Source organism: Neomonachus schauinslandi, chromosome 4 (assembly GCF_002201575.2).
Source record: "Neomonachus schauinslandi chromosome 4, ASM220157v2, whole genome shotgun sequence".
NCBI lineage: Eukaryota > Metazoa > Chordata > Mammalia > Carnivora > Phocidae > Neomonachus > Neomonachus schauinslandi.
Window position 1 is genome coordinate 41,308,076 of NC_058406.1, and position 62,298 is coordinate 41,370,373.

At 38.2% G+C, this 62,298-nt stretch overlaps 1 protein-coding gene and 1 non-coding gene across 2 annotated transcripts; both read left to right on the forward strand.

Annotated features, from left to right (window-relative positions):
* The first annotated feature begins 9,317 nt into the window (after positions 1 to 9,317).
* On the forward strand, positions 9,318 to 59,363 carry ZYG11B (zyg-11 family member B, cell cycle regulator). The gene is made up of 13 exons (XM_021684448.1): positions 9,318 to 9,564; positions 21,269 to 22,023; positions 29,884 to 30,024; positions 32,043 to 32,219; positions 33,761 to 33,825; positions 37,581 to 37,680; positions 38,374 to 38,424; positions 40,928 to 41,089; positions 41,196 to 41,243; positions 50,918 to 51,115; positions 51,248 to 51,300; positions 51,831 to 51,928; positions 57,882 to 59,363. Exons 1-13 carry the CDS (start codon positions 9,318 to 9,320, stop codon positions 58,070 to 58,072), a joined length of 2,286 nt encoding a protein of 761 aa, XP_021540123.1. The 3' UTR covers positions 58,073 to 59,363.
* On the forward strand, positions 39,572 to 39,644 carry TRNAR-CCU. The gene has a single exon. It is a non-coding gene; the product is annotated as a tRNA-Arg (tRNA).
* Positions 59,364 to 62,298: the final 2,935 nt, after the last annotated feature.

Below are 62,298 nucleotides of genomic sequence, written 5' to 3' on the forward strand. Positions count from 1 at the left end.
ATTGAGGGTCAGAAAAGTGAGATAATTTGTAGTGTAACACCACCTAGAATTCAAATCTAGGTCCAGTATTCTTTCTACTAACCACAGTGCCTCTGGAAAAGGCACTTTATTTTTGTAACTCAGCTTCCTTATCTGTAAAATGAAATTTGTGATATTTCTCCTTTCATTTCATCAGATTATTGTATCAAATGAAATAAGGGATGTGAGCTTGCTTTGTTTACTGTAAGATGTTGTTACCAGCATCATCCACAAAGTGTATTTTTCCTTATAATTAACCAAAAGAGAGACCTCAATATTCAGTGATCCTGAAACCCACAAAGTCTATCTTGAGGAATTAAGGCAATTTTAATACTTGTATACCAGATATTTCCTGAAGTAGTGTCAATAGGAGAAATAAAATGAATTTCCAGACAAGTTACAATGTAGTAATTTACTAATTCATTCAAGAAATAATTTATTGGGTGTGTTTTATGGGGCTTCAGTTCCAGGTGTAAAAGATCCCTGATCTCTTTCAGTTTTTTGTCATACTAGTAGCAGTGGAAGCCCCAGTCCCCTCCAACAGTAGACTACAGTTGTGATATATAGACAATTCCCAGTGTCCCCCACCTCCCCACTTGGTAGAAATGGATGGGCCACTGCTTAGAATATTGAAATGCTGCTTTACCATGACCCTGGTAATATAGTAACTGATGAAGCTTTTTTTTTTTTAAAGATTTTATTTATTTGACAGAGAGAGACACAGTGAGAGAGAGAAACAAGCAGGGGGAATGGGAGAGGGAGAAGCAGGCTTCCCGCCCAGCAGGGAGCCTGATGCGGGGCTCCATCCCAGGACCCTGGGATCATGACCTGAGCTGAAGGCAGACGCCCAACGACTGAGCCACCCAGGCTCCTGAAGTTTTTAAAATTCTAAAACAAACCAACCTACAAGATAGATAACTAAGTCATGGGGACTGAGAATACCTCTAGCTGAGTGTTGTGTAGATGACTAAATACTTCAAGGAAAGAGAATATAAGAAAGCAAAAAAAAAGAAAAAAGAAAAATTAAGGATGATTAAAAGAAAGCCATGAGAAGGTTTAGGAAGAGCTAATGAGTGTCAGTATGAGATTCCTCAAAGACAGACCCTGTGGCCTCCAGAACCTCTCAGTAATGAGGTTTCTCTTTTGATTAATTACAAGGAAAAATACACTTTATGGATGTCCCTGGTAACAATGTCTTAGAGTTAACAAAGCATATTCATATCCTTTATTTCATTTGATACAATAACCTTATGAAGTGAAAGGAAAAATATTACAAATGTCATTTTATGGATAAGGAAGCTTAGGCACAAAAATGAGATGACTTTTACAGAGGCATTGTAGTTAGTAGAAGGAATACCAGACCTAGGATTTTAATAGGTGATAGATAAGGAGGGATCCTTTTTGTTGTCTGGAAGGTATGGAGCTGAGTTCTAAAGAAATGGAAAGCCATCCAAAAAGATATACTGCTATAAGTGCATGGATGTCTTTTCTGAAGAGAGGGAGAGAAAGAGAGTTGATATCTCAGTAAGACATTTTCTTGCTATTAGAAAGTAGTCAAGTGGAAAAAGCTGTTTTGAGGAGCTATTCTTTTTTTGCCCTGTCTTCATTATCCCATACCCCTAGCTGTACCATGTTCTTATAAGAAGCAGTGTTTCAAAAGCAGGGAATCTGCATATAGATAGTTCCTTTATTCACACACTCAGTAGTCACCAGTCATTTGCTCTGTACCAGAGTAGAGGACATAAAAATGGATAAGGCTTGGGTCTTAACCCCAGTCGTTTTCAGTATGTGGGACATTGAGCTCCTTCTGATAGATGATGAACTGTTCTAAAAATCCTTTCCTAACTCCTAGGGGCTGGTAAATGATGCAGTTCCTCAGACGTTAATTTTTATGTACTAAAGCCTCCATAGTAGAGAACTACTTAGTTACTAAGAATTACTACAATTTAGGGCGCCTGGGTGGCTCAGTTGGTTAAGCGACTGCCTTGGGCTCAGGTCATGATCCTGGAGTCCCTGGATCGAGTCCCGCATCGGGCTACCTGCTCAGCAGGGAGTCTGCTTCTCCCTCTGACCCTCCCCCCTCTCATGTGCTCTCTCTCATTCTCTCTCAAATAAATAAATAAAATCTTTAAAAAAAAAAAAGAATTACTACAATTTAGTAATCATAAAGCTAAAGTTAGCGGATTACGAGTTTATTGAAGACTCTTTTATGAAGAAGTCTGACACTTGCAAGTGTTGCAAAGCTCCTACTACATATGTACAAATGTAGCTTTATGGAATTCCTGTAATTTCTTGGAAGAGAGCTTTGTAATCAATGCATCAGCAGTGTTTGAGTTGGTAGTTTTTTTATGGTTGCTAGTTTTTTATCTTAATTATGAATTGTCATTAATTTAACTTCATTATTGATATCATTTGTTGTGTTTTATTTGGTTAATCTCATGTATGGTGATGTATATTTGCATTAATAATATATTATTATTATTATTTTTAAAGATTTTATTTATTTATTTGACAGAGAGAGACACAGCGAGAGAGAGAGCACAAGCAGGGGGAGTGAGAGAGGGAGAAGCAGGCTTCCCGCCAAAGCAGGGAGCCCGATGTGGGTCTCGATCCCAGGACCCTGGGATCATGACCTGAGCTGAAGGCAGACGCTTAACGACTGAGCCACCCAGGTGCCCCAATAATATTTTTGACATAAAAATTTCCAAATTTAGACTTTGACAATGTGTTGTTAAATAGGAAACATTCATTTTCCTGTTGTATTTATAAAATTTCCTTGTAGGGGCACCTGGGTGGCTCAGTCCTTAAGCATCCGCCTTCGGCTCAGGTCATGATCCCAGGGTTCTGGGATCAAGCCCTGCATCGGGCTCCCTGCTCCGTGGGAAGCCTGCTTCTCCCTCTCCCACTCCCCTTGCTTGTCTTCCCTCTCTTGCTGTGTCTCTCTCTGCCAAATAAATAAATTAAAAAATCTTAAAAAAATTTTTTTGTCCTTGTAATGGTACTTCATTGTTAACACTCTTTCCAACTGGAACTTGGGAACCAAGAAGGATGGGTAGGCTATGAAGTTTTTTGCCCCACCTAAGTGGGCCACAGGAAAAAAAAAAATTTGAATCATAGTCTAGAGGGGGAGACAGCCATGTAAGCAAAAGTAGATAACTATAATAGAACTACATACAGAGTGTAGTGGGATCATATCTGCCTGTGTTTTGGTACATGAGGGACACCTTAGAGGAGTGGACATAGGTGCTGGCTCTTGTAGTATGAATAGGAATTTGATAGATGGACAGGTGCAGAAGGGCATTCTAGGAAGAGGGAACAGCATGTATAAAGAAAGGGAGCATGGCTACCACTGGTAAACATTCCTCTGAACCTCAGGTTCCTAACAGAAATAATTTCTATTCTCCATAACTCACAGAGTCATCATGATTGTTTTGAAAAGGCTTTATAAATTGAAGTGCCAGACAGATGTATATTGATGAAAATTCCTACTATTTTCTTTCTTTCTTTTTTTTTTTTTTTCAACATCTGGGAGCCTTCTGTGTCTCCCCTAGGTAATGTCATGTCAAGACTTCTTCTGACCTCCTTTCATTCTAGGCCCTGCTCTGTGATACATAAAGGCAGGAGCAGAAGAGAAGATATTTGTATACACCTACCTTTAATAGTAGAATAAATTCTTTAATTGCTTATGTTTAACTATTTAAGTTGTGACCTATGTATCTAGTCTCAGCAGTGTCATAATCCATGGAACATAATCCCCCGCAGCCAAAAAGTCATTTCAAAATAACTCTTAAGTCTTTATTTGCAAATTTTGGAACATTGTAAAGTAGAACAGAGTTCACAGATATGCTACTCCAAAATCTCTTTTTATTTCTTTCTTTTTTTTTTTTTTTTTAAAGTGTGAAACTTTTTTTTTTTTTTTTTTTAAGATTTTATTTATTTATTTGAGAGAGAATGAGAGAGAGAGAACACATGAGAGGGGATAGGGTCAGAGGACGAAGCAGACCCCCGGCCGAGCAGGGAGCCCGATGCGGGACTCGATCCCAGGACTCCAGGATCATGACCTGAGCTGAAGGCAGTCGTTTAACCAACTGAGCCACCCAGGCGCCCTCTCTTTTTATTTCTTGTCTGCTTCCCTTATACATCATAGCTGCCTCTCTACCTTGCCTCTAAAAATCTTCCCAAGACTCCTTTGCAACCCAGTCCATCATTATCTGATGTTAAAACCCCTAGGGAATGTAAGACTGTGTAGGGAAAAGGTATAAGAGCAGCGGTGAGAAGTTACATTATGGCCAATTTAGGAATAATAAGTATGCATATGTATGTGTGTGTATATACATAAATGTTTTCATTCAAAATTAAAATGTTGGGGCGCCTGGGTGGCTCAGTCGTTGGGCATCTGCCTTCGGCTCAGGTCATGATCCCAGGGTCATGGGATCCAGCCCCGCATCGGGCTCCTTGCTCCGCAGGAAGCCTGCTTCTCCCTCTCCCACTCCCCCGCTTGTGTTCTCTCTCTGTCAAATAAATAAAATCTTTAAAAAAAAAAAAAAGAAAACAAAATTAAAATGTTACTGAGTCTAATAAAAATGTCTATTTTAGTTTGAATACACATACTGAAAAATATCTTTGATAAAATGATAGTTTCTTGGTTATCTTATAATATTTGAAAAGCAGAAACAGGGACACCTGGGTGGCTCAGTCCATTAAGCGACTGCCTTCGGCTCTGGTTGTGATCCCAGGGTCCTGGGATCGAGCCCCACATCAGGCTCCTTGCTCAGCGGGAAGCCTGCTTCTCCCTCTGCCTGCTGCTCCCCCCTGTTTGTGCTTGCTCTCCCCCCCCACCCAGTCAAATAAATAAATAAAATCTTAAAAAAACAGAAACAGCTTTTTTTCATTTCCACTAATTTTTATTTTTTGTCTTTTTCCATTTTTAATAATTTGATATATTCAAAAAGCCATATGAACATTTATGTAAGTCATGGAACATAATAAACCAATATCTAAATAAATAAAATCTTTAAAAAAAAAAAAAAAAAACCAATATCTAAAAAAACCTGGCATCCCAACTTGAGAAATAGAGCATGACCGCTGCAATTTTTTCCCCCGTGCAATTTTTTCCTCTCTGCCACATCCCCCTAACCTCGAGGTATCCTCTATCCTTTTTTATTTCATTTCTTTCCCTTGTTCTTCTCTATAGATACACCACAACATATTTAGTTTAGAGGTAGCTTTCTAAGCTTCTGAAACATTTTTCAGGCAATATAATTTCCTATGACTGTGTAGATGTTTAATTGAAATCCTGCTACATACAGTTTTTATTTAGCTTAGTAATATTTTACTCTTAACATTTTGCTATGTCATTAAAAGCTATTCAGAAACATACATATTGCTGTGTAATATTATATAGAATTGATATACCATGATTTGCTTATCATTTTCTCTTATTTTAGACATTTGTATGTGTGGATTTTTTTTTTTTTGATCAGAAAAACTGTAATCAATCCCTTTATGTAAATACCTTTGTAAATATCTATGATTATTTACCATTTTTAGGTAAATTCTACCTAATGAAGAAGTACTGGATCAAGAGTGTGGATGTTTTTATGATTATTAAATCTTTCATATCCAGAAAAATTGTGCCAGTTTACACTCTGACCAGCAGTATTTGAGAGGACCAGTCTGGAAAAACTTTATTTGAATAATTCACTGTCAGGATTATATCCTGTTCCAGAAAACACATTAACTAAAAAAAAAAATTAAAAAGATCTGCACTGTTGTTTCATACTGGAATTGTTGTTTTTCCTGTTTGCCGTAGGGTATTTTTTTCAGCCATTGTTCAGGGACCATGTCATTCTGCCCCCTGTACTTGTGATAGTTAATTACAGGGCTTAGTTACCTCTCCTGATCACTCCCTCTGAGAATTTATCTGTTCTTACCATTCAGCTGTCACCACTAGGGGATGCTATTTAAATCTGCATATTCAGCTCAGTTCTTTCACCAGAGCCTTAGTTCCTTTTCTGTCCTTGCCTGAACAGACAGACTCTCATTGACTACAACAAATTCCTCTGAAGAAATAATCCTTTGCCTAGTCGTCTTATCAGTTTTGTCAGTGAGATTATGGAAGTATTCCATATCCACTATTTTTTATTTTTATTTTCTAACTTTTTATTTTGACAATTTCAGACTTATAAAAAGTTGCAAAAATAATACAAAGAATTCTCACATAGCAGTCACGAAAATTGTCCAAGTGTTTAGCATTTTATCCCATGTGCTTTATCGTGCTCCTCTCTTGCTACACACATACACACACACTTTTTCTCCCAGGTTACCCTGGTTAACTCCTACTTTAAATCTTGGAGTTACTATTTTTTTTAATATCTCAGCTTCCCTTCCTCCACCTCCTTCCTCTCTCACCAGAGGGTGCTATATGAAATGAGAAAAAGGGTATAATGTTTGGAATTAAATACCTTGATACCTTGGCTCAATTCTTTCACATTCTAACTGGATGAATTTGAGTCTTTTATTCTTTTTGAGCTCTGGTACTCTCCTATACAAAATGGTGTCTACTATACCAGCTCCACAAGACTGTTGTGAGGGCTAGATGAGATAATATATGGCAAAAGTATGCTGTATGAATGTTGGTTTGTCCTTCAAATAACATTCGCCTGTTTAGTAGAGTGCCAGGCATTGTGCTTGGTACTGGGGATTCAGAAATGCTTACTACATGTTGTTAATTATTCCCTCAAATTATTTTTCACTTTTGATTTTTTTTCCATGTTCATTGCCTCTACCCTAATCCACAGCATCAACACCTCATGTCTGAGCCATCATAACAACCAACTGGTCCCCAAATTGTTTTTTGGAATTTATATTAGTGCCAAACTAATAATTGTTCTGAGAGATGGTATGGTATAGTGGAAAAGGATGGACTTCATTATCAAAGATCTGGGTTGTGTCTTCGCCCCACTTTTTTTTTTTTTTTTTTAAGATTTTATTTATTTATTTGAGAGAGAGAACATGAAGGGGATGGGGAGAAGCAGACTCCCTGCCGGGCAGGAAGCCTGCCACGGGGCTCGATCCCAGGACCCCAAGATCATGCCATGAGCCGAAGGCAGACCCTTAACTGACTGAGCCACCCAGGCATTCCTTGGCCCCACTTCTTAGAAATATTGTGACACGGGGCAGGTCCCTTTAGTAGTCTTCTAATTTGAATTCCTTTTTTTTTGAACCGGCAAATGTCAGAGACTATGCTGGGTGCTAGGGATATAAAGAAAGCGTTAATAGGTTCCTTGAACTTGAAGAACATCCTGGTCTAGTTGGGGAGACATACAGTCATAAAAAACTGTGATTAACATGGGATTGTAAAAGAAACCTAGATTTGGAGTCAGATATAAATGGCAGCCACTGTAGTGATTTATTAAAGCACAAACTGAACTCTACAGTCAGATTGCCTGGGGTCTAATTCTGGCTCTGCTACTTCTTAGCTGTATCATCATAGGTAAATTACTTAACCCCTCAAAACTTCAGTATCCTCATCTTTGTAGAATGGGGATACTGAAAGAATTTAACTTACAGAATTTTTATGAGAAGTAAATGAAATTATATATGTAAGGTGTTTAACATAGTTTATAGCATATAGCGTATGTTAACAAGTAGTATGAGCTCAATAATTATGATTATAATATTATGATAGCATAGTGGTTAAAAACTTAAAAATATAGGCTGTGGCCTCATTCTTGTTTTGGGAGTCCCAGTTTAGCAACATGTTGGCCATGTAAATATAAGGAAGATATTTAACCTAAACCTCAGTTTCATTTTTAAAATGCATATTATAATGGTGCTTGATTCATAGGATGTAAAAATTGAAAGAACTCATGTATCTAAAGAACTCTGAACCGGGACCTGAGGCTTAGTGTTTCATGAAAAATAGCTGTTTTTTTTTTTTTTTAAAGATTTTATTTATTTATTTGACAGAGACACAGCGAGAGAGGGAACACAAGCAGGGGGAGGGGGGGAGGGAGAAGCAGGCTTCCCGCAGAGCAGGGGGCCCGATGTGGGGCTCGATCCCAGGACCCTGAGATCACGACCTGAGCCGAAGGCAGACGCTTAACCGACTGAGCCACCCAGGCAGCCCGAAAAATAGCTGTTTTAATTTTTATTCTTGCTCTGCCATCTGCTGGCTGTTTATCTTTGACATGTAAATTATTTTTTCTGAGCCGCAGTTTTGTTTTGTTTTTAAGATTTTATTTATTTATTTCACAGAGTGAGAGAGCACAAGCAGTGGGAGCAGCAGAGGGAGAGGGAGAAGCAGAAGCAGGCTCCCTGCTAAGCAGGGATCCCGAAGTGGGGCTCCATCGCAGGACCCAGAGATCATGACCCAAGCTGAAGGCAGAGGCTTAATGGACTGAGCCACCCAGGCACCCCTCTGAGCCTGTTTATCTGCCTTGTTCAAAACAAACTTTTGAAGATTGCAAGTATATATAAAGAAGCTAGATTAGTGCCTAGTACCACATAGCTGTCATTCAGTACCTAATAGCTGTTGTTATGTGCAATTTAATTTGTCAGGTGCTTAGAGTAAAATTCTGCCTTGGGAAATTAACAAAGGCATCACCGAACTAGTGGATAATTCATGTAAGATACTCAGCACAGTCATAAAGAAAGCACCTAATGGATGATAGCTACTATAATTATATTTTAATTATATTATTATTGGGGACATTTACAGTATTTGTTTCTATAGTTAAAACCCTTACACTTAAATCTTTGTGCTTATTTGATTAGTTCTTTATTCCTCAGACTGGAATAGCAGGGTTAACCTTTTTCTATTTTGAGGATGTTAACACCTATAGCAAATTCTTTTGCCCAAACAAATTCATCATATTTGAATTATCAGATTGGGATGGGGATTTTGTGAGAGATAAGTTTGAGAGTAAATTTGGTCTAGATTTTGAAAGGACTCAGGCATCAGTCTAACAATCTAAGAATTTTATTTTTTGTCTTCAGGCCCATGGAAGTCTGTGGAAGGTTTGAGCAGGGGAGGGTCATGGGTAGTAATTTAGGAAGATTAATCTGCTATACCTCTGAGGTCTTCTCTGACCATCCTTGACTGATAGGGCACCCTGCTTGTACTTACATACTACTCAGTATGACCTCTAATATTGTATGTAATGTACTTTATGTAAATACTTGTTTAAATGTTTCTCTTCTTCTTGAGAACATGGGTTACCTATTATATTCCCACTGCCTAACACAGTATCTAACATATGGTAGACACTGAGTAAAAATACTTGTTGAATGTGTAAATGAATGTTTTGTTTTCTACTTTTCTGGAAACTAACTTGTTGGCTTTTGTGTTCCCTTTATGTTTTTTCCTGGGCTCCAAGGAGGAAGCATCTCCCTATTCCTTACTTGATATCTGCTTGAATTTCCTGACTACTCACCTTGAGAAGTTCTGTTCAGCAAGACAAGATGGAACGTTGTGTCTACAGGAACCTGGAGTATTTCCACAGGAAGTGGCTGATCGACTGCTTCAGACCATGGCTTTTCATGGTAAAAAAAAATAAGCAGAGGAAATAAGAATTATGTGCTGTTAATTGGCATTGGATTTTGAAGTGCTGCTGTGGCCATTTAATTATTTTCTTAGAAAAGGCCAGATGAGTCTGATTCCAGGAAAAGGAATTCATTTATTTTTGCCTGTTCTGATACTTACTATGTAATTTGGAATAAGCATTTTTCTTTTCTAATTTAGGAAAATTGCTTTTTTTCTTTCTTCTTCTTCTTTTTTTTTTGCCTTTCCCATGGCAAAAATAACTTATCTTTCAAAATATCCGTTTAGAAGTTTGCTGGTATAGGGGCGCCTGGGTGGCTCAGTCGGTTAAGCGGCTGCCTTTGGCTCGGGTCATGATCGTAGGGTCCTGGGATTGAGCCCCATGTCTGGCTCCCTGCTCGGCGGAGAGCCTGCTTCTCCCTCTCCCTCTGCCTGCCACTCTGCCTACTTGTGCTCTCTATCTCTCTGTCAAATAAATAAATAAAATCTTTTAAAAAAAAAATCAAATATTAGAAGTTTGCTGGTATAAAATACCTTACATCTTCATTTGGCAGTGGGAAAAATAAATACAATTATGGAAAAACGAGTTTCTGCTTTTGATCTTTGAATTGGGAAAGCATAGCTAATTTAATACTTCTGTTTTCAAAAACAAATTTTGAAAATAAATTGGGAAAGTCTTATCTGTGGAATTCTGTAGAGGATTTTTGTTGTTTCTGATTAAGTTTTAAGTTGAAATACATAATGCCTTTTTAATTTCTGGTTTATAAACTCTTTCAAGTAGGAAATATAATTTGTCCACAACTATAAAATAGAATGAATATGTGACAATAATAATATCATTTACTGATTGTTACGTGCCAGGCATTTTATGTTTTCCTTGAATTTTCTCAAAAACCCTATAAAATAACCATTATTATCCCATTCATATACAGATAAGGAAACTGATTCAGAGAAGTAACTTGTTAAAGGTCATAATGCTAGTAAATGGTAGAGTCCTAGTTCAAATGAAAGTCTGTCTGATTCCAAATCTGTGCTGTTTTCACTGCCACACAATCTTCCTACATCCACATTAGAGATATTCCTGTTCCTAGATGCCAGATAAGCTGTACACTTTTGCTGTGGCTTTATATATATATAAAGTATGAATCCAGATAATGCATTCCAAGGAAGGGTGGGAGAAATAAGGGTATAATTGAGGCATTTTGGAATAATTTTGGAAGATGTTTGAATTCCTTGGTTTTCACTAAGTTGCCCAAGTCTGTAGTCTCTTTGAATTCAGCCTGCCAAAGGAACTGGGTTAATATCAATAGGTACTACATATGGTAAAGTTAAAGGTCCCTTACAAAGCTGCACAATAATTTAAGAGATTATGTCAGTGCTTTCATTTCTTTCTGGTCTCAATTTAATGACTATGCCCAACATATTCAATTTAAATATATATACATATAACTAATCTTGTAAATCAAAAAAGGAAATGTTAAAAAAAAAAAAGTAAATGTTAACTAAAGTCTTAATTTGGGACGCCTGGGTGGCTCAGTCGTTGGGCGTCTGCCTTCGGCTTGGGTCGTGGTCCCAGGGTCCTGGGATCTAGCCCCGCATCGGGCTCTCTGCTCTGCAGGAAGCCTGCTTCTCCCTCTCCCACTCCCCCTGCTTGTGTTCCTTCTCTCGCTATGTCTCTCTCTGTCAAATAAATAAATAAAATCTTTAAAAAATAAATAAAGTCTTAATTTGCCAGATTCTTTTTGAACTGTAACTACTGATAGCTAATAATAGCAGCTAACATTTATTAGATACTTGTTATTATATACTAGCTCTGTGGCAAATGCTTTATATGGGTAAAATAATGGAAGTAGTTTTTAAGTAAGTGTAACTAAAAATTACCCTCCAGAGTAGTGTCATCAGAATGTGTTTTCTACCTCTTCTTTTCAAGATGAGGAAACTGAGGGTCAGAGAAATAACTTGCTGTCCCCATTTGTATTACCCCAATGTTATTTCCTGCCTCATTCCCCAAAAACTGTTCTGAATTAATCTCTTTGCAAAAGAGACAAGAGTAGATAATGCTTACCTGAAGCTAATATAACAGTGTATGTCAACTATACTTCAGTAGTAAAAATAAAAATTAAAAAAGCAATCTGTGAAAAAAAGCCTTACAGTATTTCTAGGCTGTGTTGTATGTTACATGACAAGTTTGAAATTCAACTTATGAATTTGTCAGATGTAGATTAAGATAGATAATAATGAAAATATAAAAAATTGAAAAACAAAAAAGAGTAGATACTACTGACAATATGCAAAAGAACATACTGCCAATTCTTGTCACAATTTTAAAAAGTTGTTCCATCAATTTTTCTGTGTATTTGAACATTTTCATAATAAAATGGAAAAAAGTTCTATGAACACTTAGAATTTATAATATTTTTTCTAATAACATAATGATTTTAGAAAATCTTAACTTACTTACATTCAAATTTTTTTCTTATTTTCCCAATTCAAAGGAGTAATGGTATTGGTAGTAGTTTTTATGAAAATAAGCCCGGTGCTAAAGAGTTTTACTTACTGGGATCTTTGATTCTGTTGTCATAATCATTGCTTATTCTGTGTCAGGGTGCTAAAAGTTTTCCAAGAAATGTGTGTTTAAGAGCTAGGAATCAGAATAAGACATTTGCCATCTAATGTAATGCCTCTGTGTTATATTGTGTACCTAATCTAAATTGATGCACCTTGACATGTTTAGCCTTCTGTTTTGGGATTAAATGGAAAAGAGTAATGCCTTTTGGGGGAAAAAAAAAAGAGTAATACCTTTTGAAACATAATGGATTGCATCCTTGAACAGTCAACTAGACTTTCTAGGTGACTGAGGACTTATATTCCCCGAGCAGTACCCCACTTCTCTGGAGTCACATTGCTGGTCACCTCAGCTGTCTATAGCCTAAACCAGAAAGAAATAAAAAATGCTTTGGGGCAAAATCCTTGCATTTAGGCTTCTGTACTTTAGTCCTTGAAAGAAGCCTTTGGGATGCCTGGGTAGCTCAGTCGGTTAAATGTCTGCCTTCTGCTCAGGTCATGATCTTGGGGTCCTGGGATTGAGCCCCGCATCTGGCTCCCTGCTCAGCAGGGAGTCTGCTTCTTCCTCTTCCTCTGCTCCCTGCTCGTGCTCTCTCTCTGTCTTGCTCTCTTTCTCTCTCTCTAGTAAATTAAAAAAAAAAAAGCCCTTGAGGAATCCTCATTTAGAGCATATTCTTAAATGGGAGTACTGAGAAAGATGATAGCGTAGGAGGATACTAAGCTTACCTCCTCCCACAGATATATCTAGATAGCACCCACATCAGTGTAGATAACCTGCAGCATATTCTTAAATGTACATGGTTCTAATTACCTTGGTTCTTTAACCATAACAAATTAAGAATTAATAATCTGAAGGGCACAGGCTGCAGACTAACAACCCAGGTGGATAGTATGACAGTAAAGGAAGATTTAGCTTAAATACATTGTAGCAAGTACAATTATTGGTCATGGAAAAAAGATAGGTGAGGGCGCCTGGGTGGCTCAGTTCGTTAAGCGACTGCTTTCGGCTCAGGTCATGATCCTGGAGTCCCTGGATCAAGTCCCGCATCGGGCTCGCTGCTCAGCAGGGAGCCTGCTTCTCCCTCTGACCCTCCCCCCTCTCATGTGCTCTCTCTCTCTCATTCTCTCTGTCTCAAATAAATAAATAAAATCTTTAAAAAAAAAAAAAGAAAAAAAGATAGGTGATTCTTCAGTATGTTTATTTTTGAAAGAAGGGGAAGATAATCTAGAAAGATTTCCTTCAGATATAGTAATGACATTTGTGTAGTGCTTTCAGTTTACAAAATTATTTTTATATGTATTATTTAATCTTCACAGCAGTCCCTGTGAGGGAAATATAATTATTCAATACCTAACATAGTGCCTGGCACACAACAGATAAAGAATCTTTTTTTTTTTTTAAGATTTTATTCATTTATTTGACAGAGAGATAGAGCCAGAGAGCACAAGCAGAGGAAATGGCAGAGGGAGAGGGAGAAGCAGGCTCTGCACTGAGCAGGGAGCCCGATGCAGAACTCATCCCAGGACCCTGGGATCATGCCCTGAGCCGAAGGCAGACGCTTAACCATCTGAGCCACCTAGGCACCCCAGATAAAGAATCTTACCTTTTACAGATAAGGAGTCTTCCTTTTACAGATAAGGAATCTTAGACTTGTGGAATAATTTGTCTAGTGTCAAATAGCAAATAAATGTTGAAACCAGGATTTTAACATAGGATTGATATCTAGATCTCATGCTCTTTTTAAAATTCTTTGCTCTTTTAATTTTATTACTCTTAAATGTAGAGACTTAAACTTAGTTACTAGAAACATTTACTTAATGTAGAATGACCCAGAGAGGCCAGGAGTAACGTTTTACTACATGTATGTGTATGATATCAAAATTTGAGAGCAAATTTTGTAATGCACTGTGATAGTCACTATAAGATTAAAATGAGTCTTAATTAACTGAAGAGTCTAAAGTTTCATCTGTAAAAGACAAAACTAACATTAAAAAATATGTGTAAATAGGGGCACTGGGGTGATTTAGTCAGTTAAGTGTCTGCCTTTGGCTCAGATCGTGATCCCAGGGTTCTGGGATCCAGCCCTGCTTTGGGCTCCCTGCTCAGCAGGGAGTCTGCTTCTCCCTCTCCTTCTGCCTGCCACTTCCCTTGCTTGTGTGCTGTCTCTCTCTCTCTCTCTCCCTGTCAAATAAATAAAATCTTTTTAAAAATGTGTAAATATATTTTGTGGTGTGAACAGGAAAACATTAGTCCTAACTCAGGATCTGTTTCCATTTTTCGTTTGTACAAGGGTCCTTAGCAGAAGATCCTTAATGTATGTGTGAAAAAAGTTACTAGTGGGTTCAGAAGAGGCCCAATAGAAGTAAAATGTATGGGAAGGAAGAACCAGAGAAGAAGAAAATTATCAAACACCTGTTGTGTGCCAGGCATTATGTTAGGTATTGAGTGTACACAGGAATCTTGCTCTCATGGATCATATAATTCAATGGAACTTATTTCTTTCTTTCTTTTTTTTTTTTTTTAAAGATTTTATTTATTTTTTAGAGAGCAAGCGAGAGAGAAACAGCATGAGAGGGGAGAGGGTCAGAGGGAGAAGCAGGCTCCCCGCTGAGCCGGGAGCCCGATGTGGGACTCGATCCCAGGACCCTGGGATCATGACCTGAGCCGAAGGCAGACACTTAACCATCTGAGCCACCCAGGCGCCCGGAACTTATTTCTTTCTTAACCGTAGTTAAGGAGCAAACAAACATATATGGAATTACAACTTGTGATCAGTTCTCTGAGGGAAAAAACACAATTTTGTCATAGAGAATAAAAAGAGAAGACATCTACTTTAGATTGCATGGTCAGAGATAGCTTCTCTGGGGAGGCAGTAACTAGGCTGAGACCTGAATGGTGAAGAGTCAAGTCAGTAATATAAAGATGGGGCCTCTCAGCACTACCCAGGAGTTTTCGAGCATTTCCCTGATCAGCTACTCAGTGCTCCTAATAATTGTTTCAGATATTCTTTGCTCTTCTCAGACTTTCTACCATTTACTCTAAGCAAGAAAATTGAAGTCATCAGATGGAATTACCTTAACTCCATGTCAGCACGCCTTCAATTTTCCTCAGAGTGATCTTTTTTTTTTTAATTAAACCTGGTTTTATGTATTTGTTGGTTTGCTTTTAAAGATTTTTTTTAAAAGTAGGCTCCATGCCCAGCATGAAGCCCAACGCGGGGCTTGAAATCACGACCCTGAGATCAAGACCTGAGCTGAGATCAGAGTCGGACACTTAACCAATGAGCCACCCATGCACCTCTAAAGATTTTTTTTTTAAGATTTTATCCATCCATTTGAGAAAGGGAGACAGAAATAACGACAGAGATAGAGCAAGAGTGGGGAGGAGCGGGAGAAGCAGGCTCCCCAGTGAGCAGGGAGCCTGACACAGGGCTGTGTCCCAGGACCCTGGGATCATGACCTGAGCAGAAGGCAGACACTTAACTAACTGAGCCACCCAGGTACCCCAAGATTTTTTTTTTTTTTTAGTTTATTTATTTAAGCAATCTCCAAACCCAACATGGGGCCTGAACTCATGACCCAGAGATTAAGACCTGCATGCTCCACTGTCTGAGCCAGCCAGGTACCCCAAGATATTAGTTTTAACTAATCTCTACACCCAACATGGAGCTCGAACTTAGAACCCTGAGATCAAGAGTCGCCAGGTGCCTCCAAAGATTTGTTTGTTTGTTTGTTTGTTTGTTTCAAGTATTCTCTATGCCTAACATGGGGCTCAAACTCATGACCCCATGATCAGGAGTCACACACTCTACCAACTGAGTCAGGCAGGTGTCCCGCTAAACTTTGTATTTTTAGATAATTGTTGATTCACGTGGAGTTGTAATAAATAATTTAGATGAGGTCCTCTTTCTCCAGTGATAGTGTCTTGTAAAACCGTAGTACAACCAGGATGTTGACGTATGGTCAAGATTTCTGTCTCCACAAAGATCCTTCATGTTGTCTTTTTATAGCCACCTTCACTTCTCTCCTGCCCCTTCCCTCTCCATAATCCCCGGCCACCATTTTTGTAATTTTGACATTTCAAGAATATTATGTAAATGGAACCATTCAGTATGTAACCTTTTGGAGTTGGCTTTTTTAACTCCGTATAATTCTGAGGAGATTCATCCAGATTGTTGTGTTTATCAGTCCATTCTTTTTTATTGCTGAGTAGCCCATGTTTCAGAGTATATCAGTTTGTATAAACATTCATCCACTGAAGGACATCTGAATTTCCAGTTTTTAGCTGTTATGAATATAATATAATATATTATGAATCTTATAATGCTGTAATCATTCATTTGAAGGTTTTGTTTTAACATATGTCTTCATTTCTCTGGGATAAATTCCCAGGAATGCTATTGCAGGATTGTATGGTAGTTGCGTGTTTAGGTTTTAAGAAATTGCCAAACTGTTTTCCAGAGTCACAGTCCCATTTTATATTTCTACCAGTAATATATGACTGATCCAGTTTCTCCACAAACTTGCCAGCATTTGCTATTATTACTGTTTGAGTCATTCTGATAGGTAGCCATTATTTCTTCAAGTATTTTTTCAGCCTTGCCCTCTTTCTCTTCTTCTGGGACTTCAGTGACACAAATAGCTCTGTTCAGTTTTTTTTTTTTTCTTCAGTCTATTTTTCTTTCCTGTTATTTAAATTTGGGTATTTTCTATTGTTTTATCTTTTAGTTCACTGATTCTATTGTTCCTTCCATTCTGTTATTGAGCCCAACCATTATTTTTTTTTCAGTTCTAAGATTTCTAGTTGGTTTTTTTTTTTTTTTTAAGATTTTATTTATTTACCTGAGAGAGAGAGCACGAGTGGGGGTGGGGAAGGGGCAGAGGGAAAGGGACAAGCAGACTCGATGAGCAGGGAGCCCGGCACAGGGCTCAATCCCAGGACCCAAAGATCATGACCTGAGCCAAAGGCAGACACTTAACTGACTGAGCCACCCAGGCGCCCCGTTTGGTTCTTTATATTTTCTATTTCTTTGCTGAGGCTTTCTATTTTTTATTGCTTTGAGCATGTTTATAATTGCTCACGTGCATTTTTATGATGGCTTCTTTAAAATCTGTCAAATAGGGACGCCTGGGTGGCTCAGTCGGTTAAGTGTCTACCTTTGGCTCAGGTCATGATCCCAGGGTGCTGGGATCAAGCCCCACATTAGGCTCCCCACTGAGCGGGGAGCCTGCTTCTTCCTCTCCCTCTACTGCTCCCCCTGCTTGTTCTCTCTCTCTCTGAAATAAATAAATAAAATCTTCAAAAAAAATAAATAAAATCTGTCAAATAATTTTAACATTTTCTGTTATCTCAGTGTTGACATCTATAGATTTTCTTTTTTTCATCCTTGGTATGACGAGTGATTTTTTATTGAAATCTGGACATTTAGGATATTAGGAGACTTCTGTTTTGGTTTGTGTCTCTGACACCACTCCAGCAGGGGAAGGTAGAGGCACTGCCTTGTTATTGCCAGATTGGGGTAAATGTTCTGGTTCCCACTTGACTTCTGTTGACACCCAAGATATGGGACTTCTCATCATTGTTATGCAGGGAATGGCATTCTGGTTCCCCACTAGGATTCTGTTGATATCTCCCTAGCTGAGAGGGGTGTGAGTACCTCATTTCTCTCCCCAGTTGGCCTCCACTGACACCATGTTGGGGTGAGGTGGCCTCATTACTGTTGGGCAGTAGTGAAAGTCTTGATTCTTCATCAGGCTTTGTTTGAGACCAACCCAGTAGGAAAAGGGAGGAGCACCTCATTACTGCCAAATGAATGTGAAAGTCCAGGCTCCCCACATGGTATCCATTGCCATCATAGGGGAAAGAGTGGTTCTTACTGCCCAACATGGATGAAAATCCTGGCTCCCTACTCAGACTTCTCTAACACCTCCCTGTGGGGAGATTGGAGCAACTAGTTACAGCTAGCAAGGGTAAAAGTCTAGGCTCCCCTCATGGCATTTGCTGGTGTGGGGGAGGGTGGGACCACTGTCTTTTCTGTGGTATTTGGCTGAAGTAAAGTAGTTCTTGTCTAAAAGTTTTCTGTCTTGCTAAACTTTTTTCCTGGTTCTTTAGCTACAATGAGATGATTTTTTTTGGAGCTGTTTTTTTTTTTTTTTTAAAGATTTTATTTATTTATTTGACAGAGACACAGCGAGAGAGGAAACACAAGCAGGGGGAGTGGGAGAGGGAGAAGCAGGCTTCCCGCTGAGCAGGGAGCCCCATGCGGGGCTCGATCCCAGGATCCTGGGATCATGACCTGAGCCGAAGGCAGACGCTTAACGACTGAGCCACCCAGGCGCCCTGTTTTTTGTTTTTTTTTTTGTCTCCGCTTCTCAGCATTTCTGGGTTACCAACTTCTTCAACTTTAAGTCTGGGATATATGGAGCAAGAAAAAAACTCAGGAACCTCACCATATCATTTTTGGGGTCCCAAGGTCCCTGGCTGATCTGCTTTTCTTCCCTTTATCTTTCAGCGTTATCTAGCCCTAACTTACCTTCCCAGCTCATTTCTTGCCTCTCCCCACTTGCGAGCTTAAATCTCCGGGATTGCATCATGTTCTCAGTCATATCTAGGTCTTTACTAATGTTCTTCCCCTTTATCAGGGAAACATCTTATAGCTCTGCCTGTTTCTCACGTTCAAGCAATGTAGAACTACTTGCCATTTTCTAACTATGTGTTGTGCTTTTACATCTCTGAGGCCTTTTGGGGGGGCATTTTAAAATGGAGATAAAATTGACATATAACATATTAGTTTCAGGTGTACAACATGATTCGATATATGTATGCTAAGGCTTTGTTTATGCTATTTATTCTTCCTTTAATACAACCCTTCTTTCTCCATCCTTGAATTTTTCCTTCATCTCCATCCTTGAAGGACTTACTCAAAGATTACCTCTGCTGTTGAATCTTTCTAGATCTTCAGGAATGATGGGTTGCTTCTTTTTCTTTGTTTCCATGGTACTTTGTACTTGACTCTGATACAACATAGATCTCATTTTGTTACATTGTTTGAGACTTTCACTCCGTGGAATTTTGAATTCTTTGAGTATAGGGGCATGTCTTAATTTCCTTTGTATACACATTTGATAGTGTTTGACATATAATAATTGTTTAATAACTGTTCAGTGGCTGGAACCTTACCATGAAATGTACTCCCCTGAAATAGAATTTTAAGACTATCTCTAGAACCGCATTGCCCAATAGAAATATAACATGAGCCACAAATGTGAGGCACGTATGTAATTTTATTTTATTATTTTTTTAAGATTTTATTTATTTGTCAGAGGGAGAGAGAGAGCATAAGCAGGGGGAGGAGAAGAGGGAGAAGCAGGCCCCCCACTGAGCAGGGAGCCCAACACAGGGCTCGATCCCAAGACCCTGGGATCATGACCTGAGCTGAAGGCAGACGCTTAACTGACTGAGCCACCCAGGTACCCCCACATATATAATTTTAAATTTACTAGTGGCCACATTTTAAAAGTAGAAACTGGTGAAACTAATTCATAATTTTATTCAACCCAATATATCCAAAATACCATTTAACATGTAGTCAATATGAAAGTTATTAATGAGATATTTTACATTTTTTGTACTAAATCTTCAAAATCTGTTGTATATTTTACACTTACAGCATACCTCAGTTTGGACTATCTGCATTTCGAGTGCTCAGTAGTTGTGTGTGGCTAGTGACTACTGGTTTGGACAGTATAGCTCTAGAATAATGGATTTCCTAATATATAGTCATTTTTGTCCACTGTGACAGGTAAAGGTTTTTCTTGATTTTAACTTTTTTTTTTTTTTAAGATTTTATTTATTTATTTGACAGAGAGAGCGAGAGCAGGAACACAAGCAGCAGGAGTGGGAGAGGGAGAGCAGGCTTCCCGCCGAGGAGGGAGCCTGATGTGGGACTCGATCCCAGGACCCTGGGATCATGACCTGAGCCGAAGGCAGACACTTAACAACTGAGCCACCCAGGCGCCCCGATTTTAACTCTTTAACCATGAATAAGTCTGCAGAATCCACTAGAAAGCAGTGTTCCCTTTAAAAAAATACTTTAGTTCTAATATAAGGGTGACTAGCTAGCAGCCCAAGCTGTATCTTTAGTATGAGTCTCCAGAGGTGCCGCTTAGAGTTCTTCCCTTGACTCCAGGCTATTTATTTACCTGGTCCTAACTGTTCACTCACCCTAGACTGTTCTTAGGCTGTCTTTTATTGGCATGGCTGTTACTTTCACAGGAAATATTTAATTGATATGGTGATATGGTTGAGATTGATGTGGTTCCAAAACATCATATACTTTCTTGCACTATTAATTGCTAGTCGGGTAGATCTCTAAGGGACTTTAAGAGGTTCCTATATCCACTTTATTTGAATTTATCTGACAGAAAGTGACTATAACCTCTAGATCCTTTTAATAAGATTTCAGATCTAGCCAGTGATCTCAATGTAGATATGTATGTGCTAAATATATGTGTGTAATAATGTATTATAGTGAAATTGAAGGATAGACTAGTAATGTATTGGTAACAAATTAATTCCCCAAATTCAGTAGCTTAACATGAAGTTTGTTTATACCTCACTCAAATGCTGCAAGTCCATGGAGGGTTCTGCTCCATGGTCACTCTTGGATCCAAGCTGATGGAGGCTCTACTCTCAGAAATCTATACTGTCTAGAACTTGAAGACTCCTTATTTGTCATAGCAGGAAAAGGTAGCATAGGAAATCATGCACTGGCTCTCAGGTGCTTCAACCTATAGGCCATTGGTCAGAACTAGGCACATGGCCCCATCTAATTCCAAGGGTGGGCTGGGAAATGTAGCTGTCTGCGTGTCCAGGAAGACAAGTAGAACCAGATGTTAGTGAATATCTGCAATATCTAACATAGTCACTCGCTAGCCCCATGATCTTGGAAAGCCACTTTTCTCAGCCCTAGTTTACTCATCTATAAGTTGTAATAATAATATTCTTACCTCATGGAATTGTTATGTATATTAAATGAAATATTTTTACATGGGTGTGCTTTGGAGATGTAAAGTGTGCTGGAAATTTTAGCTGTTCTTTAATTATCTTTTGAAATTAAAGTGCTGCTTATTTTTTTCCAGGTCTACTGAATGATGGAACTGTAGGTATTTTCAGGGGCAACCAGATGCGCTTAAAGCGTGCTTGCATTCGGAAAGCCAAGATCTCTGCTGTTGCTTTCCGGAAAGCTTTCTGCCATCACAAGTTAGTGGAACTTGATGCTACAGGTGTGAATGCAGACATCACGATTACAGACATCATCAGTGGGCTTGGCAGTAACAAATGGATCCAGCAAAATCTCCAGTGCCTCGTGCTGAACTCATTAACTCTTTCCCTCGAAGATCCTTATGAGCGGTGCTTCAGCCGGCTTTCTGGCCTTCGAGCATTAAGCATTACCAATGTTCTCTTTTACAATGAAGACCTCGCTGAAGTTGCCTCATTGCCAAGATTAGAGAGCCTGGATATTTCTAACACCTCAATCACAGACATCACAGCTTTGCTGGCCTGCAAAGACCGACTCAAGTCTCTAACCATGCACCACTTGAAATGTTTAAAAATGACAACTACCCAGATACTGGATGTTGTTCGGGAACTAAAACATCTGAATCATCTTGATATTTCAGATGACAAACAGTTTACATCAGACATAGCTCTTCGCTTACTAGAACAAAAGGACATCCTACCCAACCTTGTCTCCCTAGATGTTTCTGGGAGAAAGCACGTGACAGATAAAGCTGTTGAAGCCTTCATACAACAACGGCCCAGCATGCAGTTTGTAGGTTTGCTGGCCACTGATGCAGGTTACTCTGAATTCCTCACCGGTGAAGGACATTTGAAGGTTAGACTTTAAAAATGTATTATTTTGTCAGGCTGACCGATGTCTTAGCTGCATAAGGCTCCATTAAGATGAATGTCTAACAATATATGGAACATGTCTGCGAAAAACGGCTTTGTATAGTGGAAAGGCCTTGCTTTAGAGTCAGAGAATCCCAATTAAAATCCTAGCTTGCTTGCTTTGTGACCCAGACCAAGATAAGGATGTAACTTTTGGGGTTTCCATTTCTTTATTTATAAAACAGATATTCTATCTAATAGAATTCTTCTAAAGATTAATAATTGTATATGTAAAGTGCAAGTCACGTAGTAGGCCTTGGATAAATGATAGTTTTCATGATGGTAATATTTAGATATTTTGAACCACTGTAACATACCGTTTCTAATTGGTCACTTTAAAAAACTAAGGATACTCCTTGTTGAATTGATATCCATTGGGAAGTCAAGTTCTCCAAGGAGATCTTTACTGTAGAAGTGGTGCAATTTTGCTTTTCTTAAGGTGTTTCATGCCTAATGATTTAAATTTGTCTGCTTGGTACTTGGGATTCAAAGATGAAAAAGATACAGGATCTGCCTTCAAGGAGCTTAGTCTTGGTGATGATACAATCAGAAATAACTATAAACCCAAAGATCAGTGTAATGAGTAGAAGAAATTTCTTCCAGCTGGAGAATTTGGGCCTTGATGGAAAAGATGGTATCTGAGTCAGACCTTGAAGGATACAATTGTGACAAGTTTAGGAAAATTAATATTTTTCTAATATACACTGTGAATCCTCTAGAAGCCTTATATTGATAGGTATTTGCCTCATTTTACAGATGAGAAACATAGACTCAGAAGTTATATGATTTAGGGCGCCTGGGTGGCTCAGTTGGTTGGGCGACTGCCTTCGGCTCGGCTCATGGTCCTGGAGTCCCGGGATCGAGTCCCGCATCGGGCTCCCTGCTCGGCGAGGAGTCTGCTTCTCTCTCTGACCCTCTCCCCTCTCATGCTCTCTCTATCTCATTCTCTCTCTCAAATAAATAAATAAAATCTTTAAAAAAAAATTATATGATTTACAGTTAGAACCAACATTTGGATTTACATCTAATTCCAGAGCCCCATTTTTTCCCCCTACTGCCTACACTTAATTAAGCAGAAGCATCCTTTGATCCTACCTGGAGCAGAGTCAGGGATGGCCTAGAAGTGGATATTGTGACCCAAAAGGCAAGGTATCTTTTTTGAGTAGTCATGACAGATTCAAAAAAGGAGAAGGAAAGGTTAGCTGTAAATATCTTATAAACATCTTAGTTCTTAGGTTATTTGTAAATTTAGACCTTAAAAAATAGAATGTAGAAAATGATTTTGAGTTACTCTTTTTTATTCATTCAATATTTTATCAAGTGCTGGGCACTGTGCTGGGCATGGGGATTTGATGGTGGGGCCAAACAGACATGATTTTGCCCTCATGGAGCTTGTAATTTAGTGAGGGAGTCAAGCAATCAAATACCATGTGCCAAATGTGTGTGCGTGTGCTTTAAATATACATAAACACATATATTTAAATATATATATCACATACATATATATGTATAGCATATATACATGCCTGTATATAGGCTTTAAACTATATTGTGCTAAAATCTAGAAGATAATGCAGTATTATATATGAGAGTGTTTAACAGAGAGACTTGACTTAATTTAAGGCTTCTCTGAAGAATTGATGAATGAGTGGAGATCTTAAGGGTGAGTAGCTTGGTAGAGAACATTCCAGGCAGAGAGAATAATATATGCAAAATATGTGTGGTAGGAAGGAGCACAGTACATCCAAGGAACTGAAAGAAAGGCCACTGTGGCTAGAGCTCAGCAGTAGAAAGTCACAGAGCAATGAGATGAGCCTGGAAAAGTAGGCACCAGGGCCAGACTTGGAAAGGTCACATAAGCCAGGTGCAGGGCAACAAGAAGTGTGAGGACCTTACTTAACAACTTGTTATAGAATAAAACAGATTTTTAGCACAGGGCTTGTTGATGAAGGAAATATAAAAACGTAAATTACTATTGTAATGTTACTTAACTGCCTAACAAATTGGTCTAATAGTAAAGAATTCTAAAAATTAAAAGGGGAAGAAATCCCTGTGTGCTGGGAGTTAAGGGAGAATTTCCGAGATGAGGTGAGCTTGACCTTCATCCTAAAGGATGAAAGGAATGTGTCCCTGGTATGTTAAGCTAAATAATATTCTTAAGGCAAGGATCCTATAATAGGTATGATCCCAGAGCAGTGCAGTTTTTGCTTATTTCTTCTTACAACCAACAGACCCTCCAGTGAATTAGACTAAGTTATAAAATTGAGACTAGTAGGACATCTGTATTTCACAATGCCTCTGTGAAACAAGTTTGTGGGGGTTTTTTTGTTTTTTATTTTTTATATTTTATTCTTTTTTGTGAAACAAGTTTGATTTCACAAATGGAGCTGTTATTACTTTGAAATATTGACCATATGAAACACCTACTTTATTTGGTATCATTATCTAGTTTCCTCCTCTGTAAACATTGAAGTAGTGATTCTCAACCTGGACTACAATTAAAATCACCTGGAGTGTAATTATGTGAAATGATGGATATGTTAACCAACCTTATGGTAATCATTTCCCAATATATACATGTATCAAATCATCATGTTGTACACCTTAAACTTACACAATGACATATGTCAATTATATCTTGATAAAGCTGGGGGAAATATTTATTTATTTATTTATTTATTTATTATTTCTTAAAGATTTTATTTTTAGGTAATCTCTATACCCAACGTGGGGCTCAAACTCACAACCCCAAGATCAAGAGTCACATGCTTTAGGGGCACCTGACTCTTAATTTCAGCTCAGGTCATGATTTCCGGGTTGTGGGATCGAGCCTCACGTGGGTCTCTCCACTGGGCATGGAGCCTGCTTGGGGTAAGGCAGACGCTTAATGACTGAGCCACTCATGCGCCCCAAAAAATTTTTAATTAAAAGAAATCACTTGTGGAGCTTGAACAATTAAATCAGAACCCCAGGGAGGTAGCACTCAGGCATCAGTATTTTCTAAAGCTCCTTAGGTGATTGCAATATTCCAGCCAAAGTTGAGAATCATTGTTTTAAAATAATTTTTTTTTTTTTTTTTTTAAGAGATCACTGGGGGCGCTGGTTAAACGTCTGTCTTCGGCTCAGGTCATGATCCCGGGGTCCTGGGATTGAGCCCCACATCGGGCTCCCTTCTCAGTGAGGAGCCTGCTTCTCCCTCTGCCTACTCTGCCTGCAACTCCTCCTGCTTGTGCTCTCTCTGTCTCTCTCTCAAATAAATAAATGAAATCTTAAAAAAAAAAAAAAAGAGGGCACCTGGGTGGCTCAGTTGTTGGGTGGCTGCCTTCCGCTCGGGTCGTGATCCCAGGGTCCTGGGATCGAGCCCCCCATCGGGCTCCCTGCCCTGCGGGAGGCCTGCTTCTCCCTCGCCCACTCCCCCTGCTGGTGTTCCCTCTCTTGCTGTGTCTCTCTCTGTCAAATAAAAATAAATAAATAAGTAAGTAAGTAAGTAAGTAAAATCTTTTTTAAAAATTAAAAAAAATAGGGCGCCTGGGTGGCTCAGTTCGTTAAGCGACTGCCTTCGGCTCAGGTCATGATCCTGGAGTTCCTGGATCGAGTCCCGCATCAGGCTCCCTGCTGGGCAGGGAGTCTGCTTCTCCCTCTGACCCTAACCCCTCTCATGTGCTCTCTCTCATTCTCTCTCTCTCAAATAAATAAATAATAAAATCAAAAAAAAAAAAGATTAAAAAAAATTAAAAAAAAGGAGGTCACTGGGGGGCACCTTACTGGCTCAGTTGGGAGAGCATGGGACTCTTGATCTTGGGGTATGAGGTCAACCCCATGTTAGGTGTAGAGATTACTCAAATCAAAACAAAACACAAACTTGAAAAGAGATCATTGAACTTTCCCTTTTGTTCAACTATATACAAAAATTGATGTTCTTTTTAAATTATTTACTGATTTGAGAACTGAAAAATAGTAAGTCATGGGGCGCCTGGGTGGCTCAGTTGGTTAAGTGACTGCCTTCGGCTCAGGTCATGATCCTGGAGTCCCGGGATCGAGTCCCGCATCGGGCTCCCTGCTCAGCAGGGAGCCTGCTTCTCTCTCTGACTCTCCCCCCTCTCATGTACTCTCTCTCATTCTCGCTCTCTCAAATAAATAAATAAAATCTTTAAAAAAAAAAAAATAGTAAGTCATGTTAAGGGAGGAGAGCTGAGATTGCCACATCTCCTTTTTAAAAATTGTCCAGTTTAGGGCGCCTGGGTGGCTTAGTTGGTTAAGCGACTGCCTTCAGCTCAGGTCATGATCCCAGGGTCATGGGATCGAGTCCCACATCAGGCTTCCCCTGCTCTGCGGGGAGCCTGCTTCTCCCTTTGCCTCTGCCTGCCACTCCCCTGCTTGTGCTCTCTCTCTCTCTCTGTCAAATAAATAAATAAAATCTTAAAAAAAAAAAATTGTCCAGTTTAGCAAAGTTGTTGAAACACTTGTCTGAAATGATTGTTTTAGGATTGTGATGCTTTAAATTAGTTGAGGGGGCACCTGGGTGGCACAGTCAGTTAAGCATCTGATTCTTGGTTTTGGCTCAGGTCATCATCTCAGGGTTGTGAGATCAACCCCGCCACCCTAACCACCATGTCAGGCTCTGCAGTCAGTGCAGAGTCTCCTTAGGTTTCTCTTTCCCTCTCCCTCTGTGCCCCTCCCCAAATCCAAACAAACACACAAATAAGTAAATATTTTTAAAAAATTAATAAATTGAGGTTGGCTTTTTGGCATTACATGCCTTGTTTTTTTAGGCCACACTAAGGAATGCAAGAATTAGAGACACTGTGACTCCCCAGTACTCTTTATAAGGCATTGTATAGTACTCTGAGTGGGTGGTTATAAGAACAAGAGGTTTGTTTTTTGCACTTTCATGTGTATTACTTAGTTTGATCTCTTGACTGTGTGAGAGAGGTATTATTGTCCTCAGGGGGAATGGCTTTAAGGGTGACAACCAGCTGATACTGGAGTCTGCCTTTGTATCTTGGACTGTTTGATTCCAAAGCATGTGTCCTTTCCACTACATCTCATTGTCTCTGTTGGAGAATCTTAGTTCTTTACTTTCCCCTCAATTTCTAGTCCCAACACAGAGGGTTTTCTTACCATAGAATTTCTAACTCTGTCATTGTTTCCCCACCCAATTTGCTCTTCTGTCACCATCAGTTTTCTGAACCTTCCATTTTTCCACAACTAGGATTCGTTGGCCATCTCATTCCCAGACTTTGGGGTTATCTACTAAGCTGTGGTTCCAGTTCCTGAGAATCACTGGAAATGTGCAAAACTCAATATTAGTTCTCATTTTTACTTAGCTTCCTAGATATCACTCTTGTCTTTTTTTCAAGCTTTTCTGACTACCATGCTTAATTTCCTTTATTGGTTCTTTCTCATTTCCCAGGTCTCTAAATATCTAAAAATTTCTCGGTCCTTAGATCTATATGCTAGACTTCTCCCTTGAACTAAGACTCCTATATTGAACTGCAGTAATCAATACGCAGTGAAGATCCATATAAGTCTTTAGGCAGAAGAGTTGATCCATTTCAAAAAACATTTACTAAGTACTTTTTATTTTATTTTTTTAATTTTAATTTTAATTTTTTAAAGGTTTTATTTATTTGACAGAGACACAGCGAGAGAGGGAATACAAGCAGGGGGAGTGGGAGAAGGAGAAGCAGGCTTCCCATTGAGCAGGGAGCCCAATGCGGGGCCAATCCCAGGACCCCGGGATCATGACCTGAGCCGAAGGCAGACGCTTAACTGACTGAGCCACCTAGTTGCCCCTGTTTCATTTTTTTAAATTTTTTAAAGATTTTATTTATTTATTTGAGAGAGGGAGAGAGAGAGCAGGCGGGAAGGGCAGAAGGAGAGGGAGAGAGAGTCTTAAGCAGACTCTGCACTGAGCATGGAGCCTGACACAGGGCTCGATCTCCTGACCCTGAGATCATGACCTAAGCCAAAACCATGAGTTGAACTCTTAACTGACTGGGCCACCTGGGTGCCCCACCTCTATTTTAAATTGTTTGCAGAAACCGGTACATACAGATACTTGTTTTTTTATCATCTAGTATATGAAATTGGTTGAATTGAAGATGCTTGTAGTTTGAGGAGTCAGACTACTTGACTTGAGGGTTTATCACTGGCTAGAGAAGTATTGATCACTGAATAAAACATACATGCAATGAAATTCATTTAGAATATTTAACATTCCAGTAACAAAGTTCTTTTTTTTTTTTTTTAAAGATTTTATTTATTTATTTGAGAGAGAGAGAATGAGAGACAGAGAGCATGAGAGGGAGGAGGGTCAGAAGGAGAAGCAGACTCCCCGCCGAGCAGGGAGCCCGACGCGGGACTCGATCCTGGGACTCCAGGATCATGACCTGAGCCGAAGGCAGTCGCTTAACCAACTGAGCCACCCAGGCGCCCCCAAAGTTCTTTTTTTTAATATATTTTTTTAAAGTTTTATTTATTTATTCAAAGAGAGTGAGAGAGTACAAGCAGAGGGAGCAGTAGAGGGAGAGGAAGAAGCAGGCTTCCCACTGAGCAGGGAGCCTGACGCGGGGCTTGATCCCAGCACCCTGAGATCATGACCTGAGCCGAAGGCAGACGCTTAACCATCTGAGCCACCCAGGCACCCCGAAAGTTCTTTAATTTTACATTCAAAGATAACTTGAGGCTGTATTTCATATAGATATTATAAAGCAGTTGAATCAACCAAATATGGGTAAATTAAGTCTTACTGAGATAATCGTTAAACATTTTCCCTCTTACAGTCTTTTTTATTTCACACAGTATTTCACTGTCTTTACAAATCAAAAAAAATCTAAGAGAAAGTTCAGGGGTCCTGGGATCGAGCCCCACATAGGGCTTCCGGCTCAATGGGGAGTCTGCTTCTCCCTCTTCCCTCTGCCCCACCCCCCCACTCACGCGCGCACGTGCACGCTCTCTCTCTCAAATAAATAAATAAATAAATAAAATCTTAAAGTAACCACTACACCAAATGTGGGGCTTAACTCACAACTGAGATCAGGAGTTGCATGCTTTACCAACTGAGCCAGCCAGGTGTCCCTGAACAGAATCTCTTGATGCTGAATGGGAGCTAGATAAATCTGGGGGAATTAATTGACACAGTTATTTGGTGAATACTTATTGAGCTTATTCTAAACCACACATAATGCTAATTGTTGGGGTACAGTGGTGAATGGATCAGTTGAGTGGGGGGATTATGATAATGGTTATGAAAGAGATGTTTAGGGAGACCTGATTTAGATTGGTGGGTCAGGAAAAGCCTCCCTAAAGAAGTGTCATTTAACTTGAATTGGGAAGGATGACTAGAAATTAGTCAAAGAAAGAGGAAGATTTCAGTCAGAGAAGATGTTATATATAATGGCCTTTTGCTGGGAAAGAGCTTGGCTTATTGAGAGATCAGGAAAAAAAGGCCAGTGTAGCTTTAACATGAGTTAAGGGGAATTAAGGAGTTATTCTAAGAGACAGATAAGGGCCTAATCACGTGGTAAGGCTTTATAAATAGTGTTAAATATCTTAAGATTTACTTTAGGTGCAGTATAGAAAATGTTAACCATAGGCTTATAGTAGGGTAAGCCTATCTAACATACATCTCTTTAGCACCTTCATAGGATGACTATTCTGGGTGGGTTGGAAAGTAATCATTCACATTTGTTTCAAGACTTAAATGGCTATCCTGGACGCCATGTATACAAATGATGTTTGGCTAGAGAAAGTTAGAGGGTTGAAGAAATCCTAAAAGCTAATCTTATGGCTATGTTCAAAGGTGTCTGGAGAAGCCAATGAAACTCAGATTGCAGAAGCATTGAAGCGCTACAGTGAGCGGGCATTCTTTGTCCGGGAAGCTCTATTTCACCTTTTTAGCCTGACTCATGTGATGGAAAAAACAAAGCCAGAAATTTTAAAGGTAAGAATAAGAAACTGGATACAAAAATTTTGAAATTATCTCCCTGGATACAGATGATGGCTTTGTGAAGAAAATTGGTGAAAATTTGCATTTGTCTTTGTTTGTTTGTTTGTTTGTTTTGGTAATGGGATTGATGAGGTATGATTTCAGCTGTTAGCCATAAATGAGAAAGAGAGAAGATAGTTGCATAGTGTTATTGACGTTTTATAGTAGTGTCAGTAAGCGGTATAAATGCCTTCCACTTCACCTTTAACTACCTAAAACCAGTGACCAGTGTGATACTTTTTTCACCATCTACAGTAGAAAATGAAAGTATATGACTGGAATCACAACACTGTATTGTATTGCTTCCATATGGACTTTTTAAAGAAATATAATATTGGAATTCCATAAGGTACCTTCCCTTGCCACTTTTGAACCACCTGTGCTTTCATCATTAATTCATGATATTTCCCAATTAAAATCTTTTAACCAAGATAGCTTTTGAAGAGCAAGAAAGAAAGATTCTTAATTTTTGTTAATTGCTTAGGGTTGTGTTTATCAGATTGTGGTCCTTTGTCCACCAGAAATCTGGAATATTATTTATTTTTAAAAGAATATTTGTGAACCCCACTCTAAGACATTTAGACTCAATAAGGCTGGATGAGGTACAAGAATCTGCATTTTAATAATCTCCCAAGATAATCCTAATACACGTTTGAAACCAGTGAGTGTAGGACTGTATTATATTTGATGCCTCATTTAGTGGGCACAACAATTCCAATAGATAAGTTTTATCTTTTATATTACGGATTGTGTAACTAAAGGTATGTGACAGTTAAGTAACAGTAAGTTAGTGGCAGAGCCAGAAATTACTTAACCACCCCGTTATCTTAAATTTTGAGAATGGGGTGCTTGGACAGAAACCAATAAAATTTCAGTCACTGGGATGTTATCTCTAATACCAGTCACCCTTCCATATATACCAGAGGATATTGGCACTGGTATATGAATTATCTTTTTTTGGTTTTGGTTACTGTGAACCTGAGCAACAAAGGACCTCTAGTCCTGATCTGAAATATTTACTCATTCATTCATTCAGAGAATGGTGCAGAGAGAAATGAAAAAATATAGAGAATTCTTTTAAGGAATTTAGTTGCAAAGGAGAGCAGAGGAAAAAGATGGTAGTTGGCTGAGGAACTGTTTTTTTGTTTTTTGTTTTTTTTTCTTTAAGATGAGAGGAAAAATAGCTTTTTTGTATGCTGATATGAATGATCCAGTACAGAATAAAAAATTGATATAAGAGATAGAAGAACAGCCAAAGCAATGTCCTTGAGTAGACAAGAAGTGACAGATGTAGCATGTAAGTGGAGGGATTACCTTTAGAGGGGAACCCAAAAAGATAATTTATGGTAATAGGAAGGCAGCATATGCATGTTTATGTACTGATAAGGAGGATGCATGTAGTAGTGAGAATCTGAAGTTCTTTTCTGAATGTTTCAATTTTCTCAGTGTAATTGGAAGCAAGGTTCTTTAGCTGATAGTGACAATTGGGAGGATTTGTTGGGGTCTGAGGAGAGGGGAAAAGATGAGAAACAGTTATCTAGGCCAGAGGGAAGCAAATGGATTTTATTGTACTATAACTTTAGCAATGTTCTCAAGAAACTGAATGTTGGGGATTTGAAAGTGAAAAGTTTGCTACTGGTTTACTCTAAAATCAGTAAGAATTTATTTAGTGCTTAGCATATAAGAGGCACTGTACTAGGTCTGGGAAATACAAAGATGAGTTATCTGAATAGAAAAGATTCATTAGCCCTACAGAAAAATCCCTCGATATGAACAACTCGATACCTTCCTGGACCAGGTGGGCAGGAACTACGTGTTGATAAGTGATTGCTATGCCCTAGGCTCTTTGCACATGAGGATAAAAAAGATAACTTAAGACATCTTAGAAATTGTTATAGATCAACAAAGTAAAGTTTCTATGTTAACAGGGCTGGTATTAATAATGTGAATAAAGAGAACTAATTTTTTTCCAGCTTGTGGTTACTGGGATGAGAAACCACCCTATGAATTTGCCAGTACAACTTGCTGCAAGCGCCTGTGTGTTTAACTTAACTAAGCAGGATCTTGCTGCAGGAATGCCTGTCCGACTCCTGGCCGATGTGACCCATTTGCTGCTCAAAGCTATGGAACATTTTCCCAATCACCAGCAGGTAAGCATGTGGGAATTCCTATTCAAATAGTCCTTTTAGTGTCCCCTACCCATCTTCTACCAACATACAGTTCAATTTAGTAGACCAAGGCTGGAAATTAAAATGCCTTTGTAGACGGTAAAGTAATAAATTTATGGTATGACTGAGTGTAGGAAAACAGAGAAGTAGAAAACTAAAGAGTACATTCCCTGCCAGAAGTATTTAAATCCAAATGCTGAGGGAAATAGTGCAAACCATAAAAAACTCATCTTCCCCCTCAATCTTGACTTTGTGATAATTTCAGCAAATAGCCATAGCACATTTGTTCTGAGCCAGGCACTGTCAAGTACTGGCATACAGAAATGAGTAAGACGTGGGTTTTCTACTTCTAGCTGTATGGTGGACTTCATAACCTGTCCTAGCCTCAGATGAAAATTGAAAATATAAAAATCATATTTTTAATTCTTAAAACTTAGCAGCCAGTTGGCAAGTTAATAAAAAATACTCAGAGGCCAAAAAATAAATCTCAAATAAATCTTTTTAAAAAAAAAATGGCAATCCAGATTGGTGAGTGGATCATTAAAGCCAGCTGCCCTCATTGAGGGCAGTTGCCAAATTGGATGAGCTTTAAGCTTTGTTTTGTGTGTGTGTGTGTGTGTGTGTTTTGTTTTAATTTTATTTATTTATTTGTCAGAGAGAGAGAGAGCAAAGGAGCACAAGCAGAGGGAGCGGCAGGCAGACTCTATCCTAGGACCCCGGGATCATGACCCGAGCTGAAGGCAGACGCTTAACTGACTGAGCCACCCAGGCATCCCTCGTTTTTTTTAGATTTTTTTTTTTTTTTAAGATTTTATTTATTTATTTTACAGAGAGAGTGAGAGCACAAGCAGGGGGAGCAGTAGAAGAGAGGGAGAAACAGTCTCCCCGCTGAGCAGAGAACCCGATGCGGGGCTGGATCCCAGGATCCTGGGATCATGGCCCAAGCTGAAGGCAGACACTTAACCATCTGAGCCACCCAGGAGCCCCAAGATTTATTTATTTATTTTAGAGAGTGAGCATGCATGTGTGTAGGTTCAGGGAGAAATATAGGGAAAGGGAGAGAGAATCCTCAAGCAGACTCCCCGCTGAGAGTGGAGCATGTTTTGGGGCTCAATCCCAGGACCCTGAGATCTTGACCTGAGCTGAAATCAAGAGCTGGTCACTTAACCGACTGTGCCACCCAAGCACCCCTAGGCTTTGGTTTTTATGGCCTCTGGGAGCCAGGTGGATAGAGGACAAAGCAGGACCCACCCAAAGGTCACCGGAAGGGAGGGAGATTAGGTGATATTAATTCTTTTTATTATCCTGTCTCATCTAATAGAAAAGACAAAAATATGCGCAAGTAAATTCACATGGATCCAGTGGAAGTTAGTCTTTCAAAAGTAGGGAGGCAGAACAAAAGTTGTAAGAAATAATTGGTGTTTCATCAGTGATCTTCCTTTTTTTATAGAAGCTACACCTAGTTAAAAAATAACAAAACAATATTTTATTCAGAAATTTTTTTTCTCCCTTTGGTTCTTTAGTTACAGAAGAATTGCCTCCTTTCACTTTGCAGTGACCGGATCCTTCAAGATGTTCCATTCAACAGGCAAGTGTTAGCCCCAGAACTTAAAATGGGCCAAAATGGAATTTTAGAATTCTGTCTCGGGCCATTTCTTACCAGTTGGCATATCCTTGGTGTATAGTTAATAAGTGGATGGGATTCTACACTACCTTAAAGAATGCTAACTCTACTTTCTCTCATTTAGTGTTTAGACATTCCTGTTAACAGATGGGCCTGTTTTCGTAGCCCTTTGCTTAAAAATTTATATTATTATAGTTTTTAGAATATCCACACAGTATTGTAGGCTGAAGAAACTGAGGCATATAGATTCAGTGTCTTGCTCATGGTTTTGTGTCTAGTAACTGCAAGGCTGGAAAGACTCAAGTCCAGTGTTCTTTTCTCTGTATCATACCTCTTATTATTATTGTTATTTGATACTGAATTATAGAAGAAACTTTTTAAGTAGAGGTTAAGGGAGGTTATATAGCTGGATTCAAGTAAATATAAAGTGTTCTTCCCTTGCTTTCTAAGATGTGATTTGAGAGCGAAAAAAGATTTTTTGTCATCTTACTATTTTAAATATAATTTTTAATGATGGTATTGAAAAAGAAAATATACTTATGATTTAATGAAACGTATATTTCTCAAGCAGCAATTTTACTGTGATTTATTTGGGTAACAGTACACTGTTATCTGGCACAGCTGAGGAATGAGATGTTCCATTTACTATTTCAAATAAATAGTTTGGATAAAAATATAACTACATATATCTCTCATGTAGATTACTAATTTTATTTTGTAAATACTGAGCATCTGTACTGATTACATGAAGTCATATGTAGGAAAGACATAGTCACTTTCCTAAAGAAAATTGTCAACTAACCCAGGGGTTGACAAACTTCTTTTAAAGGGCTAACTAATAATATTTTGGGCTTATAAGCCATAGGGTCTCTGTTGCAACTACTTAACTCAGCCATTGTACCTCCAAAGCAATTGAAGATGATATATACACAAATGGTTTTACTATGTTCCAATAAAACTTTAGAAAACAGGCAGCTGGACCCACAGCTATAAAATCACTATATGTAAGCCATACTTTACTTACCTCTGATCTAGCCAATACACTGCTAGATTTGAGCTTCTTTGTGGTCAGAGACTGTGATTGGTTAATCTCTTTGTCTCTAGTGCTTAAGTGGATGTTTGATGGATGAATGAATGAAAAATGAGTATGACAGAAGACAGAATTTTTCATAGAAGAAGATGACAGAATGCATTGGGCCCCCAAACGAGGAGGGAAAGATTTCATCTGATTGGTGATCATTAAAGATTTCATGTTAGTGATGGCATTTGAGATAATAAAGATAACGACTAACCTGTATAAAGCACTTCTATTGCCAAGCACTGTGCTAAGTGTTTCACATATGTTTATTCAGTCCATACAAAAGTCCTGTGAAATTGTTATTCTTATAATTTTCATTTTATAGATGAAAAAACAGGCAGAGAGAAGTTTAGTAACTTTCTCAAGGTGATTAAGATATAGCAAGTAGCAGAATTTAGATTTAAATCCAGAATGACTCCAGAACCTCTACTTTTTACATCCTTGCTGTATTGCTTTGAAGATGAGAGCTGGTTGAATTGATTGTTTTATGTTGTGGGATCTGCACAAATACAGGTACAGAGGAAGTTTATAATAATAATAGAAAAAAACCTTTATCAAAAGCTTGGTATGTGCTAAGTTCTGTACTAAGTCTTAAGTTTTATGTGTAATATTATTTAATCCTCACAACAATCCTATTGAATAGATCTTATTATTTTACAGATGAGAAAATTGAAGTTCAGAGAGATTAAGGAAATTGCCCCAGGTTCCCAAAGTTAGTAAGTGGTAGAAGTGATATTTGAAACTGGGCTGACTCCAGAATGTGTGATGTTCTTAACGACTTTCCTGCATTGCTTCATATGATAAAATAACATATTTTATTATTATCAACAACATTAGGTAGAACTAGAATTTAAACCCCAAAATACAAGGAGCTTTAGAATCTGTGCTCTTTTAACAGTAGGGCTATCTTAATCATAATTGTGGGCATGTTTGGGGACTAATGAGCAGTCCACTTTGCAGTAAGCATCGGGTAGGCAGGAAAAAAGATTTGAAAGTACGGGCCCATTGTTAGAGTCTGAAAATACTGTGAGTACAGGAATGACATCATACCTAAGTTCTCTGACAGATTTATATATTACCAATGTGTAGGCACAAATTGAAGGGAAAACAATGAGGCAGAATGGCCCATTAGGAATCTACTGTAAAAGAATCTGAGGTGGCCTTGGGAATAGAAAGGAGGTAACAGTAAATTCGAGAGAATTTGCAGAGGAGTAATTTATATCTCTGTAATTCAGCCAACATGTATTAAACACTATTCATGTGTAAAGCTCTGTATTGGGTTCTTGGTATAAAGGGCTGAATAGGACATAGTCCTTTACCTCAAGGAACTCACGGGCCAATGGGGGATTCATGTGAGGCTACAGATAATCACTCTGATAGAGTTACAAACAAATACTAAGGAGCAGTGAGAAAGCAGTAATAAACTTGTCAAGGAAAGCTCCTCAGCGGAAGTGATATTTGAGCCAAGTCTTGAAAGATGAAAGATATATTATGGATATATTCCTTGGTGTGTCATCCTGATTTCTCTCCTCATTTCACACCCCACATTCTGTCCTTTGACAAATCCAACTATCTTCCAAATATATCATGAATTCAACCATTTCTCTTCACTTCCATTTCTACCATTTGGACTAGACTAAAAGTGATTTCTCTCCTGAATTATTGTGGTAGCCTATGAACTGCTCTCTTTGCTTCTTTCTTTTCCTTCTTGAAGTTTACTTTAAATACAGCTAATAGAATAATCCTAGTAAAAACATAAGTCAGTTCATGTCATATCTCTGCTCAGAATCTTTCTATGGCTTTCTGTCTCCAAGTAAAAGCTAATTCTTTACAAAGACCCTATGATCTGGCTCCCCTGTTATTCTAACCTCATGTCTTAGTACTACTCTTGTTGTTCCCTCTGCTCTGGCTCTCACTGGTTTCCATGCTATTTCTCAAAACCTCCACGCATACTCCCAATTCAGGGTCGTTGTGTCTTCCACCCTCTGCCTAGAATGGTTTTCCCTTAGATGTCCACACAGCCAGCTCTCTTACTGCCTCAAAAGTTTCAGTGAGGCCTTTCCTAAGTAGCCTTACCTAAAATTCAACATTTCATATTCTCTCTTTACCTGCTTAATTTTTTTCTCTATAGCACATACCACATATTTTACTTACTTGTTTGATTTATTATCTGTCTTCCACAAGACAGTGTAAGCTCTATGAGAGTGGAGATATTTTTCTGTTTTGTTCACTACTCTGTCTCCAGCACCAGGAACAGTATCTGGCACAAATCAGGGGCTCAATAAATGTTTGTGAGTGAATAAATGAATATTTCTGTTGTGCTAGGTACTATAAGGACCCAGAAAATACTCAATACAGCATAGAAATTACTACAGGATAGAAATATGTTATAATTCTAGAAGATAAATGCCAGATAGTTGTGATCATATTTCCCAAACTCTTGTTTCTTTGCAAAGTGTTGTCAGAATTTACAACTAGGCACCATTTCCAAAACACTCAAGTGTAATTATTATTCTGTATCAATTAGGAATTTTCCCGTTCTTTCTCACCTACCTAAATTGTAGCATCAGTTCCCAGCTAGAGCTCTGAAACTGCCTGCACCTCTGGGATTCATTCATGGAAACCCTTTGTGTGTTTTCAGGTTTGAAGCAGCCAAGCTTGTCATGCAGTGGCTCTGCAACCATGAGGATCAAAACATGCAAAGGATGGCAGTTGCTATCATTTCCATCCTGGCTGCCAAGGTATCTGAACTCCTATTATTGAACAATTTTCTGTAGGCAGCTATTTCCTGTTACAGTTACTATTTTCCCCAAAATCTGGGTGCCAGAGAAGTTAGCCTCTTTGCCAGCCTGTTTATTTTTTTTTTTTTTTATTTTAAAGACTTTATTTCTTTATTTGACAGAGAGAGAGACACAGTGAGAAAGGGAACACAAGCAGGGGGAGTGGGAGAGGGAGAAGCAGGCTTCCCGCGGAGCAGGGAGCCCGATGCGGGGCTCGATCCCAGGACCCTGGGATCATGACCTGAGCCGAAGGCAGACGCTTAACGACTGAGCCACCCAGGTGCCCCTGCCAGCCTGTTTATTCAAGCTACATTCAATATTGCAGAATTCCATGTTGATCAGAGATTTTAGTCTGACCTTTGGAGTCTGTTGCGGTGAATGATATTAAACTCACACTAGTGAGTTTTTTTTTTTTTTTTTTTTAAAGATTTTATTTATTTATTTGACAGAGACAGCGAGAGCAGGAACACAAGCAGGGGGAGTGGGAGAGGGAGAAGCAGGCTTCCCGCTGAGCCGGGAGCCCGATGTGGGACTCGATCCCAGGACCCTGGGATCATGACCTGAGCCGAAGGCAGTCGCTTAACCAACTGAGCCACCCAGGCGCCCACACTAGTGAGTTTTTGGACATTTACTTTGTCTTCTGCTTGCTTGCAGCTTTCTACAGAACAAACTGCACAGCTTGGTGCTGAGCTCTTCATTGTCAGGGTAAGTCTATTATCTCCTCTGTGCAGACCACTAGACAGTTTCCATTTTCATTGTTTTCAGGCAGTGTTGTGTATCTTCTGACATTTTATATTTCAAAACATTATTTTCATTACTTCTAACTGGATGTATTCATTTATTTTTATAGAGGCAGCTTTATTCCTTAACAGAGATGGAAAGAGCCCTGAACTAGGAGTCAGATGACCTAGGATCTAACTGTAAAGTCAGTTTGTGAACTTAAGACAAATTATGTGAACCATAGGAGCCAAAATAAGCCTTAAGATCCTACCTAGACCTAAAATTCTGTTATTTTGTTATTTATGAAGAAAATGTAGAGACTATTGTAGGCATAAAATTGTGCTAGATGCTTTGGGAAAAAAGATAATTTAAATAATTAACAAGTAATTTTGCTTGCTTACACTCAGTTAAGGAGATGATACAACGAACAGTGAAAAGTTAAAAAAGCTTTACATAGAATAAATATAAACAGTGTCCTAGGGAGGACTGGAGGAAAAAGTCTAGTTCAGAGTTTCTTGCTACAGTCCTGGCATGAGGTGTTGAAACAGTAATGGTAAATGAAAAAGTCAAATGAAAGACTCCCTCTTTTTTCTTTTTAAGATTTTATTTTTAAGTAATCTCTACACCCAACATGGGGCTCGAACCCACAACCCCGAGAACGAAAGTTGCACGCTCCACCGACTGAGCCAGCCAGGTACCCCAAAAGACTCCCTTTTTCTGATTTACATATTATGTATGTAATGAGAAAGTCATTCCTTTGATAAATATGTGTAGAGTACTTACCAGGTACCTAGCACCTTACTAGACGTTAGGGATTTGCATTGAATTATATCTGAAATTTCTGTCCATAAGGAGTACTGGAGAAAATAGCTATCTAGACATGGTTGTAATACAGTCTAATATGTATAATAATAGCAATATGAATGAAAAGAGTAATGTAAAGAGAGGAGAAAGCTGTGGTAGTATAATGGAAAGAGTAGGAATTCTGGAGTTGACACATTTGGGTTTATTCCCAATTCTATCACTTACTAGCTTGGGCAGTCACATAAATTTACTTAGGGTGATAAACTACTTTGTACAGTTATTATGAAGATTAAATGAAAAGGAAATTAAGATTAATTGAAGGGGAGGCACCTGGATGGCTCAGTTGGTAGAGCATGAGACTCCTGATCTCTTGGTCGTGAGTTCAAGCCCCACATTGGGCATAGAGCTTACTTTAAAAAAAAAAAATTATTTGAAGTAATATATGCTAAGTGCTTAGCACAAAATACAGTATATGTTAGATAAGTAGAAAAGGATGCTGATTTTATTTATTTTTTCTATTTTCAGGGATGACATTTTAGTTTTAAATACGGCTTTTCATTGTTATATATGTGTTTCAGTAATTTTGGTTGGGGGTATATTCAAAGATTTTAAGGAAGTAATGCACTTACATGCTTTGGGGGAAGATTAAGCTTAGTTTAAGCAGGAATTAGTAGCAGTAGTAGTGGCGGTAGTGATGATGATCACTAGCTTTTTTTAATCTCTTGATTATCACCTACAATTTACAGATGAGGAAACAAAGGATCAAATTGGCAAACAGGGTTACATAGATGCAGATTCTAGTGCCACACTCTTAGCCACTATGCTATTAAGTTACATAATTGCACTGAGATGTTTTTATTTCTAAAAATTTTTTTTCCTGAATTGTGTGTAACTTTACGTAATAGTGTTCATTAATGTTTTCTTATATCTGTTTGAACAGAGCTCCCTTTTACCCCCAAAACTATAATCTAAAAATGGAATTATGGGGTGCCTTATCTAGGTATCAAAACATTTATCTTTCAGACTTAAATTTCTTAGGTTAAGGCTATGATAGAAATAATTTACAAATGGAATTTCAAAGCTATTATCTTATTCAAATCCAATATAGACTTTAATTCTCTTACTATTGTATATAATTTGTTCTTTATTTTCTTAAGGAAAACTTGGAATTAGATAGAATTAGGTCTTCCAATTCTTATTTTCTCTTACTAAGTTGACTATGATCAAATTACTTAATATTTCTCAGACTCAATTTCCTCTCCTGAAAAATGGACATAACAATACTATAATATAGGATATAATTTGCTGATACTTGATAAATGTTAGCTTCCTTTCCCCTTCTCCCCCTCCACTTTTTTTATCCCAGGATCTGAAATGAATATATGATGTGACTGATTGGGTAAGATAGTTTTCCTAAGCTTTAATCAAGCTTTAATCATTTTGGTTTTTATTTTATTTACAGGGTATTAGATTATAGGTATCATCAGAATAATAAAGTATTTCTGAAGATCCTATATTTTTTTCTTGTTGAAGGAAAAATCTGATCCAGGAAGATGTTTGTTGTACTTATAAAAACGTTTATAGGAAATGTTTTAAGCCATGAGACCAGTTTTCATGACTTGTGATTATCATCACTAATTATAACAGTTTCATGATGAGAAATTCATTGTTTTTCTTCTTTCAGCAACTTCTTCAAATAGTGAAGCAAAAAACCAATCAAAATTCGGTGGACACTACTTTGAAGTTTACTTTGAGTGCACTTTGGAACCTCACGGATGAATCTCCAACCACTTGCAGACATTTTATTGAAAACCAAGGGTTAGAACTCTTCATGCGGGTTCTAGAGGTTAGAATGGGAATTTAGCCTATAGTTTTGACATTGATTGATTTTAAGTATTCATTTATTATATTTGGTTCTTTAGGTAGTTATAGGTTTCTCTTTCTTTTTACAGTCTTTCCCAACTGAGTCATCCATTCAACAGAAAGTCCTAGGACTTTTGGTAAGATATAAACATTTCCTGCTAAATTCTAAGCTGTAATTAATTATTTTCCTTCTGAGGTAATACGTTGAAAGTTATTTCTCAGGGTGCCTGGGTGGCGCAGTTCGTTAAGTGACTGACTCTTGGTTTCTTGGTTTCAGCTCAGGGTGTGATCTCAGAGTTGTGAGATTGAACCTCACGTGGGGCTCCATGCTCAGCACAGAGTCTCCTTAGGTTTCTCTCTCCCTCTCCCTTTGCCTCTTGCGCATCCCCCTCCCCCAAGGAACACACACTCTCTCTCAAATAAATAAATATTAAAAAAAAAAAAAAAGGAAAAAAGTTGCTTCTCTATTTGTAAACACCTAATGACATTAGAAAAAATATACACTATAATAAAGTGAGAAAAGCAGGCTATAAACAATGTATACATATTAAGATTTCACCACATTAAAAGGAAAAACATAAATTACATACTTTATTATATATTGTTTGATATAGTACAAAGCTTCACTGTGAGCAATTTTACTTTTATAATCAGAAAAAAAAAATCTCATGAAAAAATGTCACTAACTGAGGCACCTGAATGGCTCAGTTGGTTAGGTGTCAGACTCTTGATTTTGGCTCAGGTCATGATATCAGTATTGGGATCGAGCCCTGTGTCTGGCTCTACACTTGGCAAGGAGTCTGCTTGGGATTCTCTCTCTCCCTCTCCCTCTGGCCCTTATTACCCTGCTCACACGCCCTCTCAATAAATAAATAAATAAAATGAGTTAATAAATCTTTAAAAAAATGTTACTAACCTCTAACTATTCTTACATGCTATGTTTGGTAATTAATAATCGGTACTTAAAAGGCTGCTTAAAAAATTAGATATTCCATAAATATATTGGATATAGATTAAAGTGAGCCCTCTAGGATTTTGAGGCAAAGGTGAAGGAGCAAATGTTTATTTATTTATTTTTTTTTTAAGATTTTATTTATTTTTTTGATAGAGACACAGTGAGAGAGGGAACACAAGCAGGGGGAGTGGGAGAGGGAGAAGCAGGCTTCCCACAGAGCAGGGAGCCCGATGTGGGGCTCGATCCCAGGACCCTGGGATCATGACCTGAGCCGAAGGCAGATGCTTAACCAATTGAGCCACTCAGGCACCCCGGAGCAAATGTTTATTATGCTTAATCACTGCCATAGGAAAAGTGCCTATGTGGTGAAAGCTATTTTAGAGTCGACCTCTGCTCTTGAGAAATTAGATAATAGGAGGCATAAATGAGTGAGTAAAAAAGGTTGTAGATTAGTGTTTGTTTTACAGATGCAAGAGTATGAGATACTAAACAATGAGAGATGGATTTTTGGGAAAGCTAAGGGCTGGCATTTAAAGACCTATCTATTCACTATAGCTTTAGTTATATATAAAGTAGAAAATGTAAAAAGATCCAAATGCTCAGAAATAGGGAAGTATTAAACAGATCATAGTATTTGATTGTTTTATTCAAGGTTCATAGGATTACTAGATACAGAAGTTGGTTCACATCACCATAAGAGGAAAAGTAGAATTCATTTAAAATATTTAGAGAGCTTTCATAGAGCTTTAGAAATGCTTTTTTAGGGTGCCTGGGTGGCTTAGTCGTTAAGCGTCTGCCTTCGGCTCAGGTCATGATCCCAGGGTCCTGGGATCGAGTCCCACATCGGGCTCCCTGCTCGGCAGGAAGCCTGCTTCTCCCTCTCCCACTCCCCCTGCTTGTGTTCCTGCTCTCGCTATCTCTCTCTCTGTCAAATAAATAAAATCTTAAAAAAAAAAAAAAAAAAAAGCTTTTTAAAATTTATTTATTTATTTATTTATTTATTTATTTATTTAATAAAATGCTTTTCTTTTTAAATTTCAAAAAGAATACATGCTTATTATAACTAACCAAACAATACAAAAGTGTATTTAAAAAGCTTAAGATTCTGTCCTGAGCGGGTGCCTGGGTGGCTCAGTCGGTTAAGCGATTGCCTTCAGCTCAGGTCATGATCCTGGAGTCCCGGGATCAAGTCCCACGTCAGGCTCCCTGCTCAGCAGGGAGTCTGCTTCTCCCTCTGACCTCTCTCTCTCTCTCTCTCTCATTCTCGCTCTCTCAAATAAATAAATAAATAAAATCTTTAAAAAAAAAAAAAAAGATTCTGTCCTGAGCCTTTAATCATTTTCATTTCCATGAGGTAATTAATGTTAATACAACCCAATGTGCTTCCTTCCATATCTTTCTCCATTACTTAGTGACTGATTTTTTTTCCAATAATTTATTTTAAAATATTGGTTCTAATAGTTTTTTTGTGGGCAGAGAACATACTTTGATTTGAGTCCTTTGGAATTTATTGAGACCTGTGTATGGCCCAGAATATGATCTATCTTGGTAAATATTCCATGTGCACTGAGAAGAATGTATATTTTGCTGTTCTTGGTATAATGTCCTGTAAATGTCTATCAGTCTAATTTGTTGTTATTATTTAAGTATCCTTACTGATTTTCTGCCTACTTGTTCTATTATTGATAAAGGAGTTTTGAAATCTTCAACCAGAATTGTTGATTTATCTATTTCTTCTTACAGTTATATCAATTTTTGCTTCATGTATTTTGAAGCTCTGTTAGGTTCATAAACTGTTAAAATGTCCTCTTGATTAATTGACCCCTTATCATTATAAAATGACCTTCTTTATCCCTGGCAATATTCTTTACTTTGAAATCTCCTTTGTCTCATTTAATATAGTCATTCCAGCTTTCTTTTGACTAAGGTTAACATGGTTTACCTTTTTACAGCCTTTTACTGTTAACATGTATATGTCTTTAATTTAAAGCGTGTTTCTTGGGGCACCTGGGTGGCTCAGTCATTTAAGCGTCCAACTTTTGATTTCAGCTTAGGTTATGATCTCACGGTTGTGAGATTGAGCCATGTTGTTGGGCTCTGCGCTGGGCTTGGATCCTACTTAAGATTCTCTCTCTCCCTTTGCCACCCCCCCATCTCCCATCCCCCACTTGCACACACCTGTGCACACACTCTCTTTCTCTCTCTTAAAAAAAAAAATGAAGTGTGTTTCTTATAGACAGCTATGTACTTTGCATCTGCTTTTTTATTTTTTATTTATTTATTTTTTAATTTTTTAAAGATTTTATTTATTTATTTGACACACAGAGAGATCACAAGTAGGCAGACAGGCAGGTAGGCAGGCAGACAGAGGGAGAGGGAGAAGCAGGCTCCCCACTGAGCACAGATCCCATGTGGGGCTCGATCCCAGGACACCAGGATCATGACCTGAGCCGAAGACAGATGCTCAACTGACTGAGCCACCCAGGCGCCCCTTGCATCCTGCTTTTTTATCCAGTCTGAAAATCTGCTTTTTATTTGGGCTGTTTGGATCATTTAAATTTAATGTGAGTATTGACATGGTTAGATTTGAGTTCATTAACCTGGTATTTATTTTCTGTTCATCCCATCTGTTCTTTGTTTTCCCTTCTTTTTCTGCCTTCTTTTGGTTTAAGTTCTTTTTTATGATTCCATTTGATCCCTTCTCTTGATTTATTAGTGATTACTCTTTGTTATTTTAATGATTGCATTGGGTTTGTAGTATACATCCTTAATCACAGTCTTCCTTTAAGTGATTTTATACAATTTCAAATATATTTCATACATTTCTTATACATATATATGTGTAAGAATTTTATAATAGTAGGCTTCCATTTTTTCTCTTCTTTCCTTGATGCTATTATCATGCATTTTATTTTTACATATGTTATAAACCATACAGACATTATTTTTGTTTAAAATGTCAGTTATCTTTTAAGGACATTCAAATAATTATACTTAAATGTTTACCCAAATAGTTACTATTTCTGATACTCTTCTTTCCTTTATGTAGATCCAGATTTCTATCTGATATCGATTTCCTTCTGCCTGAGAGACATCCTTTAATATTTCTTGTAGTGCACATCTACTGTTGATTAATTCTTCAGCTTTTATATGTTTGCAAATATCTTTACTTAACCTTCGTTTTTGAAAGATGTTTTTGCCAGATATAGAATTCTAGGTTGACAGTACTTTAAACATGTTAACTTTTTTCTTAGTTGCATTTTCAAGTGAAAAATCTGATGTCATCATTATCTTTATTCTTCTGTATGTACATTTTTCCTCTGGCTACTTTTAAGAGATTAGCAATGATTTTAAGTGATATGATTATGATGTATCTTGATGTAATTTACATCATGGTTCCTGTATTTGGGATTCATTGAGCTTTTGATCTATAGGTTTATAGTTTTCATCAAGTTTGAAAAGGTTTTGGCCATTATTTCTTCAAAATAATTTTTTTTGTACTGTTCTTCTTGCCCCCAACCCACTGGAGACTTTGGAGACTACAGTTTCTCATATATTAAACTGCCTGAAATTGTCTCACAGCTCATTGGTGCTCTTTTAATTTTCTTTGTTCATTTTTCTATGTATGTTCCAATTTGGATAGTTTCCATTGCTATGCCTTCTAATTCGGTAATCATTTCTTCTGCAATGTCTGATCTGCTATTAATCCCATCCAATGCATTTTTTTTTTAAAGATTTTATTTATTTATTTGACAGAGAGATAGTGAGAGCAGGAACACAAGCAGGGGGAGTGGGAGAGGGAGAAGCGGGCTTCCTGCCGAGCAGGGAGCCCGATGTGGGACTCGATCCCAGGACCCTGGGATCATGACCTGAGCCGAAGGCAGACGCTTAACGACTGAGCCACCCAGGCACCCATCATCCAATGCATTTTTTATCTTAGGCATCATCATTTTCTTCTCTAGAAGTTTTGGTCCTTATCATATCTTCCATGTTTCTACTTAACTTTTGAACATACGAAATATATTTGTGATAACTGTTTTACTGTCCTCTGCTAACTATAACGTGTCACTTCGGGGCACCTTGGTGGCTCAGTCAGTTAAGCGTCTGCCTTCGGCTCAGGTCATGATCCCAGGGTCCTGGGATCGAGCCCCGCATTGGGCTCCCTGCTCCGCAGGAAGCCTGCTTCTCCCTCTCCCACTCCCCCTGCTCGTGTTCCCTCTCTCGCTGTATCTCTCTCTGTCAAATGAATAAATAAAATCTTTAAAAAAAAAAATAACATGTGTCACTTCTGGGTCAATTTCAAATGATTGATTATTCTCCTCATTTTGAGTTGTGTTTTCCTTCCACTTTGCATGCCTGGGAGTTTTTGATTGGATGCCAAGCATTGTGATTTTACCTTGTTGGGTGCTGGATATTTTTTGTTTTCCTATAAAATATTCTTTTTTTTTTTTCTAAAGATTTTATTTATTTTATTTTTGAGAGAGAGAGAATGAGAGAGAGCACATGAGAGGGGGGAGGGTCAGAGGGAGAAGCAGACTCCCTGCCAAGCAGGGAGCCGGATGCGGGACTCGATCCAGGGACTCCAGGATCATGACCTGAGCCAAAGGCAGTCGCTTAACCAACTGAGCCACCCAGGCGCCCTCCTATAAAATATTCTTGAACTATGTTCTGAGATATAAACTTACTTTTAAACAGTTTGACCATTTTGGGTTGCCCCAAAGTGACACATGTTATAATTAGCAGAGGACAGTAAAACAGTTATCACAAATATATTTCGTATGTTCAAAAGTTAAACAGAAACATGGAAGATATAATAAAGACCAAAACTTCTAGAGAAGAAAATGACGATGTCTAAGATAAAAAATGCTTGTTTTCATCACCTGTGTGAATGCTAGGAACTTTTCTCTAATCATTTTTTATCATTTCCTGCCCTCAAACGGTTTCAGTTGTTTCAGATAGGAGAGTAACTCTGGCCCCGTTTTACTTAATCTTGGCCAGAAGTAGGTGTTCTCATCAATCTTCCATCAAATAGAATTAAAGATGAGAAATGTGTCTTTTATATTTGCCAACATATTTCTCATACTACTCTTTACATATCTTTTAGGGTAGGTATGCTGACAATGCATTTTCGCTCAGGTTTTGTTTGTATGAAAAAGAATCTTGCTTTTACTTTCAAAGATACATTTCTAAAAAAGAAGATAGGGGCACCTGGGTGGCTCAGTTGGTTAAGCGACTGCCTTCGGCTCGGGTCATGATCCTGGAGTCCCGGGATCGAGTCCCATGTCAGGCTCCCTGCTCAGCAGGGGGTCTGCTTCTCCCTCTGACCCTCTTCCCTCTCATGCTGTCTCTCATTCTCTCTCTCAAATAAATAAATAAAATCTTTAAAAAATAATAATAAATAAATAAGAAGATAATTCCTGCCGAGCAGGGAGCCCGATGTGGGACTCGATCCCAGGACCCTGGGATCATGACCTGAGCCGAAGGCAGACGCTTAACGACTGAGCCACCCAGGCACCCATCATCCAATGCATTTTTTATCTTAGGCATCATCATTTTTTGTTTTTTGTTTTTTTTTCCTTTTCTTTCTGTGTTTTCACTTAGATGTTTCCTGGTTTCCTGTTGCTGTGTTTTTTAGTTTGTTAGGTTTTTTTCCTGCAACATCTCATCTGCTGCTAATTTCATCTGGTATATTTTTCTTGTTTTTTTTTTTTTAAGATTTTATTTATTTATTTGAGAGAGAGAGCACATGAGAGGGGGAAGGGTCAGAGGGAGAAGCAGACTCCCTGCTTAGCAGGGAGCCCGATGCGGGACTCGATCCTGGGACTCGAGGATCATGACCCGAGCCGAAGGCAGTCGCTTAACCAACTGAGCCACCCAGGCGCCCTCATCTGGTATATTTTTCATTTCAGATATATATATATACATATATATGTACATGTATATGTATATATATATATGAATACTTTTTATTTCTAGAAGTTACATTTAAATCTTTTTATAGCTTCATTTTCTCTCTTCAGGTTTATGTTTTCCTTTCATCCTGAATCATATTTATAACATTTATAGTAGCTGTTTTAAGTCTTTGTATGCTAATTCTATTATCCCTGTCATTTCTGCGTCCATTTTAGTGATTGACTTTTCTGTTGGTTTTGGATCATATTTTCCTGACTCTTTGTATGCCAGTCATTGTGGAATTTACATTGATTTTTGCTGGATTTTATTATTTTTCTTTAAAGAGTCTTGGACTTTGTTCTGGTATACAGTTAGGCTACTTACAGATCAAGTTGTTCCTTTCAAAGCATATTTATTTGCTTTGTTATAGTGGCTTCAGATTAGACTTTATCCTGGGACTGATTATAATTTAGCTCCACTCCTATGCAATGCTTTATTATGTGGTGTCTTCACTCTAGCTGATGGAAATGTGAACTGTTCCTAACCCTGTGTGGTTGGGCATGTGTTCATGTATTACTTTCTGGTAGTTCTTTCTCTAGCCTCATGGAGCTTCACTCTGCATCATTACCCAGCCAAGGATTTGAGGGGATCCTTCTGCAGGTATCTTTCTCTCTCTCTCTGGAGCTTTTTCTTTTCTAGTACTCTGTTCTGTGAATTTTTGCTTCCTTGGCCATCTTGATCACTGATCTCTGTCTCCTCAATTCAGCAAATACTGCCAGATTCTCTTTAGGCTCCCCATACTTGCACAGCAATGCTGGAAACTGCCCCATTTAAATACCTTCTCTCAGGTATAGACATTCTTGTATACCTGTTGCCCACTATCAAAAAAAAGTTCTCTCGGGCGCCTGGGTGGCTCAGTCGTTAAGCGTCTGCCTTCGGCTCAGGTCATGATCTCAGGGTCCTGGGATCGAGTCCCATATCGGGCTCCCTGCTCCGCGGGAGGCCTGCTTCTCCGTCTCCTACTCCCCCTGCTTGTGTTCCTGCTCTCACTATGTCTCTCTCTGTCAAATAAATAAATAAAATCTTTAAAAAAAAAAAAGTTCTCTCATATATTTTGTCTGGTTTTCTAATAACTTGTTTATGGCAGGAAAGAATGGCCATAATTTTTTTTTTTAAGAACTTTATTTTTGGGGTGCCTGGGTGGCTTAGTCATTGAGCGTCTGCCTTCGGCTCAGGTCATGATCCTGGGGTCCTGGGATCAAGCCCCGCATCGGGTTCCCTGCTCCGCGGGAAGCCTGCTTCTCCCTTACCCACTCCCCCTGCTTGTGTTCCCTCTCTCGCTGTGTCTCTCTCTGTCAAATAAATAAATAAAATCTTAAAAAAAAAAAAGAACTTTATTTTTGTTTTAATTAATCTATACCCCCAACATGGAGTTCAAACTTACAACCCCAAGATCAAGAGTTGCATGCTCTACTAACTGAGACAGACAGGTTCCCCAATAATGGCCATAATTCTTTTGATGTTCTATTTTGCTCTATTCCAAATCTTTCCTTTGTTTCTTGTTTTAATAGTGGTGTCTTTGTTGGGGGGGGGGGTGGCGTTCTTTTGTTTGTTTGTTTTTACTTTTTTTTTTTATCGGATACTATCTCACAGTATGAAGTTTGGGGAGGGGAGTCTATCTACTGTTGTGTTTGATGATTCTTACTTATTATGGATTGTATTCATTGCAAATTGTAATTTAGCACTGTGATGTGTCATCTTTCTGGGGCTTTAAGTTCCAAGTGTGTTCTTCTCAGAGGGTTTGTTTCTTTACTTTCCTTTTTTTCTTCCTTTTCTTGTTTTTGTCACTATAAAAATGCTATGTGAAAAATATAAATAGGGAAGAATATGAAAAACGAATGTGAAATACCTTTTCTTTTTTAAGATAGATTTATTTATTTATTTATTTATTTATTTATTTGACAGAGAGAGAGATGCAGCGAGAGAGGGAACACAAACAGGGGGAGTGGGAGAGGGAGAAGCAGGTTCCCGCGGAGCAGGGAGCCTGATGTGGGGCTCGATCCCAGGACCCTGGGATCATGACCTGAGCCAAAGGCAGATGCCCAACGACTGAGCCACCCAGGCGCCCTTTTCTTTTCTTTTTTAAGGATTTTATTTATTCATTTGAGACAGAGAAAGCATGAGCAGTGGTGAGGGGCAGAGGGAGAGGGAGAAGCAGACTCCCTGCTGAGCAGGGAGCCTGACGCAGGGCCCGATCCCAGGACCCCAGGATCATGACCTGACCCGAAGACAGATACTTAGCCAACTGAGCCACCATGCGCCCCTGAAATGCCTTTTCTTATTTGAATGTGTGAGATTAGAGAGGGGTGATGATTAATCATTGATGCTGGTGAAAAATAGATTATACACATTCTAAAGTGTATATAGTTAAACTTGTCTCTTCTATCCTCACTCTTTTTCATATTGAAGAAGAAAACTTGTTAGTCCTTACAAAGTATACATTTGGACATGATGCCTTTCACTTTCATTTATTATAGAATGACTTAAGCTAGGGAATGAATAGTCTCTTAACAATCAAAAGCTCAGGGTCCTGGTTCCTAAGAAATGGAATCAACGTGTTAGGAAGAAAATTGCTATTTTATAGTAGATCAAATGAAGTTTTAAGAATAAGGATTAATCTTCAAAATAGTAAGTTGGATCTTAGATCCTTTGGAAGATCAACAACAGTCTAAATTGGAAACCCCTCAGTTGTTTCCCATGTGAACAGAGGTCTTCTTATGTACTGCCTAGGGAAGCCATTCTAAGAAGGAACAGAGACTGCAATTATATAAACATGTATTGGCATATGCACAAATGTGAAGACTGTTATTATTAAGCACAGTGGGTTCCTTCTTAGAAGGTAAAGGGTCATTTAGCCATTTATTATTCATAATACTTTAATTTTTATATTTTCTTTTTTTCCAGAATAATATAGCTGAAGTACAAGAATTGCATTCTGAATTAATGTGGAAGGATTTCATAGACCACATCAGTAGCCTCCTACATAGTGTTGAAGTGGAAGTCAGTTACTTTGCAGCTGGGATTATTGCCCATTTAATATCTAGAGGTGAACAAGCTTGGACATTGAGCCGTAGCCAGAGGAATTCTCTTCTGGATGATCTGGTAGGGTCATTTGGTATTTCATAGAAGCATACAAACAACATTTATAGTAGTTAAACTGTCAGAGTTTCGTAATGCAACAATGCAGTGCTAAATAAATATTGTGTTCTTTCTTGTGTGTCTTGTGTTTTGCAGCATTCAGCTATTTTGAAATGGCCAACTCCAGAGTGTGAGATGGTAGCATACAGGTAATTAACAAGATAATTAATATTAAGCTAGTAACCTAGTCATTTTGCTTTCTTAGAGATCATTCCTACTAGGTATATAATGTATTTTTCCCTCAGGCATCTATCTTTTTACTGACTTTTAAAAGGATCAGAGTATTGTTACTTTTTTCTACTACCTGTCATTCATCAGTTCTTCGCTCATTCCACATTTATTGAAGACAGTGCCAAGGACTTGTTCTGTGCTCTTGAAATTCAAAGATGAGTAAGACATGGTGCCTACACACAAGAACCTTACAGCTGGGGTGCCTGGGTGGCACAGTCGGTTGGGTGTCCAACTCTTGGTTTCAGCTCAGGTTGTGATCTCAGGGTTGTGGTTGTTATCCGAATACGATCCTTTCTCAAATGGCTAAGACAAAGAAGATGTTCTATAGTTCACTTATAGTTTGAAAATAGTAGATGAAATTTCTAGAATGAAAAACTCAGGAATTTTGCTTTAGAAAATGACACTAAATATAGGATGTAACTTTTACTCCTTTCTTTTGAAATTTTAGGTCCTTTAATCCATTTTTCCCATTACTTGGCTGTTTTACAACACCAGGAGTCCAGCTATGGGCAGTTTGGGCCATGCAACATGTCTGCAGCAAGAATCGTACGTACCAAAAAGAACTATGTTTTTCTTTTTTCAGTGAAATTCTCCTTAGGCAGGAAAACCATTTCTACATGGTATATTGAAGTGATTTTTTTAAGGATACAGATTTTAAAAGATACAATATAAGAGAATCTTTAGGGGTGCCTGGCTGGCTCAGTTGGTAAAGCATATGACTCTTGATCTCAGGGTCATGAGTTCAAGCCCCATGTAGGACAGCAAGATTACTTTAAAAAGAAGAGAGAGGGACGCCTGTCTGTTAAGCATCTGTCTTTTGGGGCACCTGCGTGGCTCAGTCGTTAAGCGTCTGCCTTCAGCTCAGGACACAATCCCAGGGTCCTGGGATCAAGCCCCGCATTGGGCTCCCTGCTTAGTGGGGAGTCTGCTTCTCCCTCTCCCTATGCCCCTCCCCCTGCTTGTGCACTCGCTCTCTCTCTCAAATAAATAAATAAAATCATTAAAAAAAAGAGCGAGACAGAATCTTAGGTTATAAACTAAATTTATTCTTTCAGAATTAGCTTAGTAATACTAGATACTGAATGACAGTGGTGAATGAGGCACTGTTCTGACCTCATGGAGTATGAAGATTAGGAGCCTACAGTGAGTCCATATACAAAGCAAAAGTTTTAAGGCAATCCAGTGTTTATGGTTCATTCCAGTGCCCAATCCTCATCCACACAAAATCCCATTGTTTAATAAGATACTGCTTTCAGCACCCATAGTCTCTGGAGAAGCAAGAATTTAGATCAGATTCTGTATTACTCTTTTTTGAGGGTTGTGATACAACTCTTTGTTGTTTATTTATTAATAAAAACTCATTCCGTAAATGATTTGAAACATTACACAAGAACACTTTAATTGTAAAAACACTTTGAGTATAAATTAAAATATTTGAAATTAGAAATCAGGATCAAGGAAAAATAATTTGAAAAGAAATTAAAGATTATAAGGAAAATAATAGAATGTAAATATGTAGACCATACATGGTGATTCATGTTCTTTTTGTGACGGGGCTGCAAATAATCAGCTACAGGATTCTCTTTCCATATAAGGAGGAAAAACTATTCCATATCCTCATGGGAAAGCTTTTCTGAGCAATTAACTACAAATTAAATTTCTTTTATAGAACCTCGATAGTGGTGATATTATAAATGGCCTTATATAGGAAATGCGAGTGTTGTTTTTAACAATAGTCTTGTAGAAAAGAGCAGTAACATTTTATTAGATACTTTCTTAATCTTTGATGAAAACTCAGTGCATACTGCAAAAAGGGGACTCAGTAAAAGCTCTTTTCTGTGGGATAGACAGGGGAGGAGTGTTTAGGGAATGGGATGTGACATACAAAGCTGCTTTGTACCCAACTAAACTTCTACCTGGAAGCTTTTCTGACCCTTCCTACTAAATTCCCAGTTTATTCATAAACATAAGCTGTCTCTGATCCAAAAATTTCCTCCTTTTATTGTCCCTACAGGTTCTGAGAACTCCCTAGTTTCTTAACAGCCTATCCCATGTTATACCCAGCCTCTAATCTCTAGGCTTCTTTCCTTATTACTCAAACAATGGGCTTTTCACAGTTTTATAAGAGAAGAGAAAACATAAAGAATAGTGTATTTTCATATAAGTGGGTTTTTTTTTTTTTTATGACTACTTTTAGGTGTAGGTGTTCTTTTAAGTTTACTCTGTGGAGTGACCACCCTGAAAAATTTATTCTAAAATGCACTGTGGGGGTGGGGGGCGGTGCCTGCCTGTCTTAGTCGGTAGAGCATGCAACTCTTGATCTTGGAGTTGTAAGTTAGAGCCCCACAATGGGTATGGAGATTACTTAAAAATAAAATCTAGAATAAAATAAAATAAAATAAAAATAAAATACACTGTAGGGGCACGTGGCTGGCTCAGTCAGTAGAGCATGAGACTCTTGATCTGGGGATCATGAGTTCGAGCCCCCCCAATGGGTATAGGGATTACTTAAAAAAAAAAAAAAAGACAATAAATAAAATGCACTGTCATTGGGGAATGTTAGAGTAGTTTATCTCCAACTCAGGTAGTTCAGGTTTCTGCATTCTTGCTTCCCAGGCTTATTTGGTTTATATTTAAATGGAATTAACTTCTCAGTTTGCATTAAAAGTTCTAATGCTGCTTACAGCTTTTAATAATTAAGAGATAGTATGGCATAGTAGTTAAGGGCACACAGGAATCTACCTGGATTCAAATCATATTCCAGCACTTACTATGTATGCCAGCTTGAGCAAATTATTAAGTCTGGGATCTCAGTTTCCACCTTTGTTAAATGGGAATAATAATAGTACCTATTTCACACATTATAATGAGTATGTTCCCATATTTTAGAAAGTTTAACAACATGATTTTTAATAATCACATTATCTTTATTGTATGACATTAGTTTCCTAGTACTCATAACAAAATTCCACATGTGGGTGTGTTAAAAGAACAGGAACGTTTAGGGCACCTGGGTGGCTTACTCAGTTAAACGTCTGCCTTCGGCTCAAGTCATGATCCCAGGGTCCTGGGACCCAGCCCCGCATTGGGCTCCCTGCTCAGTGGGAAATCTGTTTCTCCCTCTGCCCTTCACCCTCTTGTGCTCGCTCTTGCTCTCTCTCGAATAAATAAGTAAAATCCTAAAAAAAGAAAAAAAAAACTCTCGGGGCGCCTGGGTGGCTCAGTCGGTTAAGTGTCTGCCTTCGGCTCAAGTCATGATCCCAGGTCCTGGGACCCAGCCCCACATCAGGCTCCCTGCTCAGTGGGGAGCCTGCTTCTCCCTCTCCCACTCCCCCTGCTTGTGCTCTCCCCCTGTCAAATAAATAAATAAATAAATATCCTTAAAAAAGAAAGAAAGAAAAAGAACTCTCAAAACTTAGGGGTGCCTGGGTGGCTCAGTCAGTTAAGTACCTGACTTCAGCTCAGGTCATGATCTCAGGGTCCTGGGATCAAGCCCCACATCGGGCTCCCTGCTCAGCGCGGAGCCTGCTTCTCCCTCTCCCTCTGCTGCTCCCCCCGCTTGTGCTCTCTCTCTCAAATAAATAAATAAAATCTTTAAAAACAAAAAGAACTCTCAAAACTTAATAATAAGAAAATAATACAAGTAAAAAGAAAATGGACAAAAGAGTTGAACAGACCCTTCACCAAAGAAGATTAATGGATGGCAAGTAAGCCCATGAAAAGATGTTGAACATCATTAAGACAAACGTATATGTCAGTGCATTAGAATTGAGAGTCCAGAAATAAATCCATGTATTTATGGTCAATTGATTTTTGACAAGGGTGCCAAGACTATTCAGTGGGGAAGGAATTGTTTTTTCAACAAACGGTGCTGGGAAAACTGAATAGGCACATGTGAAAGAACTTGATTCCTTACCTCATGCCGTATATAAAACTTAACTCAAAATTAACTCAAAATGAGGCCAAGGCCTAAATGTAAGAACCACATCTACATATATATAAGCATATAAAATTTTTAGGAGAAAACAGAGACATAAATCACCATAACCTTGGATTAAGCAATAGCTTCTTAGGACACCAAAAGCATAAGTGACAAAAGAAAAACTAATTGGATTTAATAAAAAATTTTTAAAACTTCTATGCTTCAAAGAATACCACCAAGAAAGTGAAAAGACAACTTATAGAATGGTTGAATTATTTGCAAATTATATAGCTGATGAGGGACATGTTTTCAGAACATATAAAGAGCTTTTACAACTCAATGATAAAAATAACCCAGTTTAAAGATGGGCAAAGGATCTAAATAGACTTTCTACAAAGAGAACACATGAATGGCCAATAAGCAGATGAAAAGAAGCTCAACATCATTAGTCATAGAGAAATATAAATTAAAACCACAGTGAGACACTACTTCACACCTACTAGGAAGGCTGCCTATAAACAGAAAGATGGATGATGACAAGTGTTGGCAAGGATGTGAAACAACTTTCTCATTCATTACTGATGGGATTGAAAAATTATAAAATCAGGGGCGCCTGGGTGGCTCAGTCGTTAAGCATCTGCCTTCAGCTCAGGTCATGATCCCAGGGTCCTCGGATCGAGCCCCGCATTGGGCTCCCTGCTCCGCGGGAAGCCTGCTTCTCCCTCTCCCACTCCCCCTGCTTGTGTTCCCTCTCTCGCTGTGTCTCTCTCTGTCAAATAAATAAAATCTTAAAAAAAAAAAAAAGAAAAAGAAAAACCTAAAACTACTACATGCATATGTGTATAACAGTATGGATGCATCTCAAAAATGTCATGCTGAGCAAAAGTAGACAGACTCAAAAGAATACATACTGTATGATTTTATTTACATGAAGTTCTAGACCAGGCAAAAGTAGTCTATATCATAGAAATTAGAAAAGTGGTTGCCTGGGTGAGGCTGCAGAGATTGACTACAAAGGTGCACAAGGAAACTTTTTTAACGTTCCATATTCTGATTGTGGTGGTAGTTACAGAAGTGTATACATTTGCCAAAACTCATCAAATAATAGATTAAATTTGGGTATATTTTATTGTGTATAAATTATACTTTAATAAATATGACTAAATATAAAAAAAAACTTTTTTATTTTTTTATTTTAAAGATTTTATTTATTTATTTGAGAGAGAGAGAATGAGAGAGAGCAAGCACATGAGAGGGGGGAGGTTCAGAGGGAGAAGCAGACTCCCCGCCGAGCAGGGAGCCCGATGCGGGACTCGATCCCGGGACTCCAGGATCATGACCTGAGCCGAAGGCAGTCGCTTAACCAACTGAGCCACCCAGGCGCCCTAAAAAAACTTTTTTTTTTTTTAAGATTTTATTTATTTGACAGAGAGAGAGAGGGGGAACACAAGCAGGGGGATCAGGAGAGAGAGAAGGAGGCTCCCCACTGCACAGGGAGCCCAATGTGGGGCTCGATCCCAGAATCCTGGGATCATGACCTGAGCCAAAGGCAGATGCCCAATAAAAAAAAAACGTTTTTAAGATTTTATTTAAGAGAGAGAACACGAGCGGGGGGGGGGGGGGGGAGAGGGAGAAGCAGCCTCCCCGCTGAGCAGGGAGCCCAATGCGGGGCTCGATCCCAGGACCCTGGGATCATGACCTGAGCTGAAGGCAGACACTTAACTAACTGAGCCACCCAGGCACCCCAAAACTAAAAAAACTTCCAAAAGTCATGTATATAAAAAGAAGAAATACTTAAAAACAAGGCAAAGAAAATATTTAAAAAGAAAACTACATGTACAATATGAATACATTAAATTTTTTAAAAAAATATATAGGAAACTCATAAAAGCGTAACAGTACCTATCTTACCTGTGATTTGGGATCAACGAAATTTTCTTCTCTGGATTGTCTGTGCTTTAAGGTTATGATTTTTATTTATTTTTGGTAAAAAATGGTTTATCAGTTCCATTTTTGTATAAAACACATGGGAGAAAACTATCTAACCTAACCAGTCAACATACAACCTGCCCCATGGAAAGGTACTTTTATCAAACTTTGAGTTTAAGAACATACAAATGTTTCTTTTACCATGTCTAAAGTAATTGTCTATGCTTTTTCATATAACTTTTAAAATTTCCACATATCTCATTATTTTTCCATCCCAGTTATAGTACAAGGACAGGGAGGAGGAAGATTGGTTAAAACATCTCTCTAAGCAGTTTTCTGCTGTCCTTTCTTTCCAAATAGAGACTTGTGGATGTGAGGGACAAACACCCTCCCCCCCCCCCTCTATGGTAGCCTTGATAAGGGAAATATATATATGTATGAGAAACATATATATATATATACATATATGATTGAGAATCATTATTATTTGTGGGGACTAGCAGTGTAGACATCATTACAGAGGTATTTATCAAGCTGTAGCATATGTTAGTGGTCAAAACGAAATAGCTAACATTTAAGTGAAAATAGAACTTTTTTGTGTGTGGGATAATTTTTAAGTGTTGTAAGAAAAGCTCTCCTCTTTTTCAGCCTCAAGGTATTGCAGCATGCTGATTGAGGAAGGAGGATTGCAGCATTTATACAACATCAAAGAACATGAACAGACTGATCCCCATGTCCAACAGATCGCTGTGGCCATTCTGGACAGCTTAGAAAAACACATTGTGCGCCATGGCAGACCACCTCCCTGTAAAAAGCAGCCCCAAGCTAGACTAAATTGATAGCCATAGGTAGTTGGATAATTGAATCACAGGAATCCTCTTTGTGATAGGCTCATTTGGAATATCTTATCTTCTGTGATGTTTTAGGGGTTTCTATGACAAGAGTCATAAGATCAGTTTGGGATTGATGGTGTACAGTACTGCCGACGTGAACAGTGTCTAATTTGTCTTGTGATTTTTAACTTCTGAGGCAAGAAGGGTCTCTTCCTTCGTCATTGCCTTTTAGGAAATTTTCCACATCTTTCTGTGTTTGAACTTACTGTGCTTGAAATTCTACAGTTTTATGATAAAGTTTGCACGAACCCTTAGGCCAGACTTTTCTGATCTTAAAGTCCCTTCCAATCAATTTGCAGCTTCAGATAAGCTGTTAACCTGATTTCTGGCACTGCTTCAGTTGTAAGTTTTATACTGCTTCTGTATAAAATGCCTTTATTCTCTGTGTACCTTTTATAAGATGTCCTTAGTGTGAAAGAATGGAAATCTGAGTCCTCTTTGAAAGCTACTCACTGACTGGAGCCTGGGTAGTTGGCAGAAAAAATGTATTAGAAAGAAAACTAGTAAGGGAGAAAAAAAATTAGGAACTGGAGAAAGGTCTGCTCTTATAGTTCTTAAACTGGAACAAGCTATCCTTCTGGAACCCGTACTTCTCCTGAGGCAGTGAGCAGTAGCTTGTTCTTTACATTTATTCCTGGGAGCATGGGCTGCTGCTTCCTACACGGACTGCTGGTTACTCTCTAGAAATATTTCCCCAGGCATCACAATGTAAAATATTACAGCATTCTGTGTTAAAGATTAACTGTCTGAATCTCTATACATCATACTATTGTGAAAATGTGAATTTTTATAAAATTGTCTCTTGTTAAAGCTGACTTCTTTTCCCTCTATTTCAAAGTCATTTTGTTCAGTGAAATAGAGACTACACATGGTATTACCTGCTCAGTTAAAATACAGTTAACAACAGTAAATTTTGTCACAAGAAGTTAAATTTTCTTTTGTTTCAAAATACATGTATTTTATGTTCTCATGTTGGAGAAAGATGTCCACATCTCACTGCCAAAAATGAATGAGAAGCACTAGGCTATTATTAAATGTAATGATTCTAGTTGCGGTGCATAAAAGGAAATATTTTTGATGGGTTATTTTTTAGACAGTTGCCTTTCCTTTATGATACCCATTATAGCATAGTAAAGAATCAGTTATCATTATATCAATAATGAAAGCTGGGAGGCAGCAAGTCACCAAGAAACTTAATTTCCATTTTAAATTTTAGTTTGTGAGTGAGGTTAATGACAAATTTCAGATGATTGTGTTTTCTTCATAGATGGCCAAAATGTTTTCAATAGAGATTTTTTTTTTTTTAAGATTTTATTTCTTTATTTGACAGAGAGAGACACAGCAAGAGAGGGAACACAAGCAGGAGGAATGGAAAGGGGAGAAGCAGGCTTCCCGTGGAGCAGGGAGCCCGATGCGGGGCTCGATCCCAGGACCCCAAGATCATGACCTGAGCCTAAGGCAGATGCTTAACGACTGAGCCACCCAGGTGCCCCTTCAATAGAGATTTAAATGGTTTAAATTATGGTGATTATTTAGAAGCATTTTTATTTAGAAAGGAGCTGGCTTATTAGTATGCTGATAACATTTTTGACATATGTATTTCAAACCACTATCACAAAAGTCATACTTGAATTATTTTGTACTCCTTCGCAGGGATGAAAACTTAAACTAAAAGAAAAGAGGTATTTAGAACCATTAAAACCCATATTATATTCTGGGTTACTTCTGACTTGATGGGTTTAAGGAATTTTTATAGGCTCAAGATAAATTTTCACAGATTGTCTATTTCAGAGGAAGTGGAAAATTCTTTTAACTTTCCCTCTTTTTCCCAGATTTTAATGTCTAAGGCAAAATGTAGAAAATATAGCTTGGAAGTTGCTAGCTATGTTGACTATCTTCAGGTCTCTTAGCTTGCATAGTTAAGGGAAAGCCTGTTTGAGAAGTTTGGCTTCAAGTTTCTCTTATGTCTTGTTCAAGACAAAAGTGCATGTTCCTTACACGCTAATCTTAGGTTTTTATCTTTACAAATTGTTTTCAGAAATAGCTAAAAATGTACAGAAAACAATAACTCCGTTCATTATTCAGAATAACTTGATAGAAGAAGACTCAAAAATATTTAAAATTAATTCTAAACTTACTACTTTGAGCATTGGTAATGGTGGGATATTTCTGAGTCTTAAGAGCAAAATAATTGATCACATCCCATATATAAAAATGGTAGTGCCTTTGTGGTTGGGATGGTTCTTAAAATTGTGTATCTAACTAAGGCACAGAATTGTCTGTAAGGTCTTGAATCTGGCTAAAATATAGTAGATGTATATATTGAAATTATGAGGCATAACTGGCCTGTGTCTACGGTTAGAATCTGTTAGGCCTCCCTTTTACATGTGTATACTGGAATGTAATAGTACTTGGTGCCTTCAAGGGTTACCTCTTCAGTGGCTTAGAGGTGCTATTTCAAGCACAATTTAGACTAGGGTTGAACCACTCATTGCTCAAATCATTGGTGCACTCAGATGTTATAAAATGTCACTCCGTCAGTCCACAAGCAGCAGCAAGGTTTAGATCTACCAAAGAAAATGGAATTAGACTTTTTAAAGTATAATTATGCATATTGGTATCATTGAGTAAAACAAGAATGGTCTGAAATTAAAGCAAAAATAAGGGATCTCATTCTTTCCATCAAGTGAGTTTTGCTTGTGGTCTTTATATTCTAAAAAATCATTTTTCCTGTTGGCAGTTGAAAAGAAACATAAATCAAGTAATAATAAGGGGTTAATTTAATTTACCCTCTGGCCAAGGACTCAGTGGCTACTGATCTTAGTTGAGGATTTTTTGAATTATCAGACCCACAGTTCCAGGAATTGACCTTAAATATTGCTACTCTTTAGCCCTAGATAGAAATGCCATTTGGTAGCAATAGTCCACTTAATTACCCAAAGTGGAGGTGAGTCACCACAAAAGGGTGCTACGGGGATTTAATTTCATGATCTCTTTTGTTTGCAAACTTCCAAAGAATCAAAGATTCATGTTTAAAACATTAGTCTATCCAGCCTAGAAAGTTGTTCTTACTATTGAGACCTTTTGAGTTGGCCCTTTTTCTCCCTCATCACTTTCATTTGGCTGTATGTTTAATTATGCTATGTATCAAGAGCGCATTGGGCCATCTTCTAGCCCTTTGGAACACATTTTTATGAAAACATATTTTATGTGCTAAGTTATGATAGATTAATGAATGATGGTTTTGACTTAGTATTTTAAAATGCATGACCACCCATACATAGAACACCGCACAGCAGCAGTACCCAAAGTTGAAAAGAGGTCATGAGTAACAGGGAAAACAAACTTAGTTTTGTTTTTGTTGAAACCCACCCCCTCCTGCCCTCTACTGGTATGTTTACACTATTTGGTCATTGTGCAGCTTTTATTATGGAATAAACAGTATTATTAAACTGAAAGTCTAAGTTAAAAGCAGTATCAATATCAGCGGACATGGCAGTTTTATCTGTATGTTACTTGTTTGGGAACTTTATATGGGTAGGGCTTCAGAGTACTGTACCAAGACAGCTTACAGAGCAGTTTCGTAAAACTTACAGTTTCCCTCTCAAATCCATTGTAGCAGTTTCAAATGACTGTGTGGATGTTGGATGTTTAATCTTTACCATTTACTTTGTATTGACACATTTTTTATTTTTAGTGTTAACTCATGTACTACTTTAGGAATAATGCAAATCCAGCCTTCATCCAGTGATGAGAATAGCAGTATAATAGGAATTTGCTGAATGTGCTTTAAATGGGTAATTGCTTTATCTTTTTTAGTATCTCATAGACTTTGCATGACATGGTACACTCCTAATTATGCATTCTTTAGTTTCCAAATCTTAACCTAAGACATTCTATGTTAACTGATTGGCAGCCTGAGAAAGAGCTTTCTCTGCCTGTTTCTCCCATCACCCAATTTTGGGGGGTAAATTATGGGAAAATCAGTGCTATTTCTCATTTCTCTGGATGAAGCAAGGTTTGTTTGGACGGCACAACCAAACTTTAGAGCTAGATAGAATGGCTATTAAGAATATTTAGAAAATCCACGTTGATCAAAATTATTCTGGGAAATCATAAATCTAGTTCATTAATAGTATGTGCTTAATTTTGAACTTACTTTTGGGAAAACT

Excerpts from the sequence above, each read along its gene's own strand:
- ZYG11B (XM_021684448.1), top strand. The coding sequence starts at position 9,318 with ATGAATGTTTTGTTTTCTACTTTTCTGGAAACTAACTTGTTGGCTTTT. Across the intron at positions 51,116-51,247 it reads ATTCTCTTCTGGATGATCTG|CATTCAGCTATTTTGAAATG; the intron begins GTAGGGTCATTT and ends TGTGTTTTGCAG. Across the intron at positions 51,301-51,830 it reads TGTGAGATGGTAGCATACAG|GTCCTTTAATCCATTTTTCC; the intron begins GTAATTAACAAG and ends TTGAAATTTTAG.